General features: G+C 46.5%; 3 long non-coding RNA genes across 3 annotated transcripts; all 3 read left to right on the forward strand.

Annotated features, from left to right (window-relative positions):
- Nucleotides 1-29459: 29459 nt before the first annotated feature.
- LOC142604416 (uncharacterized) lies at nucleotides 29460-36134 on the forward strand. The gene is made up of 3 exons (XR_012838273.1): nucleotides 29460-29591; nucleotides 34005-34165; nucleotides 36034-36134. It is a non-coding gene; the product is annotated as an uncharacterized LOC142604416 (long non-coding RNA).
- Nucleotides 36135-36244: 110 nt separating this feature from the next.
- Nucleotides 36245-48976, forward strand: LOC142604400 (uncharacterized). Its single transcript, XR_012838263.1, has 5 exons — nucleotides 36245-36423; nucleotides 36709-36826; nucleotides 39813-39993; nucleotides 47737-48040; nucleotides 48686-48976. It is a non-coding gene; the product is annotated as an uncharacterized LOC142604400 (long non-coding RNA).
- A 7183-nt stretch (nucleotides 48977-56159) lies between these two features.
- On the forward strand, nucleotides 56160-58322 carry LOC142604396 (uncharacterized). The gene is made up of 3 exons (XR_012838260.1): nucleotides 56160-56615; nucleotides 57501-57725; nucleotides 57910-58322. It is a non-coding gene; the product is annotated as an uncharacterized LOC142604396 (long non-coding RNA).
- Nucleotides 58323-60948: the final 2626 nt, after the last annotated feature.

The raw sequence follows: 60948 nt of genomic DNA on the forward strand, positions 1-60948 counted from the left end.
AATTTAATCCATATTGAACTGCCTCAAAGAGAAAAATCCTCTAGATTTGGTGAAAAATAATCTATTTTTAATTATTTCTGATGTAGAACACTAGCCCATAAATAAATTCCACTGCTACCCAGTGGTTTTTTTGCCGTCAGAACTGTCTTGCTGGAATCAATAAACAGTTGATTAAAAACCTTGTTATTTAATATATTCAGTAACCCTAATCTATTCATTAGAAACTTAATCACTTTCATGTCACCAGCTGCTGTGATGGAGAAAAGAGCTGTAGCTAATTATTAGCAATTTTACAAAGCTAATATTGAATTTCTAATGGGTCCTCTGTGGCCTCTATTTCAAGCAGTTTGTATATTCCACAAACATGTGTTCTGGCTCTGGGCAGGGCCAAGCATCTCAGACTTACAACCTTGTGGATAAACTTGAGACCTAGCAACCAACTCTCTGGTTAGTTTGCAAGAAGAACACGTGCGTGCGGCGCTGGTCCCCGGCCAGGTCCAGCCCTGATGCTCCTCTGCACAATGGCTGGCCGTGGGACAAGGAGCTGCTGCTCCCCGGCCGCTCACCCGCAGCTGCGGGAAGGGATTCGCTCCCGTGTGCTCCGGTGCATCCTTAGTGTAGGATGGGATCAAGGGGAAACAACTGGGCTGGGGCGAGGGAGAGCCACGGGGGGTGCGGGCGGGTGTTTGGTGTGACCCGCGTGGTGCCCGTCTGCCGAGAGCTTTGTTTTTCGCCTGTTCGGGCGGTTTTGTTCTTTGATATTGGAGCCGCTGGTTTGGCTACGTGGCTGTGCGGAGCAGAGGGGAAGCTCTCTGGATGAGATGAAGTTGCAATTTTTTTTTAGGGTTGCGTTAACTTTAAAGCCACTCATCTGTCTGGGTTTGTTTGCATCTGTTATTGCTGGACTTTTATCCTCCTTACTTGTGTTGTTAGAAGCGTTGCTCTTATTATTTGTATTTTGACAGCCCTTGAGGTGCCTTTTGTCGCACCAGGCGGGGTCCAGCGTGCAGGGAAAAGAATCATCTCCCATCAGGACCTGGTGCGGGACACGGGGCGCAGAGGCCGGGGCACTTCACTGCACACACACCAAAGGCAAAGCTAAAGCACATATGGCTGCAGCAAGGGCTTGTGCCACTTGGAGGTGCTTGGACTGTAAAATATTTTCATGAAATGTTTGCGGCACCAGCTAAAGCTTCCTATAGGTGAGAAAAAATCCTGGACTGGAGTTGTGCAGGTAACGAGCATCACTGTACTCAGTGCTGGGGTGGGAGGGCTCGAGGGTTGGGTAAGGTCAGAGCAAGCGACAGGCCCAGGCACTGGGCGCTGAGGACCTTTTTCCTTCAAAGGATGATTGTTTCACACCTCTCTCCTGTGGGTTTTTTGCTGTCTGTGTTGATGGTGGCGGTTACTGGGGCTGATCCATGGGCTGGACTGTGCCGTGGCCATCAGCCAGCCTGGCTGCTCCTGGTGTCGCTGCTCTTGAGTGCCTCCTGTGATTTTCCAGGTTTCTGGTCTTTGAGCTTTCTGCATCGGGACCTAATTAAGATTGTTCTAGGGCTGTAGTGTGAGAGATTTAATAAGTTAGTGTCCTTTGTCTTCCTGTTCCTGCCCTGTTCTGCTGTGGGATAACTGACCGTGCAAGCCCTTAGGTTCAGTTCAATGTAAAAAACAACAGCCCAAGTGTGAAGGTGTCGTGAGGGTCAAAACAAATGCAGAGAGAAAAGCACATCCAGTGATGCCCTTCTGACGTCTTCAGCCTCAAGCTCTGCACGTGTGATGGCTCTACCCCATCAGGCATCTTACCGAGGTGCTCAGGTCTGGAAGGGTGCCTGTGTGCAGGGCTGTTTGTGGGTCGGAAGCGTGTGTGACGTCCTTCCTCTGCGGAGCCCCTTCAAACGGCCTTAGGTGGAGAGAAAGGCTTGAAACATGCAGTGGCTGGACATGGGGGTTTTAACACCATACAGACCTGCAGAGCTGCCTCCACAGTGTGCTGGAACCAGCCACCCTCGAGGTTTACAGACAGCAGGGGGTCCGGTTTTCCCTTGTGTGCCGTCAAAAGCAACAGCGTCTTCTCTAATCTTCTATGCCGTTAGAAGCAGCATGTGCACACGCTCTGGCTGAGGGGCACCGACGGCAATCCTCTTTCAGGAAGGTGTTGCTGAGAGGTGACCGAATGCAAAAAAACTTCCTCCCTTGGGCTTCAGCTCTCTGTCTTTGGAGGGAATTTGCCAGATGGAAGGAAACAAATACACAAACATATATGTAAACTCTTCTAAAATGACTTCATGTTCTCATTTTTGAAAATATGTGATTGAGCTTGTTTTATGGGCTTGGCGGACTTCTGGCAGCATCTGGCTGAGCTAAATATTATACTTAATAGCCCAAGACAGCAGTGATTGCAGAGAGCTGTCTGCATTTCATGTGTGTTTACAAATGTGCCGTAGTAATTCCGTGGAAATTAGCATAGAGCCTTAACAACAAAACAGGGGATGGAGAACAAAGAGAAACTCTTTGTTTTCGGCCTCTCTGCTGTTTATATGTGTATAAGTCCGTGCATCTGTCTACGCGTCCTCTTGCGTAGTGCTATCTCACTGCTAGTCCTTCTATTATTATTGGTAATTTTTGCACTCCAAACCTTCCAACCTCCCAAACTGGCTTTTTTCTTATTTATCGGAGATTAACCAGAAGAAGCACTGGTAAGAGGTGGTACCTGGTTTCAGTTAGTCTGAAACGTGAGGTTTTTACCCAACCGTATGACATTATAATCTATGAAGTTGGATAATAGCAACACTGAAAAAATATTTAGGGAATAGAATTTGCCACTTTGCCAAATAGTCTGTTTAGTGAAGATGTTTTTGATTTCAGAGCTATGAAGGAATGTCTTTGTCGGTCCTTGGCACAGTGTCTCTGATGAGGAGGAGCCCAGGGCTGTTGGGACTGTGGCTCCAGCCCCCAGAAGCTCTCTCTGGGCCACATCTCTGTTCTCTTAGGTAGGGAATTTCAAACACCTTAAATTTTGGCTTGAATCTGAACGAAACAAAGAAAAGGGGAATTGAAATTCTCCACAAAATGAAGTTGCTTTTCTCCAGACAGCTCTGATCAGCATAACGTGAGCCAAGATTTGCCGTCAGTGTGAGATGCTGCCCTTGCATCAGCTGCAGCAGAGCTGAGACGCTGGTCTGCCTTGTACGGTGTCGGTAGCAGCTACAGAGCACGGGGGAGCCAAACGTGTTGCTCTGTTTGCGGGGTTGCTGTGGCAGGTAGGCTGGGCTGTTGACACAAGGAGCCTTTTTCTTATGCCACGATGCATGTTGAGAACAAACAGGTCAATTCTCCTCCTGAGCACCTGCCGCATGGTACCTGTGAGTGTGGAAATAGGGAAGACCATGCTGATCCGGCCGTGGCAATGCACTGTCTGTGCAGAGCGTGGTTTTCCATCTGTAGTTTTCTGTGAGGAGCATAAGGTTGTTCTGAGGAAGTCTGGAAATGCTCTGTGGTGTGACGCAGCTGAGCTAAGCTTCCACCTGACGTTATCCTCAAGTGATGGGCTGTGCCTCTGGTGACACTGGGCAGCAGGGATGGGGGCAGCTGGGCCAGTGTTCCCTGCCCGGGGAAGTGGGCTGTCTTGGCTGCCACGGACCGATGATGAGCACAGAGGCTGTTCAGTTGTGTGCTGGAAGCTGTCCCAGGTTTCAGCTAGCCCAAAGCTGGGGAGGAGCCATCGGAGGAGTTATTTAGGTGTGCACCCACACCCCACGTGCAGTTCAATGCACCTGGCCTAGATCATCAGTTCATGTAAATAGGCAAAGCTCCATACCAATCTTCTGAGTCTTTGCATCTGCAGATGATGTATTATTGAATTATGCTTGATTAGCTGTTTTTCTGTTGCTTAACAGAAAGCAAATCTCAGCATAAATGAGATTAGTATGTGCCCTCCATGTACACCAGCTCTTGCTCCCAAGAATTTAACATTCTTAATAGAATGATTTTTTTTTTTTTTTTTAAGGGGGGGGGGGGAAAGAGTCTTTGAGGCTCCTGTTTCATTTGCCAGATTATCCAAACATTAAATTAAGCAAGTATGGAAATTCAAAATATAGCTGTTCTACAACATGTGCTGACACTGGCATAACAATATCAGTAATCCCCCTTGACAGCCATTACAGCTTAATGCTCTAAGAAAATGAACTACTTATTTTCTTTACCCCACATACACAGTGTCTCAAAATCTTTCCCTGTCTTCCAGCCAAGATGACTCTTTGAATTAATCTCCTCCAGGTACCAGCTGTGTTTGTCTCATCCTGCTGAGCAGCACCGATTGCTTTGAGGCTGTGTCACCTTGACAGCTCAGAAAATCCCCAGCTGTTCTTGAGGACTTCATTGCACTGGGTTTTTGTCATGTTACAGAGGTCCTCAGACATTCTGAACTTTGGTTCATGCCAAGGGCACCCTTCATATCTTGTAGGGTCTTGTTTCATTGTCTTTTTGTTGTGCCTCGTCTCAGTGCAGCTGAAGGAGATGTGGAATCCGTGGTCATAAAGCTCGTAGGTGTTCTCAAGTGTGGATGAGTTCCCCTTCTGCCTGTTTTAAAGTTGTGCCCTTCAAGAAACCCCAGGATTTGGCCTTTGAATGAAGCTAATCTGTAGCTGTGATGGTGAAAACATTGTGTTGAGCTGAGCTTTGAAAGCGTTGGTGTGTAAGAGTTGAGGAAAAGACAAGTTATGTTTATTGGAGGTGGCAACTGAGCCTGTTGCTTGTGCTGAAATTTGTATCCTTGTCCTCTCCTGAATAAGCAAGGCTGTTCTTACTTCAAGCATCACCCTGCCCGTGTGCCTTTGGGAAGGATCCAGAGGACTTGCTTAGGAGACCTCTTTTGGGATTATAAGGACAATTTAGCTATTTCTTTGCCAGGTCTCTGGATCCCAGCAGGTCTTTGGCCCTCCAGAATGGGGAGGTCTGGGAAAGCCTGGGAACTTCTGTTAGGAAATGAACAGGCCATAGAGAGGTCGCTTGAGAATTTTAAGGGCTTCTAAGAATAAGTGATTGTGGATGCAGGGACTTTCAGATGTGCTTTTGTGAAAGGAAGTGCTTAAATTCCACCAAAGTCCAATTTTTTGTACCAAATGGGCTTTTCCAGCATGCATCACTGAGCTCAGATTTACCAAGACATTTAGGTACTTAACGGTGCAGCTGGGTACCAGGTGGGATTCCTAAAACCCCTCTGGAGGTAGAATTCAAAGGTGGCCGAGGGCTGGACAATTGCACAGGTTATATGGAGCCATTGTTGAGCCATTTTAGGCCATAAAAGGACTTCTAATTGTCTCTTCTGTCAAAATTGTACTAAACAGTATCACTTCTTAGCAAAAGGCTATTTTCAGGAGTTGAGCGAGGCAAGTCAGCTTTAATGGGCCTGATCTGAGCTAGTGTAAACTAATTTCCCTCCTTTGACTATACTAGAGCCATGGTGATGTGCAGGAGGACTTACCTCTTTATCATCAGGTGCTTTACAGCTAATTCATAATGAGAAGAGAATTTCCACTGTCAGATCATTGTACCGCTGAGCAAAATTGGAGCAGCTGCCTTGTAAAATGTGAAATGGCATCAATATACTATGCTGCGTTTCAGAGCATGTGACTGAGAAGGTGATTGCGCTCGTTAATAATGAGCCACTAAATTGGATGCAATTGCAATAGCTCATCATTGGTATAGAAATATTATGCTTTATGGGTACATTACTGGGCTGTATTTTATAAGGCTGTTAAGCTTACGCACTTTCCCTTGCAGTAAATGTCAGCAAGGTTACAATAAAATTTAATACAATATTATTAAAGCTGAAGTGCATCAGTATGGAATGATCATGTACACACACTAAAAATTCTTTATTATTGCTTCCTTAACCTTCTTAAGGAACTGCTTGTTTTAAAATACGGCAATGAAAAGGATCAAAGCTTGGAGGTCTCTCTGTCCATCCAAAGGTTCATTAGAATTTTCAGTGTAGATGGGAATTTTGTGACGCATTAGTTCAAGTAAATTAAACGTTAAAATTTCAGCTCTGCCAGGAAAATTTCAATACAGCTGCAGATTATAATACAGGTGGTGAGGTCTCCTCACGTTCACCTTAGCTTTCATGGGGTGGAACTGATTGGCAGATTGCTGGCCTCCGAAGAAGCCAGCCAAGCCCTCGAGGGTGCACGTTCGTCTTGGAGGGATGGTACACCTAACCAGCCTTCAGGGGTCTGCCATTAGCATGACAGTGCCAACATCCCTCCCCTTGTACAGAAATCAATAGGCTGCTGGGCTCTGAAAACAATTTCCCTGACCTCCCGAGGTTGCCAAAAGCAAGGTCAAGCAGCAAAGATCAAAGGCCCAGTGGAAAGAGGCATCCCCTCCCTGACCTGCTGGCTTGGGAGAGCGATCAGTCTTACCTTGAATTATTTTGTTAATTTAAGAAACCGCTATTATTTGCATGTGCTCTAGCCAGAGGAAATCAGAATTAATCCCAGTGAAGTCTGAGGCATTGTCTCCCGTTTGATTAGATTTTGAGTACCGTTTTAGGGTGGTTTTCATGGGCAAAACAGCATGCGGAACCGAACGGCAGCCCGGAGAGAAGATTTTGTTTGGGTTTTGGTGCAGAAGAGGAATGTTAAGGCTCAGCTGCGTACCTTTGAGAAATCATCAGTGGTTAGAGCTATTCTTGGTGCTTGCAAAGCTAATCCTTAAGTATTTGGAAAAAGCAAAATACACCTTGACTTTTACAGTCGACTTCTTCAGACTTGTCTGGTACGAGTAGCTCATGTTAAGAAATGTATTTCAGATACAGTCTCTTATCAGTAATCTCCAGCTTCCCGCGGGCAGATCGCAGGAGCTCCAGAAATCACCCTGTGCTTGAGATACATCAGCTCTGGGACCGGCTCAAACAGTCTGCGGTGTGTTTGTCTTCTAATTAGATACTCTCGGTATTGCAAATTGCTTCTTATTTTCCTTTGTCATGAAATGGATTTGGATTCTTGTCAACATATTTTGGTGCTTGAAAGCTCCCAAAGAGGGTGGATTTTAGGCAAGTGAGTACTTGGTGCTTCTCAGAAACCTGGTCCTACCAGGGATTTGGAAGCGGCAGGGATCTGGAAATGCTGTTGGGGTTCGTGGGCTCCTTTTCCTTTCCAAGCAGCAAATCCTGAAAGTGGCAGTTGGCTTGAGTGAATAAGGTTCCTCTCTCTGCCACTTCTGCTTTTGACCATGCTTTTAAATCACATTTTTAAGAGCTTGTGTCAGAGATTTCATCTCTGGAAATTTATGAGGAGCTGCTGCCTTTTATGCAGGTGTGGTTTTGCAATAGCCCCGCTGCAGAGCACTGTCCCTGGGTCCGCTGCGTCCCCGCGGCCGCAGACGATGCGGGAGGAGAGCAGCGGCCGCTGAACTGGAAAAAAGCAGAGACGGGTTCAAATGAAGGTGAAGAGACCTGCGGTGGTGCTGCGAGGCCAGCGGGCAGGGGAAGGGCCAGGGGAGAAAAGCAGGTGGCATTTCTTCTCAGCGGTGAGACCTTTGGGTGCCACGTGGCACTCCATCTGTGCACAAGTGCTTGCACACACAGGTTGGACGTCTCGGGTGGGTTTGCACACACACAGACAAGCATATGCATACAGGTGCACACGTGCACATAAAACTTGCTTCCTCTAGCAATCCTGTTTCAGATGAAGACTTGTCCTGGCTTTTTCTTTTCGCCTTCTGGAGTGCAAAGCTCCTGGAGGGTGACTGGGTGTGGTGTTGCTGCCCTGCCTGTGCTTGGGGCAGAGACTCTTGAAGCCTCCCTTGGAAGGCCAGCCCGGGTTTGGGCATCCTGCGTAGTCCGGCCGGTGCTTCCTGTGCACAGAGCTCACCGTGTGTATGTGGCATGAGTGCGTGGTGGTGAAGGGAGGATAGAAAGGGTATGGCGAAGGGCCGCTCTTACCAAATAAAACCTTTTGATTTTCCCCCTTCCCCTAGCTATAGAAGGGCAGGGATTATGAGAGACCTCTGAAAAAGGTCAAAGAACAAATTTGCATGAGATCAAGCCCAAAAATCTTCCTCTAAGTGGATGCTGAGCATACTGCAACCTTTCCTCTTTTCACCTTGCTTGCTTGCCCTCTCTAGTGTCCCTCCCTCCCCGCCCAGCCCCTACTGTCTCTTTTCCTGGTTGCCTCATTGCTGTGCTGTGGCACCTGAGCAGAGCACAATCCTTATGCCCGTGGGGGGGTGACGCTGTGGCCGTGGCGTTTAGCCGCCGCCGTGAGCTCCCACCAGCTCTCAGTGGTTGGCCTCACCTCGCAGCAGCTGTCCCTCACCTCCTCTCCATCTCCTCGCTGCTCGTTTTCTTTTGCAATGAGCCTCCGCTTTCCCTTCCGTAATTACTTTCTTGAGGTTTATTTTCATCTTGGTGCCTGATGTGACCAAAGTACATAAGTCTGTATTTATTGATTTCTGACAGCAGAGTCTGCTTGTTCTCCACTAATATTTCTAGCATCAGCATTCATCTTTCTTTCAATCTAAAAGATATGTCAGTACCACATCACTAAGGCTTCAGTTTTTTCTCCCTGTCAGCAGCATTCTTTCCCCATGATTCATATCCATAAATTGCTGTGGGAAAAATTAAGCTTTTCATCAAACCCTTAAATATTTTGAGACTCTACAGTTCTTCCACGCTTTCAGGAGGGAGGCCATGGCCAAGGAAGCTGTTCCTAGTGATCTCTGGGGTTTTTGGGAACTGCCTCTTTGGTCTGGTATCTGTGGTTCCATATAATCAGTCATCGGTTCCTTTAATATATTGTCAGCTTGCCCCATGCACTTTGTTTTCCCCTGCTTCCAGGTAGCCCATACTCATCGATAACCTTATCTATTTATTTTTTTTTAACACCAACTGGCATTTCTGGGGGTTGTAGCAATGAGTTATGTCTGTCACTGTCATATATGGTGTAGGTTAATAGGTGTCTGTCAGTGCAATTCCCAGCTGCTTCCGCTTTAGCCAGGGTTGTTGTAGGATCAATTCGATGTACATGCTGCAGGGGCTTTGTGGCAGGAGTGTGTGTCGCTTCTACCCTGTGCAAAACCACTTGTTCACTGTTGCTGTTCATGGTGATGGTTTCTGTTTACGATAAGAAAATCACAGTGAATTTGGTGAGATGCTCTGGAGTTTCTTTATCTGATGGCAGAGAGGGATGTATTGGATATTTTGAGCAGCCTTTGAAATGCACAACCAATGGCTGATGAAACTCTATTTTTTTTCAGTGACATGAAGGATGTTTTTAATTTCCCCATAGGTGCCTTTTCCATCTCAGGAAACAGCTGATGGTGGCATTAGTTCTGCTTCTATCATTTAATTCACGTGTCTTGAATTATGCCATGCCACGCTTGACCATCAGAGGGATGCTATGATAGTTGCAATACTTCACGTGCCTCTTCTCTTGAACAGACTCCTGTCGTTGAATTGGCTGGCCCATTTCCAGGTGTCAGTATATCTTTACAAATTTTTCACCTGAGAGCAATACCATGATCGCTGATCACTTTGAACAATTCTGCTGATTTGCCTTGGTGCTTTCCCAGGGTTCACGTTCAAGCTGGTGTACACAGTTTCCTCCAGCCACCTCATGGCTCTGTCTCAGAGATCTCCATTTTGGGCTGGGATTGCTGGATGTACCTGTTATCTCAGGGGTATTTCAGGTGGTGTTTGATTCCTGCGCCCTCAACACAGTTCCTGTTTTTATTGATCTTGTACTGCTTTCAGTTGGAGGAAGATATTTGCAGCAAGGAACCTGAGAGCTGTGAAAAAACACCTAGTAAAACAGAACAAATGGACAGCAGCAGGAAACGTCTCTCCCTGTAAAGTACCGCAGCAGGGCACAGGTAAAAATGACCGACATAAAACACTTTGTTAAACCTTCAGGTCTAAAAGTCCAGGGCAAAGTATAGTGGTGGGCAGGTTCTTCCCAGTAAGAAGAGTATAATTGCATTAATGAAGGTGCTGGACTGAATTTTGGGTGAATTATAGTGCTTGGTGGGAAAAGAAACAAGCCATTTGAAGCTTTCTCAGGAGATGGTTGGAGCTGGCATTTGGAAAGTAAAGGTGAAGGGACACTTGCTGTTATGTCCAGGCCATTGGAGAAGCGTGACAGATACACGTGGCTTATGTAGCAATGGAAGAATTGGATTCAATTTGTGGTGACTGGAGCTGGATACTTGGGATGAAAGAAAGTGTCATTTCTCATCTGCGAACTGACAGCAGGGAGCACTTGGGGAGAATCCGGTCTGCGGGAGAATCGCCACAGTCTCCCTTGGAGGGGGTCCAGGCCCTGTGGTGATTGTAAAGGTTTTGTGCCCCTCTGGTAGCAGCTGGTGGCAGGTGGTCAACAAGTCCTTCAGGGGCATGAGGAAGCACTTGTTAGTGAAAATGTCCAGCAGTTCTTCTAATTGGGAAATGACTATCAGAGCTGGAAGGATAAACTCTCTTAAAGACGTAATGGCAGACAATAGTCTGGTTTATAAACTCATGGGGATGGGATTTGTGGGTTTTCTTGGCTGCTGTGTTCACCTGCTTTCTTTGAATACCCAGGTCTTTAGCTCGGGATGTTATGGCAAAAGACTGAGCCAGCAAAGTTGACCACGTTCTGGAGACTGAGTGTTTGGTGGCTGAAGGCTTTCCAAAGTGCAGGTTGTGGTTGTCATGATTTCAACCCTAAAATGAGCAGCTTAGAAGGTCAGGGCCGCTGCCCAAGGCTTGTGCTTGAATCAGTCGTTACCTGGGTCCTGCCCAGAGCTGGGTGTGCTCATGAATTGTACTCCAAAATGGAAGTGTTCCTTGGTTTCTTGTACTCCTGTCAGCCCTAGGTTGCACCAAGATGACTGGAATGGTTGTTGAAGTAGTGAAGAGTGAACGAGGAGTGCTGGGAGGGGACAGGACGCAGAAGTGAGTGCTCTAAGTCGGGAGGAAGGTGCACGAGGGCAGCCCAGAGCTCTAAATCACCGAGTGTGCAAACAGCCGTGCGTGTTTCTCTCTGGAGGAGCGCTCTCCCCCAGGAGCTACCTCTGAGACTTCACAGGGTGGCAGTGGGCTCGGGGACCCTGTCCCCCCTTCCCATCGCCACACGAGCACTAACCCCTGCGCGCAGCCGGGAGACGGAGAGCTTTGAAACAAGCCACGGGTGTTTCGTTGGCGTTACCCGTGCTAATGCCTGGGAAGAGAGGACACCCCTGTCCCCCCGGGCTGGCCGGGGCGATGCGGAGTGTGCGGGGCTGAAGGGGTGGGCAGGCATGTGGGGGTTTGGCAGGATTTGAGTGTAGGCTTTCAGGAGTCACAGGAAGTCATTGTTGAGGAAGGTCTCTCCAGAGGGAGCTCGGGGGTGTCCGTTCCTCTGCTTTTGCTCTCGAGGACGCAGGGGCAGGTTTCCCGGCACGGGGAATCGGCTTTTCAGGCTAGTGCTGCCTGCAGCGTGTGCGCCCCTGGTCTGCTCCCTGCCCTTCCACCCGCTCCTGCCCAGCACACGTACAAGGTATAACACAACACATCCATCCTCTAGACTCCAGCATCTCCATGAAGCTTCTATTTTTTTTTTTCCTCCTTAAAAAGAAAAGATTTTAATTCAGATGTGTGTCAAACTAAGACTTTGGCTCTTTGTTGTATTCCTTGTGATGAATTCCTGAGCCGTGGTGGTACAAAGAGCCCGACGCGGTGTCGCACTGCAGCTCCAGGCTCTTTGCAGGGTCTCCAGAAGGACACTGAGAAATCACCGATCACTTCTTAAACCCTGCAACAGGCGTCTGCAGGGAACATCCACCTAACTAACGGTAGTCATTGCTGCGGAGAGGAAATTGTTCCTCTTTATTCATGGGATATGACTGCAGGATAAATGAAAAAGTGAGAGCAAGTTTTCAGTGCTTACGGCGAGAGGGTTAGAGGGGTCACTTGCATTTGTGAAATGTCCAGCGCCTCTTGTCCCCTGCGCAGCTGACAGATGGAAATCATTTCAGCTCGGGGGGTGTGAGCCGGGGTCAGCGAGGGAGAGAGGCAGAGCCCGTAAGGAACAACTCATTAATACCCCGGGGCCAAAGAACCACCTTTCTGAGCTGTTTTCTTTGTGTTGGTATAAAACACAAAGGCGAGCAGGCGGACCCATGGGCTGGAGGAGTTTAAATCAATATGACAAATCCATAATTACATGGCGACTTGTGCACTGAGAACATCAGGGGCTTAGAAGGAAAAACGAATGCCAGTGTGAAGATGCAATGTTATATATAAAATCCAGGTGTATATATATTCAATATATATAAATGTGTATTTGTCTGATTTTGGATGTTGTGTACATGAGCGTTTTTCTAATGTCTCTGATCTTTCTGCCTAACTCATAAATCATAACAGCAGATACAATAAAATGAATTAGGTGATCGTTAAAGTAGTACGCACTGGATATATTTCTCCTTTCCTGTTTCGGTCTGAGAGCTCATTAAAAGCTCACTTGCCTCTTGAAGTATCTTGACACTGAAGATGATGATGAATAGAGCTGCAACGAGTGTTAATAATTTGAAATACATTGTCAGAATCACATGGCGATGCTATAGGAGATTGTTACAGTGGAGTTATTTGTGTTTGTTTTATTCAGTTATCCTCTAATCGACCAAGATTAGAAACAGAGCATTAAGCTGAGCAAGTATTTATTTTCCTTTTTGAAGGACATTTTAATTAAAAATGAGCTATTAAAAGAAAGAGTCTAGGCAGGTGAAAATTACTGGAACGACAACACCACAGCCGAGTTCACCAAACCATGCTTAATTCCAATCCCTTGCCAGAGTCTCCTTTGCTTCTCACGCGTAAGTGCTTTGCTGGCTAGGGGACAGTTCCTAACACGCTGAAACTTAAGCGTATGCTGAAGTGCTGTGTGGAACCTCTCCCTCTGCTGTTGGAGCTGTCTGTTTGTCCTCAGCGTGGGGACAGCGGGCTGGACGCCCTTGCTCCGCACCGCTCTGCTGACAGGTCCTGTATCAACGTTGACTGGACTCTTATCGTGGGGAGCAGCTTGTTTGCTGTCCTTCAAAAATCTCTGCTAATGCTGATGGAAGGAGCGCCTTTTGCTGCTAGGAGGGGATTTCTCCTCCATCCCGATGAGTGGAGTACAGCCCATGGCAGAGGTATTTTCAGAGGAGTCTGTACGACTGAAGGGTCCCTGTGGATGGGCTTTATCTTCCCCGTTTGAATCACCTGAGATTCATGCTAAGTATTTAATGTGTTTAGGACGATGTGTTTTCTTCAGGGAGCACAGAGGCACATGGGCAACTGCGTCCCTACATAGAGGTGGCTGTGGTTCAGCCTCATGCACCCCAAAAGAGGTTTGGGACTTTGTCCCTTGGGGTTAGGCTGTGTGTGTGGGTCCAAGCTATTTAAACTCCATGGGGTGCAGGTTTCTACATGTTCAAATTGCTTTTGGTGACAGGAAGCATGTGCCTAAATCCCCACTGCTCTGCTTTGCAGAGGAAATCGGGTACTTTGAGAGGCATTTCCAAAGTGCAGGGGGAGGCTGCCCACCTTCAAGCTGTGCTGCCCTTTAAGTGCTTTTATTTCTTTCCCACCCTGCAGCAGGGAGGCAGCGGCTGCCTCCCCAAAGCACATTACTCATGCCAGGCCAGCTCTTCATTTTCCTCCATCCACTCGATGCTCTCAGATAGAGCGTCCTGTAAATCATATTTAAAAATACATTAGTGTAATGTTTCTGGAGTTGATATTAAGTGAGCTTTGGGGACGTTGCTGGCTCCAAATTCCCCTGTCTCAGACTAATTTACAGTATATTTCACCAGGACAAGCATTTCCATACCCAAGGACCTGCCCCGACCCTTTTCTCTCTCTCTTTCTCTTTTTTGTTCTATTATTCAGCTGTTTTTAGAGGATGATTGATGGCTTTTGATGTCGATGTGAGATTGCTCTTCTGTTTTCCCACCTACCATTGTAAAAGGAGAGGGAAAGAATAAAAGAGAAACGCATTACATGGGGCAGGCGAAAGCGCCAGCTGATGCTCGCCCTGCGGTAGCTCCTCCGGCTTTGCCAGGGAAGTGCCGCTCACGCCGGGGGCACACGAAGCGTTTCGGCAGGTGGAGCATTCGGTGCGGGGGCTCGGCTTTGTTTTCTGCCATGGGATGAAACGCTGTTTTAGCAGGAACTCTTTGCCCGCTCTGCTCCCCAGCATCGGGAGGGGGCTCGGGGGCAGCCAGGGGGCTTCAGGCAGGTCCTACAACCACACAAAAGCTGACGAGTGTTTGTTCAAGCAAGAAAGTTAAAGCAATTCAATAAGCGAAAAAAAGATTTCTCCCTCTGACCATGCGAAAAGTGGAGAGTCCCACAGTCTGAGTGAAAGCTCAGGAAAAGTAATCCAATAATAATACTTTGCATTTATATAAAGCTTTCATGGAGCAGTTTCAAACCACTTTGCAAATAAGACGGACCTGAGCCTTGCAATTCCCCTGTGAGACGGGCTAGAAATTCGCCTGGACTTAGTGCTGCTAAGAGAAGTCTGTAGCAGGAAGGGAACGGGGCTTCTTCCGAATGTGTGCTTTGCCCTCTTGGAGATGCAGCGAGCAGTTCGGGTTTTAAACGTAAAGGCTGATAATCATCTTCAAAATACTGATTGGCCCTTCATGCTCGGACTGTGAATCTGGGCAGTGCAGTCATGCCCAGTCTTCAGAAGAAATCTCTTTAAAGCAAATCAGATCCTGGAGGACGCTCCTAAGAGGGAAACCTTGTGTTTGCAAAACGTACTCGCAAGTTGAAGTCTCAGTATTTGCCTCACTGAGTGCAAAGATTTAAGGCATAACAGTGATTCATGAATTCTATCCTTTTATCCTTCCTGATTATTAGGCTATGTATTTTTTTAGGGTACATACTTTTTTTAATACAGGTGAAAATCGTGGAGAATTTGGGCTCTTTGTTTTCCTGGCTGTTCTTCTGGAAGACAACGTTGTTCTTCACCACTGAGCCTTTGAGGTGAAGGATAGGCCGAGCATACTTTGTTGCTTGCTGATTTTTAAACGAGGTGACAGCCCACCACAGAGAAGTCCTGTGAACTGTGGTCCTGGTGCCCTACAGCACCTTTGGCCAGAGATGCGTCTCAAGGTGAAATAACAGCTTGTTTTGTGTCTAGGCAGTCAGCCCTTCACAGGGCCCTCTCACCTCTCTTCCTGACCTCACCTCACTTCTCCTGCTCTGTTGAATTTGAAGTCACTCCAAAATATGTCAAGAAATTGTTCAAGTCATGTTGTCCCAAATCCGATTCATGGGACTGGCAGTAGAAGCCCTGACATCTAAGGAGGCTCCCTGGAGACAGAAAGCTGATAAAACAGCAAAGCTCACTCCTGAAAGCTGGGCGGACCCGAAGGCCTCTGCTTTTACTTGGTCTCCCCTGAAGGTGATTGACTTTGAGTGAGCAATTGCTGCAGACTCTGCAACTTGATCTTGGAGTTTAGGTACTGTGGAAGTAACCTTGAGATAGGGATAACTCATAACCTTTGCCTGACCCTGGCTGTGCATCTCAAGTGAACAGGAGCTCTTTGTTTGAGGTTTTTGGAGCTGTGGGAGGTATATTTAGCTTGTAGTCATGAACTGACGCTAAACATATGTGCCCAGAAGGCTGCTCCTTCATTTCATCTATGAGTAAGTATTGATTAATGGAAGTATAAATTTGTACGTGTATTGAATTGTTCTGTGGAATTGGTACCAAACTGTCAGTAGATTGGCTTGGTCTTTTTTAATAAAATGAAACACTTAGTTTGAGGGAAGAGGGACTTTGGATATTGATAGCTGAGTGATGTAGAGAAGAAAATCAAGTGCAGTCCTTGCTCTACATGTTGTGAAATTGCCAACAGATGGACAATTGATTTGGCATGTTGCAGACTTCTGATACGCCATGCAGATGAGGAATGCTTTGGTGATGAAGGGTTGTGTCGTGCACATTGTACACAGTCAGTTGTGGCAGGGAAGTATGTGCTTTTATGAAAAGGGGTGATATCAAACAGTTGGGACCAACAGCCACGTTAGGAGGTTAATGAAGGACTGTACAAGTGGTCTCCTTGACGATCACCCAGCTCTTGCGGGAACAATGTTTGTGGAGTTCCTTAAACATTTGGTTTCAATCCAAATTTGATCAATTCTAGACATGTGAACAAAGCATTTATGACTCAAAATTAATCTTGGAGGTTCTCAGGAAGAGTGACCTTCTTGATAGTAGTAACAGTTTCTGCGGCAAATTCAGTTTCAGTGACTCTTTGGCAGTCTGAGGTCTAGAGCTGATCTCACAGAGCTCAGCTGCAGGGCTGCACTGGAAGCCCCAGAGCATGACTGGTGGTATCCTGGGCTTGGACAAGTCCTGGCCCTGTTGCTTTGGTGGGCCTTACTCAGAGCTAAGGACATGGAAAGCAATCAGCCCGTGGTATACTGCTGGATAGCTTTGCTCCAAACCCAGAGCTCCTGGAAGAATGCGGGGATCCTGCCTAGGTTATGGCAAATCTTCAGTTAAACCCAGGCTGGTTCAGATTAAGCGTTCAGATTAAACATTTTGGTGTCAACAAAATATGGGTTTTTCTTCTAATCCGGTGTGTCTTATTCAGCAGTCTCATGCCTCTCTGCTGAGCAGAAAATGGATTGTGTCAGAAACCCAGGACCTCGCATTTTGTGTGCCCTTGGAGAAGCCGGAGCCTTTACATCCCTGGCTTTTAAGCCTTTTTTTTTTTTTTTTTTTTAAGAGAGTTCCTAGATGATGGCCTCTACAACACCTGCAGTGCTGCCGCTCGAACAGCAGAACACCCAGCAGCGATGTGGTGGTGCGGGGGCTGGCCTGCCCTCCCTCGCCCCTTGGGTGCGGAATTTGTGTCGCCTCCAAGTCTGCAGGGATCCCGCAGGCAGCGAGGCGGAAGGAGGCAGCTCAGCCGGGCTGTGGGAGGTGAAGTTGAAAGTGCAGCTCAACTGTACTATACACCGGGGTTTTCCTTTTCCAGTAAGATGTTTGCACAGAAAATTAACTCCCGTTCAGCTTCCTGCGGCAGATACGTGTTACGTGCAGCCATGCGAGACGTGCGTAAGCGATAGCGTGAGTTGTGTCACTGCTCACCTGTGCAAAAATGTGCGTGGAGCCGCGCGTGCATGTCTGCAGCCTGGACCAGACGTGAAGGGGTTCAGGAGGACGCAGACTGCGTGGTCGCACACACATGTCCGCGTTGGACGCCATACCACAATCCCTGCCCCACGCCAGCTGGAAAGAACCCAATACTGATAATCCAGTTATCAATCTTGATATCAATCAGAGAATAAAATGTAAAAGCTGACTCCTTTTATTGTGACATTTTATGTTGCGGTCAGTTCAGGTCGCAGGAGCGCGCCCATCGGTTTCGATCTCTGAGCTCTCAGGCTGAAGGCCTGATGATATGCAGGTTGGGTAAAAATGGATTATTGAGGGTTTTTCTGCATGATTTCCACATGCTGATACTTTTAATCTTTTGCAACAGCCAACAGAATAAAAAAAAAGGTGAAAAAAACCAGTTTACATGAGCAAATACTAGAGCTATATCCTATCTTATTATTTTAAAATGTCCCTGGGGAATACAGTGTTTTCTGTAAAAGGCAGAGTTCCTGCCTTCATAAACCCTTCTAAATTACCACCTCGCAACAGCCTCCAGCAGCTGTCCTGGTTCCCCAATTCATTTTTAGCATTTGCAAATTAAAAAGAATAGAAACCAGAGGCTTTGAAGCCAAAGCTCCCAGGGGATCCCACACCGTGGGGAGGGGGCAGCTTCTTCTGACTCGTGAAAGCTGACGTCAGCCAGCGCCGCCAAGGAGCAACGGGGTCAGAGAGCAGGGGGGTTCGTTAAATCACCTTGGGCTTGTGTTTGTGTGCATTTGCTTCTGGTGGAAAACAGTGGTGATACTACTGGGAGAAAAACTAGTTTTTAAAGTAAGTTAATTCTATCCACATAGGAGCTATGCAGGGAGGGGGGATTCATGTGGAAAAAGGGAGATGGTCATGCAAAATGCCTCCCCCCTGCCAGCAATATTCTGCATTTCCCTCAGCAGATACTGCGTTTTGTTTGGGGAAACAAGCTTAGCCTCGTCTACAAGTGGAAGCAAAAGGATGGGCAAGCGTCAGGAGACTTGCAAGTGTGGTTGTTTTTCAGTTTAATACATAATAGGCCTGGCTCATGTCTTCATTCTGGGTGCAATGTACTTCATCTCCTTTTCAGCAACCTCTAAAAATTAAGCCTTTAAAAAATTGCATCTTGTCTGCATGGGAACATGAAGTAATGTGGAAAGTTTAGGATCGGTAATGAAGTTTAGCTATAGTGTTTGCCTGTAATGCTGCTGCTCACAGAAGTTTGCCTTTAGTTTTTGAAAGTTGCCATTTTGATACTAATTGTAATTATACTTTTACCTGTGTATTTTTTGTCACCCACCTGCCCATCTGCTGACTCGGGGACCGTAACACTTGTGAGTATTTTTGGCTGCCTTTAGTCTAATGTAAAAGTTCATCAGATTGAACATGGAGATGAACTTGTAGTGAAAAACATGACCGATTATCCAAGAAGTGGATAAGTTTGGTCTCTTTTGAATTTGGTATTAAAAAATATGAGTTCAGCCTTCACGTAAGAGCAATTCTTGTGTGCAGTCTGTATTTGAGTTTCTGTGCTTCTTCCTGCTTTGCTTATCGTCGCAGTACATTAGTTCATTGTGAAGCTTAAATGTTCCCTCTATTGTCACTTGTCCGTAGTCCTTATATGTGCTCTATCGTATTTAGCACCAACAGCATAGTTTTTCACCAAATCACTGATGTTGGAAAAACCCATCCTTCCCTAAGGTGAGGCTCCAGTGAGTGACCGGGAGCAGTAATTGACTGCAGTGGGGCTTTGATGCTCCTAAGTATTTAGTCGCTCCCGCTGTGCTCCTTGAATCCATGACCTCCTTTGGTCTGTAACCTAACGGAATTGCTTAATGGCTAAAATTTTGCTTGTGTTTCATCCACTTAGCTTATTTCACTCTTGATAGATTTGCTCCATCAAGGTAACTACTGAAAATGATCACGCGCTTGTCGTACGCCTGTGACAGTGAACCTTGCCGTACTTTCCTACGCATGCTCCGGGCCACGGGTAACTTGCGTCCTTTGAAAAGAACGAGGATGAGTATGTCCTCTGCGTAAAATCAGAGTTGGGTGGGAATCAGCTGCTGCTGCTGGGTAGGTGGAAGCAGGGCAGAGAAGATGGGACGCAGGAAAGCTGCTGGGTAAACGTCCGCTCATGTTATATCCGCAGAAGCGTGTCGCTGCGCTGCCGTCAGTCAACAAGCTCTGTGTGTGAGACCAGGGTATTCTCAGTTCGCGGGGACGTTGTAGCAGAGCCCAAAAGCTCCACGGGGGATTGAGGGCGTCCAGCTTGTGGAAGGGGAGTCGATTGTCATGTGCTAGGTACAAAAGGGATGGGGCAGAGGTGAAGGCATAGAAAGTTGGATTTGGAGAAGGTGAGAGAACAAGGCCTTGGCTCCTCGATGAAAAGGAGCCGCAGGATTTGACTCTGCTGATGTGGGCGTTGGATACCTGGCTGCGAGCGTGGGTGTTTGAGCGTGAAGAGGTTAAGCTGTCTGTGCTCTTTTGTTTTGCCCTGCCTCTCCCTTCAGAAGAAGACTTGCCTATAAAGTTATTTTTAGATGCCTTGTGAGTGAGTTTTGTGGGAAGACAAGCAGCCAGCAGCCCCCGGCGAGCTGCTGAGCCCACCCCTCTCAGCTTACAGCATGTAATTAGCAGATAATCATGCCAAAATCGCAGACTCCGACAGGCTAATTTTATCGCATGTGCTGACATCGGTAAGCTTGTTGGAAGTAAGTTGTGGGTTGTTGGTTAAATGTGTTTCCTCACTTGTTTATGAGCTTGTGTTCCTACGGTTGCTGTATAAAGGCAAGATCAAATGCAGGTCTTGTCATCTAGCAGCCACTGGTGTTTTGATTAGGTTAGATAACACGGGACATTTCCTAGAAGTAAAACTACATTTTATTAAGACGTGGTCACTGCTAATAGTATTTCCAATAACGCTATTGTGTTTTGCTGCAGGGTCGGTAGGAGAGTGTTTGAGCTTTGATTCAGCAATATATTGAAGCACGTGCTTTGAGGTGTACCTATCCAGCTAACATGTAATTATATATTTATAAATGTATATAAAAAAAACCTGTAGGTGCCTCCTGGAATTGAGCTGTAATTTCCCATGATCTAAATGGGAATTAAGCATGTATTTTAAAGTAACGTTTATACTTAGGAGTTTTGCTAATTTAAGGCCTTAGTGACGTTGCAGTTTTCTTTAGTGAAGAAAAATACGTTGTGTGTGATGGTCGGGCTGAACAGCCTTCAGGACCTGCATACCTCTCTTAAAATAAAGATACTTCTTAATAGAAAACACAGCCCAGAGTCATCCATCTGGGTACAATAAATCTGAGACAGGTAGATACAATAAAAACTATCACTATTTCCTCCTGATAATGGGAAGATTAAGTTGGCCAAGGTTATAGGGTCAAAAATAGGCTCAGTAACAGGAATCTTTGGGAAAGATGACCTGAAGAATGTGAGAAATGAGCCCGACTTCCTGCTGCCTGATTTCTTGCCCACGGGTTTGGGAAATCTGACTTTGGGAGGGGTACCAGTGTGCAGTGGGCAAAGGTGGTTTGGATTTTCCCAGAGGTGAGCCAGGGAAGGGGGGTGTTCGTGTTCCCCTGGTTCACAGAACTGCCTTTTGTAGCGGGGGCTTCTCCACCTGAGGGCATTTTAAGCTGTTGTGGACAGCTAAAGGTTTGGGAATAATTCTGTGGTGGCCAGAGCAAAGGTGAGGGGGAGGTCTTTTCCACTTAGGGGTATCTCTGGTTTTGCATCAGACGCTTAATGAATAATATCATCCACTGAAATGCTTCTCTTTTCCTGTCCAAGCCTCTTCCCTGCGACGTTTTGGATCTGGCTTTGTAGAAGCAGATGTCAGGTGTGGGAATCAGCCTCCCTCAGGTAAGCATTTAGTGTTTTATAGGAGAGACCAGACCTTTGTAACCTGTTTTCATTTTCTGAACACTTATTGTGAAAAAAAAAAAAAGAGTCTGTAGCTGAATTGGACAGACTTTGAGGATTTGCTGCAATATTTATCCCAGTCCAGTGGCTTTTGGCTGTAAGGTCTTCCTTATAGCCTCACCTGTGAGTTTGGATCTTTGTGGTAGTATCTTGTACTTTTGGGCTGAATAAGAGAAGCAATGGGGGAAGTAATAGTTCAAGCTGAAGCAATAAAAACCCAAAGTGATCCTTTGCTGATAGGCCAGCAAATAAATATTTGTCGAGGAGATAAACTTGGTTCCTCTTTTCCATGATCATAGTGGAGGCTGCATGCATGGACGAAATATCCCAGGTGAAAGCGAGCCAAAATCACTGGGCTCCAGGCGTATTCGGGTACTCTGGACGTTTTCAATTTTGAGGCTGGACTCGGGTAGATGTCGAGAGAGATGTTAAGGTGCTGTTAGGGCTGTTTGGGTGGCTGGGCGAGCCCGTGGCCCCAGCGTGAGCGGGGCTGTGAAAGGGCTGCTGAGGGAGGGTTCAGCCAGAGACACCTTTCAGTGCTGGCACATTTCTCCTTGGAGCTGTCATATGGTAAATTAATTCGGTGGCTGAATATGGCACCATTGCCTCAAGCGGGCAAGTGCTATTCTGCAGGAAGCATTGTTTATCCTCACAGGTGGCTCGTGAGCAGCGTATCGGAGTAGCAATGAAGTAACATTTGCATGCAGGATATGTGGCATTAGCTCCACAAATGTTATTGTAACTCTGGTTCCATCGCAAGTCTCCATTTTCCTGCCCATCCATCTAAAGGTCACGGACTGCTCCATCCATTCAAATTCAGGCAATCTGAATTCGTGAGTCTTTTCCAGGTTTCCTTTGACACCGTTTTTTGTTGTCTAAAATCTGTTTGTGGCTCTTTACAGTGAGAAAAATTCCTGTTAGTGGAAGCATCACCATGTCTTCATTTGGGCAGATACTGCTTAGCAATGAGACAGTTACCAAGGAGGGTGCCTGTCTCATGGTATTGGGGTGCGATGTCACTTGATACTTGTTTGAACACGTAGATTATTTTTGCTTGTCAAAAACTTGATTTGCTCCATTGCAGAGGGAGGTGGGAGAGGGAAAGCCCTCCAGCACTCTCCTGGGATGTGTTTGGGTTCATTTCCAGAGCCGTTTGGGGCACAGCACTGCTGTCACAGTGGGGATGGCTGTTTCGGTTGTGATCCAGCTCCCAGGGGAACTGCAGTTTCATTTTGCTGTGACCCTGTACTGTCACAGCCACATCACGTGGCTGGTTCCCTGCGAGATGCTGAGGGCGGATGCTGTGATGGTCCAGGCTCCGGGCGCACGGAGGAGCAGAACCTGCTCAGCTCGCAGGGTGCAGTGAAACCTTCACAGCCATGCCTGGGAGCTGAACACTTCCAGTGAAACGTTTCACTGTGGAGAAAATGATGAATTCTGATAAAAACAAGATTCATTAGAGTTTTTCCAATGAGATCTATTTATTGCCCAGCTCTCTCAAGTAACACTAATTATTAAAAATTAATTACATTCACCCTTTTGACTTGACTTCCAAGTCAGATCTGAAGACAGACAGAGAAGTTACTGTTGATAGTTCAGATCCTGCCAAAAACCTCATGAGAACCAGCTACTGAGATTTCTGTGTTTAAGCACCGACAGATGGAAATGGTATCTGATGCTTTAGCGTTCTTTAATTGAGCACTCAAAGGCATGACAAGGTCCAATGGTTGGAAACTGAAGCCAGAAAAATTCAAATTGGAAATAAGGTACAAATTTTTAACAGTGAGAGTAATTAACCTCTGGAACAGTTTACTGGGGTATGTGATGGATTCTCCATGGTTTAATCTCTTCAAATCAAGAATGCGTGTCTTCCTCAGAAATATTCTGTAGCTCAAACCAGAAGTAAAGGGGCTTGATACAGATTTTTTTTCTTTTTAATTGCAATTGTGTGACCTGGATGATGCAGGAGGTCAGCCTATCGTATCTGAAGAGATAAAGATCTGTGAATCTGAACCCAAACATGATCCCTTGATTCCAAGCCCTGTGTTTAAACTTAATCTGGACTTAAATTCCACCCCCCCCCCCCCCCCCCACTTCATTCTGTCTGCTTGGAGAAATAGAGGGGATTTTCTAGAGAGTAATTTGGAGAGTTTAATGCAGTCTTTTCTTCTCAGCCCGGGAAGGACTATGGGGATTTGGCTGAGACGCTGAAGAGCTTGAACCTTCCCTTTGGGCTGTACAGAATGGCTCTTTCTCAGCCCAGACCTCAGGTGGTTGTTAAAGTCTGAGTTTTACGTGGTTATCTAGAGCTGGCCCCGTGGTCAGAGGTGTTGCTGAGCAGTTGCACCTTTGGGAGCCAGGTATTCACTCCCATTTCCTTGTGCTTCCAGGAAACCTTTCTCCCCTGCTTGTCATTATGGGGATTTTGCTCATCTTTAGAGTTATATTTATCTCTGTGCCATGTAGCTCTTACGCTGTCCGGAGTTAATTAGTGGCGCCGCAAAAGCTGAATCATGAAGTGCATCATTAAGAATGGCGCACAGGTTAGAAAAAAGTAAGGCCAGCAGTGCTTTAGGCACCTCCTTTTTGCTGAGGTTACACACACTATTTCCCCAGTTTCACTTTTTAATGACATGTTGTAACGACCGGTGTCTCAGCCACAGGGATTGGATGTTGTTGCCAAGAAAAACTGGCAAGACAGAAGGTGGAAGAGGTCCATTAATTGGCTCCAAGTACCAATTTCTCTAGAGGGGCTTTTCTTAACAGAGAGAAAACTGTTCGGCACTGCGGGGGCAAAGCATACCTGCAGAGCAAATGGCTTTTCTGAATCTGAAGACATCTACAGACCATGGTAATAATGCAGCAGAAATATCAGAGCTTGATTTTAAGGGACACCTGAGAATGCAAAGGAATTGCTCTTTATTAAAAAGCCCAGACCAGAGTCTCTCTTGGTGCATATCGAATACAGATTCTTTCACAAGGATCCTTTGCTGGAGTGGGGAGGAAGAAGGTGGGTGGAGCAGAGGAGGAGACCAGGAGGGAATTTAACCCTTAAGGGCCTTCCCTCTACAACCTCGCTTTGGGAAGAAGTCATTGCCACATCTCAGCCACGAGTGAGGTGTTTGCTGGGTCTGTAGAGAGCAACTGGCACGCTTTTGTGAAAGAGCTGTTTGTGTCTGTCCTGTTTCGCTGTGTTAAAGCAGATCATCCTGTGCATTCTGGGTTGGAGGGAGGACATACAGGAAAGTCTTTGCATGGCCTCAGTCAGAGGAACCTCAGCAGCCTCGTGGGTGTTCTGTTGTGTACCATCTGCTTATTGCAGAGCTCAGAAGTACCCTTAGCTTTGGGGGAGCATCTGACAGAAGATTAACACAGCATTAGGGGCTGCTTCACTAGGACCATGGGTTCTCATTTCTTTTGATGGTACCCTTGTTGGACAAGCCTTTTGGGGTTTGGTTAAGCCATTGTCTTCTCTGCTGTGAGCAAGGCAGAAGAGACCTCAGAGCAGACAACCTCCCCCAAAAAGTTTCCTCCTGACCTCACTAACTGGGAACCGGCTCAGACTCCACATGTGATGCTGGGAGAAACTGAATGCAGATATGGACTTCAGTGTTTTGTGCTGGACCTTTGGACATTCTGGGTCTCTCCAGGACTGTCTACTGACTGCTGGCATTTGTAACTGCTATTGCTCTCAAAGACATCTTTGCTGCTTCCCTGCCACCCAGTGTACTCAGTATAGGGATCTCATCGTCGTTGTGTTCTTTGGTATTTGGGTAGGTGGTGGTTGGTATTTTGGCAGATGTGGCTGGAGAGGCTTTGGAGCATACACTTCACAGCAGGCAGCATGTGAATGCTGCCTGGAATGATTGTTTGGGGAATGGCTCCGCCGGCTCTGTATGCTGTTGTTCTGAAGCCTTGGACTAGCTCCACTGAGCTCCTTCTTGGTCCTTTGTTTTTCTGGAGATGGGTTGGATGGACAAACATACTTGTGTGTTGTTATCCATAACTTGTGCAAACACAGCTCAAAGGTTAGCTGGAAAGATCTGAAGACAGCGATGGTCTTTTTTTAACTCCAGAAGATGCCTAGCAGTCTTTGGTTGGGCAAAACCCTACCGCAGTGTCCTTCTGGTAACAATACAGAGGCACCCAATGCGTGCCGCAGCCACCCCAAGTGGCCTGTCTGGAAGAGCATCCTGTGATGGCTCATTCCTCCTTCAGTTCTGCCTCTGCTTGTGGTCCTGTTCCTGCCAGCCTGTCGCCTTCTCCGTGCCACTACAACCCAGGAGGGTGGCCAGCTGAGGAAACACGTGGTCTTCAACCCCATTTGGAGCAACTTGCCACTCCTTTTGTGTTTTGAGATAACAGCTGTGTCACAGACAGGGATGACTCCAGCATGGGAGGGCAGTGCTGGGGCTACCTGATCCAGCAACAGCAGAACTGAACATGCCAGCAGAAGGTTTCACTTGCGTTGCCCGTTGAGGGTGTTTGCTGCTGACCGATCTGAATTTGGACCTTCTGCACACTGAAGACAAAACCTTCATTTCCCCTTTTGTCCCTAGTATCTTTATTTTCCTTCAGTCCGTGCATGACATCCTGATCAATTTTGTGGGATTCCTTGTTGCTGACTTATATTCGTTACCATTAATGTTTCTTGTCTTCTATGGGGAAGAATTTCCCATTGATTTATTACTTTATGATTTGGCTTTCACTTGCCCTCCAAGCCAGAGCAGTTTTTAGCCAGCACAGCCTTCTTTCTTTTCCGTGGGATTGTGGTTCCTCTGTGTAGGCAGTAAAATGGGCTTGAACAGTTCCCAATTATCATTCACAGATTCCTGTTCAAATTCTTTCTCCCAATTGTTTTGCTTTGTAATTATTTTCAGCTTTGTTAAGCTGGCATTTTAAATCATCAAGTAGATACATTACTCGTTTGGACTTTATTCTATTTGCACATAACAAATGTAATCAAATCATTCTCTTGTACCTAAGCTGCTACTATATTTTTACATTCTGTCATCAGTTCCCCTTGATCTGTAAAAATGAGGCCTAATATAGAATTTCTTCTATGTTAGATACGATTGTTTTTGTGTCTGGATATTTTCAAGCATAATTTTAGGAATTCGGAGCACATTTTTAGTATTTGCAGCACAAGGCTCCAACATATGGCTTTCACAATGAAATCCCCATAGAAATGCAGCTCTCTTTCCTGAGTGATATAATTATGTTTACAATAGATCACTGCTACATGAAAATGATAGCATTGTTAGTAATGTACAGAATTTTGAAGAGTTCAATAAATAGTTCTGTTTCTTACGGGGAAAAGGGAGATTGTGTGATCGTGTCCTTTAACAATAAACCACCTTTTATATTGAAAGAATATTGTATAGCAGCTCTTAATCAGAGATAATAAATACCAGCAAGGTACAGCTATGTGGAAGAAATTTAGTTTTGTGCCATTATTTTTTAAGGGATAAACAAGGTGGCTCACATAACTACAGATTTTTCTGCCTGACATTAATCCTAGACTAAATAATGGAATTGCTGATAGGGCATGTAATTAGTAAAGAATTAAAGGGATTAATGTAAGTAGTGTCAATCAACAGGGGCTTATAGAATATGGTTCTTGTCTAATTAGATTTTCCTTTTTCTTTTTTTTTTTTTTCCCTAGGAAGATTACAAGTTGTGTTGATAAATGTAATAGTACTGATGTGATAAACTTCTGGAAAGGCCTGAGGATCCTGATCCGATCTCATGGCTGCTTTGAGGAGCAGGTTGGATGAGGTGACCTCCCGAGGCTCCTTCCAGCCTGAATCACCCCGTGGCCCTGTGAAAGTATTGCCTTGGCCATGAATAACTTCTTATGCAAGACTGGAATGAGAGGAAACCAATTAGGCACCTCGGAAATGGGTAAGAAACTGCTATAGTCTCCAGTTTTAAATGGGAATTCATCAGTGAATAGACATGCTTCTAATGGACTCCTGGAGTTATCAGAGATCTATCTTTGAGCTGAGGTCAAAATCTGAAGAAGAGATAACTGAAATAAAAGGCAGATCACCAGTGCAGAATGATTTAGATCCCATTGGTAACCTGGATGAAAACAAGCAATGTGTTTTAATAGGACCCACGTAGCACTGAGGCCGTATCCTGGGAACTGATGACTCCGAAAAACGTGTGTGAAGCTGCTGGGACCATCAGACAACTGCCAAAGAAGGGAAACGTCATCTTTGGGTGTATAAAAAGAGAAAGAGGACTATTTGAGACAAGGAGGAAGGTGCTCCTTCTGCAGTTTCCAGTTGGTAGTTTAAGGAAGATGTTGTTATCAACAATTGGAGAGAACTGAGGAAAAGATTTTAAGAATTGTTAAATGATCGGAGAGCACATCTACCCACTGGAGACTGAAGGACACAGTTTGCATCATCTAAAAAAGAGGAAGGTGACAGGGAGACTTGAATGCTCTGGTGGAGAGAAACGTAAATACAATAAAAAGGCTGACTTCAGTCCAGCAAACAAGCATGTAATACAAACCAGTAGAGAGATACTGAAGGTAGACGAACTCGGAGTAGACATAAAACACTTTTTCGGCAGTGAGAGCAATTAACCACTTACAACAGCACACCGAGAAACATGAAGCTTTCTGTTTCATTGGAAATTTTTACGTGTTTTTCTTTTCCTAAAATATCTGCTCTGGTTTTAGAAGGAATCAGTTCTGAGAAGTCTTATGGCTTGGGTTATCCAGGGGGTCAGAAGTGAAAATCACAGTGGCCTCATCTGGTTTTGTCGTCCATTAATCCAACAACCCCTGACACTATGCATGCTACCAGCTCAGCTGCCTGTCTTTGTTACACAAGAGGTGGTTTCACAAAAACAGGCTGATCTAGAAATGAATTGGGAGTTTTATTTGCTTCTTACCAGCTTAGATGAGGATTTCCGGAAGAACCAATGAACCGGGGACTGAATTTTCTGAAAACCTTGTTATTTATTGAAGCGTTCCAGATACAGATTAATTCACTTTAGCTTCATATTGATTGCTTCACCTGCTCGGAGACGAGAAGCGCATCCACGCAGACAAGTGGCTCGACAGGCTCCTCTCATCGCTGCATCTCCTGGGAGCCCCTTTTAGGGGACATCTCCGGACCACTTGTGCAGCCACTTAACTCAGTTTAGAAACGTAGGGAGGTAAATCAACACAAATCCCACTAGTGTGCACATTTTAAAATCAAGTTACATGTCTTAAATCACTTCAGGCTTTATCCTTTTGTAATCTAGCCCATTGCTGCAGTGTGCTGGGAGCAGCAGGGGCTCCCACGGCGCACTCGCCCGGGCACTTCATGTCGGTCTGTGCAGCGCAGATTTGTCCCCTGTCAACCCACACTGTCACCAGGAGGAACTGATGCTTTTCACTGACTGAGAAGACACCTGAGACTAGATGTGATGTTCAGAAGGTAAAGTCAGGAGGGATGAACCATCTCACCAGTGGTAAGCTGATGTCCTAACGGACCAGCACTCCTTTTGCCTTTCCACCCCACGTGGCTGTTAATTCATGTTGTGATGTGACTCTGAAATTCCCCAAATGGTTTTAGACTCCTGAATATTTTCAAGAATTCACCTAGCCACATGGAAACAGTAGGGAAAAAGAACAGGAGCATGTGAACGAACGTGATTAACGGGTCATGGTTATTCCCAGATCCCTCTCTTAAATATAATTAGTTCATTACAATACATCCATGTTACTGAACTTCTATAAACAAACATTAACGTCTGTCTACTCAGGGTCTTTAAAGTCCAGATCTTGGAAGGGAAAAAAGATTTGGAATGGAGAAAAATAGCAATTAGAGTTAAATGGCAAAATGGAGAGTTAATGTGTAGTGAGCAAAACTCCTTTTAGTGGAAAATGTTTTTTATGTTAACTTTTTAAAGAAAACAGTTTTCCATACTTGTCAGGCTTGACAGTTAAAGTTAATGGTGTTAAAAAACAGAGTACTGAAAAATGTTTCCTTCAGCGTAAAAGATTTATTCAATGAGAGTTTGCTTGAAAAGTTATTTTGGCTAACGGTGCTGGCTTTTGCCTAACGCTTCGAACAAAGATCCTTGCTGTGTTACCAGGATGGGGACAGTCCCAAATTCATGATTTCCAAATTAAGATGACATGACCTACTTTCTTGTATTGTTGACCTATTGCTGACCCCTTTTTAAAAAGAATGCCACCCTTCAAATACCCCCCCCCCCCCCCAACCTTCCTGGAAAAACACATGGAGCAAACGCTGATCTCACTTCTCCCTGGAGTAAAGCTTGGGACGTGCTGGGATGCTCAGAGACAGAATTTGCGAGTTAATCTGCACTGAAAGCTGACTGGAAAGTGTGTTGGACTGTTTTTACCTATTACAGGCTATTTAGCAGGGTAGTTACGGGCTGAAGGTTCTCACGTCATATTTGCACGGACAAAAAGGCTGCCCAAGAGCAGAGCTGGTGCTGCCTTCGCTGCGGTGGACGCCGTGGTTTGTAAAGGACGTGAGTTACAGCAGGGACATGGCTGGGTGCTCTGGGACTCTTTACTGGCTGAACTGGTAACATACTGGGGAGGGAAGGGATTTTTCACAGCTACCCACCTTACCTACAGACACAAAGCTGCTTGAACTGACAACCTGTTATCTCCCTACCTCAGTACTTTTAAAAAATGGACCTTTTTTTTTTTTTTTTTTTTTTTGAGCCTGCTCCAAAGTGGGTAGAAGTTGAGGGCAATTTCCTTCTTAACATCGGGGGGGTTTGTCTCTTGAAGCATTCACTGCATTTTCATCTCCTTATGACAGTGATAAAGTACGTATCACTTCACACTCTGGTTTCCTGTAATTAGGCAGCGGGGCCATATGTGTGTGTGTTGTTCTGGCCGTGGCCCGTGTTCTCCTAAAGCAAAGGCTTATGAATGGTCTCTTGAAATCTGTCTGCCCATCGCTCCCTTTTTCACCCTCCTCATTTAGTGCTACCTTTTGTGATCCGGACCTCTCAAAATCTCTGAATTCTACCTATCAAAAATCCTTGTAAATAGAGACTTAGTGTAGATTGGCAGAGCTCTGCTGGCCTCCATGAAAAGCTGGTTGGCACCATTTGGGAGTCTAACCTGTGCTTATAATAAATCCATCAAGACTTACTCCAGAGAGGCAGAGATTAAAGTCAGTAGTGTTAAAGCTCTGGTTTGGAGCCCACCCATGTCAGAAATTATATTTTCCTGAGCTACCATTGAGCAAGACTTCGTTGCATGTCTTTTTCAGAAGAAAGCCAAAACCATCCTGGGGTCTTCCATGCTCCCTAAGCACATTTAGGTATGGATGCTGTATTTAATACGTAATTTTGGAATTGCTGCTCCCGCCAGTCCTCCCATTTTTTTATCCTGTTTGGGTCCTGGAGATTGCAGGAACTGAAAATCCTGTTCCTGGTTGACTGGTGGCCAAGGGTCCCAGCGGCACCTCCTTTCTGCAGGATGGTCCTCACTGCCCCACACACAGGTAGAGGATGCTGCCATACCCTGGATGCGCTCTTATCCAAGTCCTTTGCTCTTTTCCCACCTATGCTGTGGCTCTTGCTGTGTCCTCCAGCTGGCATGGCGATAGCACAGACGTGGTTACAGATTGCTCTTCAGCAAAGGGGATCATGGAGTCCTCCCTGTAAACATCTGCGACTGCAATGTGTGCTTGGTTTAAACGCTTCCCAGTGACGTTTTTAATCCTTCAGTAAATCAAACCCTGAATAATGCCCCTGTGACCTCAGTTGATGTGAGGGATGAGGGGAAGCAATATCTGGAAGCTTTTGGAAGTGTAGAGTTCCGGCATGGGCGTTTGCCTCTGTAGTGAAGGGTTTGTAAAGCAGAGTTAGAGCTTCCCACCCTCCTCCAGCTACACCTCTTTGGAGACACGGTAATGATGCTGCTCGAATGGATTCTGGGATTGGCACCAGTGCAGCAGCAGATTAGACCTAGGGAAGAATGTTGGTTATGTCCCTCTTCTTCACATCTGTCCAAGAAAGGCTTTGTTAATGTTACAACTGAGTCAGATTTCCTGACCTGGGAGATGGATGTGTTTTTCCTGGAGAAACTTCCGCATTCCTCATGTTGTGAGTTCTGAGGAGCCACAGTTACCAGTGCGAGGGGCTGGGGAGAGCGAGGAGGTGGCAAGAGCCACGTAGATAAAGTCATTAAATTGCTACTTTGCAGATACTACTTTGAAGAGTGGTGGCAGGTTATCAGATGAATGAGAATTTGAGCAAAAATGTTCACAACGTGATTCTCAGAATGGTTCCTAAATCCAGCTTTAGGTCCTGTATTAAACGAAGCCTGATTTCTACTGGCACTGAAAAACCGCATCTTTGAATTGCAAGTGCTTCTGGTGCAGAGTGCCTGAATGCCCAGAGACAGAGTCAGAGCCTTACTCTGTGCTCTTGTAATTCAAACCCAGGCACCAGATGAACGTTCTCTGCAAACTACTTTGCTCGTGGATGTTTTCACTGGGATGAAAGCTTTCCAACAAGATTGATTTCGAGTTACCCTCCTACTTCCCCTCTAGTGCCAGTAGCCCTTAGGACAAATAAAACTAACCCCAAACTGAACTAACTTCCTTGCCCATACAGAGCTTTCCGTTTAGTTCAATTTATGAGTATGGATTTTGACTGATTATTATTGTGCCTGACTGGGTATAGAGCCATCTGCCTTGTGTTAGGTTTCCATGTGCTGCCTCTTCAGCCAGACTTCAGATGGCCGTTCTGGCAGGAGAAGGCCAGGTTCTCAGTTACGTGGTAGTAACAAATGGGGTTTTAAATGGGAGGAAATTATATTGTTATCTGTTTGGAAGCAACACTGCAGTGCCCTGTATGGAAAGGAAAAAGGTGCCCGATGTATTTATTATTATTATTATAACCCGTCATCTTGTGTTGAAAGTAGAGGTGGCCTTCAAAAGAGTCCTAACTGCAGGGAATGTAGCTTCCCCCCCCCCCCCCCCCCCCCCGAAATATGTTTGCTTTTAATGACATTTTCATCTATAAAAGCTAAAAATAACATGCCTCATTAAGTTCAAAGCACTCTGGGTCACAGTTTGCACTTTCTGGCTGAAAAGTTGAAACTTCCCCTGGAGAGGATCACATTTTCTGCTGGGTTTGGCGATTTGTCCGCCTGCCTGCCGCGGTTTTGCGTGGCCGTGGCAAATTCAGGGGAGCAGCGAAGCACCGTTCACAAACCTGGGGCCTTGGAGGAGCTGAAGTCTCATTCCCAAACAGAGAGAAGTTGTTGCTGCCTCCTCTGTTTGCCAGGAGGACAGCGAAGGATGCCTGATACGAGTGTTCCAACCAATCGCACCAGTCTGTTCCTGGGCTTTCCAAACCTTTGGTTTCATGAGAAGATGTTTCTACCTGCAGTCTAGCAGACGTTGTATTGCAAAAGTCACCGAGAACCACCCCCTGCCCCCATTGCTTTGAACTGGAAGGGAGGGAACGGCTAAGAACGCAACCATATCCAACGGCTGTGGCACTTCACCGTGTGACGCTGCCATTTGGTCCTCGGTACAGGCAAGGAGTGTCATTTCCTCTATATATGATCTCATCCAGATCGTTCCTAGAATTGTATCTGAATAGGAAAAGAGATACGGTGCAGCCCAGCGTGTTACGGCTTAGTAAATGGTGTCAGATGTACGTGGTGCAAGGAAGTCAGGATGTGAGCGCGAGGCCGGGCTGGACGCAGCCCAGGAGCGGCGTGGAGGACAGGATGCTCGAGCGCTGGGCGGGAGGCTGAGCGGAAAGCTGGAGACTTGGAGAAAAGATGATTAATGGAGCCTATCTGGTTCCTACTGAGAGCAGTAAAGGCTGAGCTGACGGCTGCAGAAAGGGCTCGGATTGCAGAGCGTGAGGCTGGCGGGGGCTCCGGTAAGCGTGGAGGTGGGAGGAGGTGAGTTTTTGTGTTTGCGAGGGATGAGGAGGTCAATAGCAAGGAACGCGCTGAACCACACTGACCTGCTGCCACCTCCTGTCTCGGGAAAGGCTGAAAGCTTAGAGAAAGCAGTGGCATCTGAGAATGGGGAAGCTTGAGTAGTGTTGGTAATAAATTCTGCTGTGGCATCACCTGTGTAACGTTTCCAAGCAGGAGGAGAGGCCCGTTGTGCTTCGCGCTGTATATGCAGGTAGTGAGAGACATCATCTGTCCTGTTTTTGAGTCTCTTCCCGATTGTTTTAAGGCAGTCCCAGATGTAATTCTGTGCGTATTGCCTGTCTTCTGGACAGCAGTAAAAGGAGCTGTGGTGTTATACACTGGTGAAATCTTAGTCCTTCCCTTCTTATTGCACCAACCAGATGTGTTTTTAGAATCTTAAGATGTATTTTAAGTAAATTAAAGCCAAATAATAATTGTAGCGGGGTGATTTTGCTATTGATGCGCTTTCCAGTGTTTTCTCCATTCTGCCCCGATGTGGAGAGTCTTTCTCAGCGCTGCTCCAGAGCAGTGAGGTTTTCACATGCTGATCTGTTTTAGGCTGCACATGGTGATTAGACAAAGAAAAATACAAAAATAAGCAGCAGGAGTGATTTGTGAGGGGCATCTGCTACAGAAGAGTTAGTTGCTGATAGCATTGCATGACATCTTTGCCTGCATAATTAGGCACTTGTTTGCCTGGGGAGCCCCACAGCCCTTTCCTGATTTTCTGAAAGGTTGTGTATGGGTTTGAAGTGTTTTTGCAGCTGATCCATCTGAAATCCCATCAGGTTAAAGGAAAAGAAAAGCCACGTTTGTTGGATTATGGTTTCCAGATCCTCTAACTTCTGGAGCGGGCAGGGAGGGGAATGGAGGGGGACTTGAGCAATTCATCTCGTCGTAGCTCGGACAACCCTCATCACAGACTGACAGTGATTTATGAACAAGACTTTAATATTTTTCTACTCTGGCTCGTGCAGGAGCAAAGTTAGATCTGCCCCAATGTAAACTGGCGGCATTCCATGGGAGCTGATGATCTATCAGCCTTTCTGAGGGCAAGGTGTTGCCTCCCGTCATTGTTGGGAGATATGAGCGATGATGCTGGTTCTGTCCTTCCCGCAATGGGGATGTGTATTTTGCGGTATGTGGCAGGATCCAGAGCTGTTTGTGCCATTGACTGCCCGTGAGCACGTGACGGAGCTGACGCTGGTGAGGTTCCTCTTGTGAGCTCACGGTTCAGCTGTGGAGAAAAACACGCCAAGCTGTACAAAGCCACGGCTGTTCCCGGTGACATGGGGTACTTCCAGCCCGCTCCGCCTGGCGTGGAGTGACTTCCACAGCCTTTTGCCAGATGGAAAGAGCTGAGGAAGGAAACCCCTCCCTTTCAGACTGCTTCCTCCCCACCTGCACAGGCACTTTTACCACCGCTCAACTCTGTAAATCAAACCATTTGCTGTACGTTTGGCCCATAGTTCACGTTCTCTTCAGCCAGCAGGCTGTTGGTAAGCCAACGCGAGGCCCTGGAACCTTGGGGGAGTGGTGTGGTACCCATCAGTGGCATAGAGAGGAGCTGCCAGAGCCCCCAGAAACACCACGCGGACATTGGGCAACCAGCTTCCTGCTGCTGGGGAAAGGGGTGGTTAGGTAAGTCAGGCCACCTTTACATACGATTTGCATGCACACATGCAGTCATTCGAGAGGCCTTTTTTAAAAGGGAGGAGATTCAAATCTCCTTTTTTGCCTGTTGAGAGTGAATTTTGCTCAGTTGTTCAGTTTGAAAGTAGGTGGGTGAGAACATGCTCATGGTGCTGAGGGCTGAAGACCAGATATGAGACTGAAGACTAGAGCTGGGCCTCATACTTCATCCACCTCTAAATTCAGGTACTATTAGAGCTTTTTCCAGTTCAGACCATCACAGCTGCTGGTGGGACAGTGTCTGGTGTAACTTCCCCTTTCTCAGCCATTTTGAAGTTCAAGATTGCTGAAGTTACCTTCTAAAATATGAACAGCCTCTTTGCTTCTAATCTCCCTGGTTCCCTGAAGCTGCCCTTGTCTCCGTCTTTTATCCAAATCCAGACAGAGGCTTCTACAAGGTCTTAGGCAGCCTTGTGAACGTTTCCCCAGATGATTTTCATTTCCGCTCGCCTCTGCCCTTCTCCAATCCAACTAGGAGCTGAGGTTTCAAAATTCCTTGAGGAAAGGCTATTCTTGTGGGTTTTCTCCATGCTTCAGAGAAAGACGTGCGGAATATTTCTTGAGGGCTTGGCTTTGGGGGATTTTCAGTCTTGTTTTCCAGATCTTGCAGCTTTAGATAAGTTATCAAAATGTAGATGCTGAACTGAATTAGTGAACTTCTTGATTTCCTGTTACTAGTAATATATTAGGGAATCAAACTTGGGACTGCTAGGGTTTTTTGTGGGTTCTAAAACCCCTGTCTCAGCTCTGGTGCAGGGCAATGTCTTCTTGAAGCCAGAGGACAGATGTCATTCAGAGGCAAAGTTAGGTCAGTCCTGGGCACACTCAAAAGTCCTAACCACAACTAAGCCTGTGGTAACTTGGCTGCCAAAACTTTTCTTTGATTTAAAAAAAAAAAAAAAAAGAAAAAAAGAATGTTAATGAAATACAAATTTCTGTGGAATGTATCTGCTGTTTTCTAAAAGCATCCATGTTTTATCGGTAACTCAAAGCCAGAACATCATGGGTGAACAAAACTATTTACATTTGAAAGATTTTCAGTTGAAAATGTGTATGTTTTGGAATTGAAAATCCTTTTTTTTTTTTATGGCTTTCATTTTTATGGGAACATTGGAAAATTTCTGCTTTGGGCAAGGACTCTTCTGACTAGTAAGGTTTATATTCTCAGAAGCCAAGTACTGTTTTCTCAAACAGACATTTCTACATTTTTTTTTTCTCTTATCTTTTTCTTCCCTTTTGCTGCTCAGACCATTTCCCTTGACTTGCTTAACTCTACTTGAAACCCAATTTGAGAAATGTGGTTTTGTGTTACAGGCTCTGTCTCCTGGCTCGCTGTTTTGGGCCAGCTAAACAACCATCCTGGATAGTGCTCAGGACTGATTGCTGCCACAAAAATGCACGTTTTGCAGCAGAAGGTATGTGAAAGGTTATTTTCAGGCCTGAGATATATACCAGCACTTTATCCACCTGAGCCTAGCCTCTGCTGAATGATAAGGTGCTACGGGCAGGGCAAGCCCGGATGATTTGAATCTAAACGGGCATGCCAAGATGAGAGACCAAATGCTGAGTGGATGTAATCATCCGACAAGTACAATGATTAACCTTAAATATTTTGTATTTGGTCCCAGGGTGGAATTTCTGCATGGAAATCAGGCCGTCAGCCATGGGCGTTTGTGTGCTGGTGGCCGTGGTGTGTGCAGCCAGGTAGGAAGTTCTGGTTATGTGTAAAGCTGTAAGTAATGACAGACGATGAGTTGTTAAATAACTGCATAACTCATCAGGCATGAGAAGGTGCTTCCAGCCTGAAGTGTGGCTTTTTCTTCCCTGGAGAGCCGCGGTGGGCTGGGGACATGTGCGGCTCTCCAGAAATTGTGTGATTTTGTGTTGCAAAGTGCTGCCACATTTGCTCTGTGCAGGCTGGAGGGGTCTTTCCCTGCTGCTCTCGGCTCCTTTCCCATTAGAACTGCTTACGAGGCCTTTTTTTGGCAGAAACTCTGGCTGGCGTCTTGTGCACCGCAAGAAAAGCTGAAGGGGAGATGGCCGAACCAGACCGCACACCCGTGTGGGACGTTTGCGTCCTGGATCCGGCCTCTGGTATTTCTCGCATGTGAGTTTAGCTTCCAACCCAGATCCAGGTCAGACCAGAGAGTGAAACTAAATTTCCAGGCGACTTTGGTGGCCTCACACAATCTCATCTCCCAGCCTGACCTGGACAAAGCAGCGGGTTTCTGGTTGTGTTGGAGGGTGGGTCTGGATCAGAGCCGTCCTCCTCTGGAGGGCATTGCAGCCTGCGTGCCCAGAGGGCAGGGAGATACTGTCCATCCCTCCTGGCTGTCCTGCATTTTGTCACCTGGTGCCTGTCCATGGAGAGCCGCTGTCTCTGCAGGAGAGCTCTGTTGAACTAGACTGGTCTGGACGGAAACTTGGTCTGAGGAACTTGCTGTGAGGTTTGGTGGGTGATGGTTGCTGGCTCAGTTCTCTTTGCCATCATATTCCAGTTGTATGCACTACATCTGATGTGAATGTGAATATGTGGCCTCAAATTTCTACTGAACATGCTATTTTGATGTCTTTGACAAAGCAGATCTGGCTCACCTTGTGTACCAAGGTGATTTAGCAGGGATTCTAGCAAAAGAGGTGAGCATGTGGGAGCTGGTGGCTGGTGAGCAGAGAACGGGCTCTGAGGCCGTGTTAAACTTTTAGGGTCACATAGGCAGCAGCTGGCACCAAATGTGGCAGAAAAAATACTATGGGATTAACTGATGAAGTGGTACGGCTATTTCCTTACCTTTGAATGCCTGATAAAATGTTTTGAGCTTAATAACGACATTCTAATATGCATTTTATGTGAAATACATACATCATTTGTTTATGCACCTCACAGCTTAAAGTTCAGTATAGGAAAGGTATTTCTTTTCTCAACCTCCAGATGTCTGTTTAATAATAATAACTAGCATTAAAAGTTCATAGCATTCAATCTTTAATAGTAAGACATTTACCTTTTGCCTGCAACACACTGGTAAATTTGCACATGACATACCTGAGTGCAACGCTGATGATGATAGGAAATGTTAGCCTGGCTTGAACCAAATTATACACTTCTGCACAAGCCTTCATCTAGTTTCCTCTGTCTTGGAGGTGGCAAACAGTAATACAAATACAGGAGGAAGATAAGAAAAAAGAGATAGAAGATATTGGAAGTAACACATAGTGTGAAAGTATGTGGGAAATACCCTATATTCAAGCAACGGCAGCAGTGCCGGGCACAGAGTCCTTCCAGAGCCCGTGCTTTGAGTGTTTGGCAAACACCCGTCAAACAATGCTGGTGCTCAGTGTTCAGCAGACAATGTGAGGAAAGCTTGACAAACGTGATTTGTTAGAGCAGAAACTGCAGAAAATCTGGGCCATGAAAAAATATAAGCCTAATACCGATTATTTATGGTGTGCTGGGATTTCCTGATGGAGTATTTCAGGAGCGCGGTGTGAGCTGACTCGGTTAAAGACCTTCCCGAAGCAGAGTCAATGAGCTCCTCGAAATCCTGAGAAGGATGAAAAGAAAGTCTGAAGTCACTGATGCTGCCTCTGAAGTTGGGCTTGCATCCACTGGGTTTGGGATGGCATCCCAGTCCGGAGCTGGGGAAAGAAAGGCTACCAGTGCAAGTGGCCACTGAGCCCCAGGGCTTGCAGCGGGACAGCAGGGTGGAAATGGGTTTATTTAAAAGATAAAGTATATTGCCTAAATCCTACAAAATGGTTAAATATGCTCCTAAATCTGTGATGTCCATCTTGGCTGTGGAAGCCTGGCTGCAGCCATCCTCTATCGATTTAATCAAATGCCTGTCGTTCACGGCTGGACTCAAACCCTCACCACCTTTAAGGAAAAAAGCGGTGTGATGCACCGGATTCTTCCTGCTTGCGAATATCTCACCATCCCTGTGAGAAGCAGCAATCGTTGCCTCCACGTGATAGGAGAAAAGTATGTTTTAAAGAGCAATATTAATAATAATAGCAACATTAAAGTGTGGAGAAGGATTACAAAGGTAATTCTGAGATCGTACTCAGTAATGCAGGCTATTAACAAAAGATAATCACCTTTAAGTCAGTCACCTTTAGCCCCGGAGTAAAAAAGGAGGCACAATTATTCAGTGCAGTACAAAAGTAATTTAAATAGAGATGGATGAACCGTCGGCTCTCTCTTCTTGCTTGGGAAACCAGCCAGGGACAAGTCCTAAAGGGAGGAAAAAACGATGAAAGAAGGGCAGCAATAAGTAAATAATTCCTGGTGTCCTCTCCATTTTTTTCACCAGAGCTGAAGTCATTCACCCTTTGGAGTGTAAAAAGGGAATGGGGGAAAAAATAGGAGAAACATGTTGAAAAGCAGTTTTTTGTGTTCCTTTTATGAGTAGCATTTGGAGGCTCTTACACTGCAGACTGCCATAAAAAGTCTAGATCCATGCTCTGCGTCAGAGCACGGGTTTTTGTGGTCGGAAACCACACAGATGTGTAGCTTCATCAGTTCTGGCACTTCGGGTCCGGGCCTGAAGTACGAGGTGGGACAAGCTTCATCTGGAAAAGGTTCTGCATCTACTGAAAGGGGGCTCAGGAGCTGAGGAAACTGTTAGCAGCACGACCAAAAAGACACGGCCACGGGGTTTATTTATGTGGGTAGGAAACCTGTCTGTCCTGGAAACAGGAGTGCCTCTCTTTGCAGCAACTGCTGTGTGACCCCCTCCCTTGTGTCCGTAGCCTGCCTTCTTCCAAGAAGGTGGCCAGTGGTTGCTGGAGTGAAAGGAATGGTTAGTTTTTGTAGGGTTGCTTCAGAGTGCTACCTTGCTGGTTGTGTTGTTTAATAGGGTCACTGGAGTTTTATGCTGGGAAGAAGCAGCGTATGGATGCTGGAAGCATGCATGAGATTGCAAAAGTGACTTTGAAAGGTCTTTCAAGCTGCAAAGACAAGCAGTTGGGGCCCTCGGAAACGCCTGAGGCAGGGCTTGTAGCCACACACGACTCCTCTGAACAAGCTGGCGCTGACTTACCAACTGAGCTTGCATTCGACATGCTCTTAAAATTCCCACTGGTTTTCCTTCCCACAGAAAGAAGCACTGGAGCTGAGCATCCAAATCCCATCCGTTGTCTTTTCGTTGCCTCCGTGAGCAGCAGCGGGGATGACAGGCAAGCAGCAAGGTGAAAAAAAGATTCGGCGAGCCTTGCGGCGCGTGGCTCAGCCTGACCCTTGCTCTGGAGCAGCTGAGGACGTCCGGGAGAGATTAACAGGTATGAGAAATTACAAACAGAATAAATTTTTTGGAAACAAACCTGAGACTTGCTGTGAGAGGCATTGTTAGTGGCTGCTAATCCACTGAGTGGAGGGAGGAGAAGCTCCAGTCCAGCCCGGTATAGAGTGGAATAAATTCCATGTTTCTGTTTTATGTCCTGTCTGTGCAAGTGAGGGGCCTCGTGCGCTCGTTCCTGCGCCTTTCCCGTGTGCCTCCATCTGGATTGCTGCCTGCTTTGGCTTTAGAGAGAGCATGGTAGGAGCTCAGTGCGTGATTATTCTCAGAGATGATTTTGCAGTTTTAGCTCCAGTTACTCATTTTCCACTGCACAGCTCACGTGCGGGCTCCCCACCAAAGGCTCCTGAGCTGGTGGCCTGCCCGGGTCTAACCTGTGGGATGGGTCAGCCCCAAAATTCTGGTTTGTAGAGTGTTGCTACTGGGTGCAACCCTGCGTGTCCTGGAGCATGGGCTTGTATGAGAGCAATGCTGCCGAGGGAGTCCTTCAGAAGAGTTTGAAGGACGTGGGAGAGCCTGTGAATGTCCACCAAGGGACACCTTGTGTTGCGGTTGCTGAGCCCTGCCAGGACTGGCGTGGAGCTAGCACAGGAAAGACCTCAGCCTGCAGCGGTGAGTGGAGCGTAGGAGGAGGCAGGGAACTGGGATCAGCTTTTGCAACTGGAGACCTCTGATGGCAGTTTGGGTTTTGTCTTTGTGTTTGGAGGGCAGTGCCTCTGGGCAAGATGCGATGTGTTATCGGAGGCTAGCGAGGGGTAACGCCGCAGGCAGAGGGAGGGATGGGATCTGTCCCTGCCTGATGCACAGCTCAGTAAATCAGAGGAGGGCTGCACTGCGGCCGGAATTCCAGCGTCGTCTGGAAATTCTCCGTCTGTCCATCAGCACCTGCACTGTTGGGAAGTCTGAACCTCGGGCTTCCAACCAGAGAGGTAAACATTTAGGACCCAAACCCTGGATGACAATAACCAGAGCAGAAACCTTTCCATTCCAGTGCAGGTCAAGCCTGGTTTAGGCATTTCAACCCAGAATTTCTCTCCAGAGTTATTAGGGAGGTGGTGCCTGCTCATGGCCCTTCACTTTGCCCCATAAAACCCTGCTCACACGCTTGTTCTCCATCCACCCCCTACTTCAGCCTCATGTTCAAGACCCTGGTGGAGAACATGTCGAAAAGGCAGACAAATTAGCCTTGTAAAATCCGGACTAAATCGATAGTGCATTTATTGCACTCTGATGTTAACCCTTGGTGCGCTGCACTGGGGGTAAGCTCTGAACTTAACACACCACATGGTGCAGGGTTTCATGAGTGCCCTTGGCCTCTGATCCTGGTAAGGTGGGTGCTGTCAACTGCGCTGGCCCACGGGGGCTCCTGGAGATGGGGTTCACTACCTCCTGCCTTCTTCCTCCGGCCGTGTGTTGTAGTAGTGGTGGAATAGATGGCATCGAGTTTGTACTAAGTATTGTATTGGAGATGCTCACCATTCCCCAGAGGGCGTGCGAGTTAGATCAAACCTTGGATGGTTGTTGTCAACTTTCCCCATTGTGTGAAAATGAGGGGCACAGAGGTCCGGGAGGAGCCTCGAGGGTGCTCAGGGGCTGTTTAGGCACCGCATTCCTGTTGAGACCAGTATGAGTTTGCAGGAAGAAGAAAGGAGAAGCAGCTGAAAATCAAATCCTTCTTGCATTTTGCTTATCTGAAACCCTAAGCAATTTGTGAGTTTGCTTTCAATATCTGTCTCTTAAGGCAGACCTTTTTTCCATTGAAATTGCTCTCAGGTTCTTGATCAGCTCCAATAAGCACAATGCCTTCCCTTGTCAGATAGGCCCGCTTCAGCCGTAAATCTGATGCTGAGAAATTAGATTTCTCTCCTCCCGAGCTGTCATCAGAAGAGTAAGACGACGGCGATCCGTGGGGAGAGCTGAGCGTGGCGTCGCTGTTACATGTCTGCCTGTGCAGGCACTGGGCAGGGTTTCCTTGGCTCACCAGAAAGTGAGGTTTGCCCTTCAAATTCTCAGTTGATTTGTGGTGGATGAGCTGAAAGAGCTGCGGACTGAAACTGGTAACTAGGAACCATTTAACTCTGTTGCGTTTGGCTAAGCCAAATGAGATAACCTCACAGCTAGTATCACTCATGTTTTAGGGGAGAAAAAAAATGTTTTCCTCTTTCAAAAGTCCTCTAAGAGATGGGGTGGTGTCTCCTCTGCGCAAGGTGCTAGCACATCGGTGATAACGTGTCCCGGCCATCAACTGACCCTTCTTGTCTGGGAGTCAGAACTGTTTGTAAAACTGCTGAGGGATGGCTCATAGTGTCCGTTATTTGTTATGATGGATTGGGCACCACCAGCTGCTTGTGGGCAAAATACCATGAATCAGGCCCTGAACTCAAGAGACAGCTTAGAAGAAAAAGTTAAAAACCACCCCCAAAATATTAATACTGAACTCTTTGTTCTGCTTTTGATAGCCTTTACTATTCATGTTTTCGAACTTTCCTCTGCAGCCATAAAATTTAGAAGAGCATTTAGAAAAATTAAAGCTGAGATTTTCTTAAAATCACATGTTTTCAGACGCAGGGGACTTGAGAGTAAAGCTCCAGATATAATCCTGAGATTTGGCAGTGCTCTTTGTATCATATTAAGTGATGGTCTACAGCACTTGTTAATTACTGCAGGCTGAAAAACAATTCTGGCTCCCTGCAGAGGTCTTCTGCTCATTCTCAGCATATAAGTTTCTCCAGTTCTTCTGGGTAGGAGGGAAGTATCACTTTCTAAAGGGCGTAGGTACAAAGTTGTGCACGGATGTAACCTGTATTTGGCTTGAACAGTATTTTTAACTGTTTTATTCAAAAAGTGAAATTTGAGTATATGCAACTAAAATGATCTGCGAATCTGTTTCTGAATAATCATACAGGTAATTTGGTCTTTATAAGCCTTCATGTCTGATCAGAAATCTGTTGAAGACCAGCAGAAGACAGCAGGCTGCTGGTCAAAGCAGATGATAGTCAGTGATCTGGACTTTATTGATGGACACATCCAGCATGAATCCACATTTCTCCTCCCAATCCTCTGCAAGCTGGGCTTTGTGCAGATACCCAGGAGAGGCGGTGTTACCTGCCAGATACAGCACCAGTCGGAAAATAACTTTTTTTTTTAATGTTCATTGAAATTGGTCTCTCTTTGGACCCTAGATCAATCACTCCCCTGCAGTGCTGTTCCTCCTTGCACCCTCTGAGTTGACTGCTCAGACACCAGAGCATTTGGGGCAGCACCTCTCTGTCCCAGGTCTGGCACCGGGGGACCCTGCTCCAAGCTGGGGCAAGGTTTGTAATTGGGCTGGGCTCCCTTAGTCTTGTTAGGATGGATTTGTGGCAGCTGGATGCGTCGTCCTTGGCCACAGTGGAGACAATCTGTAGGTGCCATTGGAGATACTGTCCCATGGCTCCCCGCAGACGTGGTGGAGAGGGGCAGGACATTGCCTCCTGGACAAGAAAGGTGTTACGCCGTGGAGCTGTCAAACACAGTTCTTGGGGTGCAGGAAGGTGAAGCTGGCCTCTCTTCCTTCTCCAGCCAGCTCACAGCCAAATCCCCATTATTTTTCCAAGCATCCTCCACCTGCTCCAGGGCCTGACTCTGCCATTGCGAAGGATCTGCACTAACTGTCCTTCGTCGCTGAGTGATGGTCCCCATCCGTAGATGTTGCGATGGTCCCCATCCGTAGATGTTGCCTTTTGCTTTTTGGCAGTGTGCAGGGGAGCAGCGAGCTCAGAGCAAAGGCAAGCAGCATTTTCACAGTGATCCCTTGGGGGAGACGCCTCTTCTGTCCCATGGAGCTTTTAACACCGGAAAAGCAGCAGCAGTTCACCCTGGTGTGGGGGACAGGGATGAGCCCTTTTGGAAAAGGTGCGATTTATCTCGACTGGGGTTGGAGAGGAGAGCGTTCACCTGTTCCCCTTTTATCGTCCCTGCCTTTGCTCCGCTGCCTGCAGCCGCGTGTCTGGCAGGGCTGCCTCCAGCAGCCGGCCGGTTCGCAGGGCTTTGTCTCTGTACGAGTGCTGACACGTTCCAGCAAGCTGCCACACAAACGCAAACATCAAAGGGCTGGCATGTGTGTTTTCTGAAGCAGCTTTCTAGGTTTTACTGGGCTATAAAGTATAGCGATGAGGATATAAAAACAAAGCTGTGATGGACTTAGCAGAGAGCCAAAGCAAGCGGGGAGAGAAATGATGAAAATGAGAAAAAGGGTTATGAGCAAGGAATGATGTATCAGCTCCGTGTCAGGAGGAACAGATTTTGGAATAACTGTGAAGAGCATAAAACTGGTTTAGTCATTAAGAAAAAAAAATAGAAAATGAAAGGGAAAAAAAAAAGAAAAGGAGAGAAAAAAGGCTGATAAAATTGAATAAAGGGAGGGAACTTCAAAGCATAAATTTCCCGACTGCGTGACACTGATGTTTTGAACAGTTGTTCTGTGTGAGATAGCAGCAGTGATTTTAATGAACTTTAAAGAGCAGTATAAATAGGAACAAACAAAGAAAGGCGATCGCATTAGCACAGAGCTAGGCACTGAGCTAATTGCCTGAACAGGATTTAAATGACAGGTTATTATTTTTTTATTTATGTGTATAAACCCATTTTTCTATTTGGGCTTAAGAAAATAGAATAAAATAAACTCAAGTATCTCAATTTGGATTTTCAAGGGAATCAAATGCGTGCTTGATTTCCATGAAGTACTTGACCTGCCGAGCCAAAGGGCAGTGGAGGGGGTGTAGCAGAGAAAGGGGGGGCCTTTTGTTGGCCTATATGGGGGCTGGCTGGGTAGAAGAATTCATTTTCGTTTGATGCACAATCTCCCTCTGATGTTTCAAATGGATTTCACAGTGCGGCTGCATGGGGGACTCAGCGGATCAGAACCATCAGAAACCGGGGAAAAAACAGGTCACTTTGTACTTGGAGTGGGTCACCATGTTCTCATCCCAGGCTAGAGATTTTCTTATGCTTTGGATTTTCAGATTAGAGCGTTTGTTTGTATTCGAGCCTGCTTCTTGCTTTGATGCGTGCCATAGCTCAGGGCTAGATCCCCCACCGCTGTTGGCCGTAGATGTGCAGAAGCTCCTGCCAGGAGAGGCAAGGGTGCTGCCATGTATGGCAGCCCGCTCCTGGTCTTGGCTACCATGAGATATCGTTGATGCCTGCTTTTGTGGCTTGATATGCTCACCTGAAAGAAAGTTGGCTATCATGGACCGGATTCACCTGCAGGTCTGACATTTCTAGTCAAACTTTTCTCACCTGTGGTGTGGTTGGTGGACTAAGAGCCACCCCCGTGGAGACAGGCGAAGGGAGCCAGCCCTGAACATCTGCAATATTGAAAGCATCCCGGCCTGTACAATAAGCGGGTTGTCTTGATAGAGAAATTTGTGGTCCTTCAAGAATTGCTAAGGAAGTTAATTAAAAATGATAGTCTCTAATTGGGTTCATGACTGGAAAGCCAATGTCCTGTGTACCTGAGGAGTACAAATTTAGATTGCAATCACTGCTTTCTAGTTCCCATCCCAACTTCTCCCTCAAAGACTCCAAAGTTTTGACCCACTGCAAGCATGAATGAGCTCATCAGCTCTCCCCAAGGCCCATCTCCACTCTGCTGTTTGTAAAATAGGTTTCTTCTGCCCTGGGAAAGAACTTCACGCACCACAGCCACCGCTCTCACTGTTGCCTTTTGCCCCGCAGTGCGGTCAGCCTGCCTCTTCGTGTGCCGTTTCTCCCTGGAAGAGGCACTTGCCATGCAGCGTATTTCTGTGCTGACCCCCTACGATCCTTGGATTGTTTGCCAAAAACCAGCAGCCGCAGGAGGGAATCGTGTCTCTGATACGTTAACCACAGCTCTGGTCGTGAGTCAGAACAGTAGAGTCTGCTGGAGAAAATCCAGCCCATCTCCATCAGCTCTTCCAACTGCCGCCCCTCATCATCACTTTCTTCCTTTGATTAAAGAGCATCATGGATTCAGAAACCCCCAACAAAAGCCAGCCTTCAATGGAAATGTGATTAATCCTCACTTGACTCCATATTTGTTTTAAATTAAAATTCCGGAGGAGGTCATGTGCTTTTCATGTTTATTCTTCCTCACCACGAGAGGGACTGGCCCAAGATGGACATTTCTGAGCTGCTCAGGTGGCAACATACTAGTGATTACAATTACCAACTCTGAGATTAAGGGATTTGGGTTAAGAAAAGAGAGAATTGGGAAGGAAAAAGCAGAAGGAAGACAGAGGAAGAAAGGAAAAAACCACTTCAGTACCTTTGCTTGCAACCTAGAAACAGCTTCTGTTTGCAGTCCATTAGCTCCTGTTCCCTGCCTCATTTTTAGTGACCATAGCCTCTGGTACCACGAGAAGTCCTTTAAAGCGTGCGCACAGTTGGAGCAAACAAGCCAGCTTAAAGCCGAAAAGAGGCCCCACAGTTTTGCCAGCCTCTAGAAACCAGCCTGAATTGAATGCTCGCTCAAGGTTGCCGAAGGTTCAGAGAACATAAAGGCTCTTGCAGCGCTGTTTGTAGAAGATTTAATGGGTCAGTCTGTTCTTTTTGGCTATGCTGAACCGTGTGTTTCTGAGCCAGGCGCTCTGACTTTCTCAGTGCCAAACTCCCGATGCAGGCAGTGGGGCTGACTTTTGGGAAGTGCTTGGCCTTGCCTGGCTTGAAGCTATTGATTCCCCCTCCGAACGTTTCCTCCCAAACGGGGACATCACAAATCGCTTTTGCAGACCTGTGCCTGGGCGTGCTGTGCCTGGGTGCTGCTGTCCGCCGAGCCGGGAAGCTCCGTGCTGCGGGTCCTCGTTCCAGTTGAATGGAGATCACGCCCCGGGTTTTCTCATTGCACCAGCAAGGAGGATTGGTTTGATACGGGTTTATTCCTCCACGTGTGCGAACGGTGACGTTGCTTTCACCTGATCTTGGTGCCATTCAGAGTAGGACCTGTTCAGAAAAACTCATCTAGTGTTTTCTGCTCAGCAGGATACAAAGATTTTTATTTTTTTTTATGCTGTACTGAAGGACAGGAAGTTAAGAACGAATGATTTGTAAGAGGAGACCCTGTCCACCCTCCTCCAGCCCCTGGACCTGCTCCACTCTGCAGCGGTCGCCGGAGCTGGAGCTGGGGAAAGGCCAACTCCGCTCTGTGCTCCAGGCTGCAACGTGCCCCGGACGGGTTGAGGTTTTTGCAAATGTGGCTTTTTCTGAGCTTGTGCAAACTCTGACTTTACAAAAGCTTGTAAATTGCCCACATTCTCTCAAGGACAGCCGCAGGAACACCCCCAATAAAATGCCTGCTCCAAAGTGGGAAAGGCAGTGAGGGGTTTTTAAGGAAAAAGTTGCTTGAACTATTTAACTTAGCTGAAGAATGTTATTTTTGCTTCTATCCTCATCCCAGAAAGGGGCAGGTCATTTGAGATATAAATTAAAGAGAAAATATTGCTGGAGGCAGATTGTTCACCTGTAAAATCTCATCTCAAATCATTAAAGTTTGGCAAAGTTGTATAAACAAGTGAGGGTGAGAAGCATTCAGCAGCTTTAAAACTTGATAGTGTATTGCAAATGTTCATAGGCAATTACATCAAAATAACAAGTTTTAAAGAATATTAAGAAAATTTATGATTAGAATCGGCCAGAATTTAAGTCGTTGCCTTGTGTAAATGTAGATACGATTGCCTTTCATTTCATGGTTACCCACTATTTTTTTCAGATACGCTATCAGAATATTGTCAAGCATTCAACGGTAAGAGGTGAAGAGCCTGGGTAAAGGATGTGCTATCGGATGTTTATGCCGCTCCTGAGAAACACCCCATAGTTCACTGACAGCAGTATCTTGGGACTCTTCATCAGGAATGTAGTAAGCCAGATATATGGCAAAATTCAAAACATATTTGGGTTGGACCTCTGAGATCTGGAGCTCTACGATTCACTGCCAAAGCAAAGCTGTCCCAAAATTGACCTGAAGAAACTTCTTGCGCGTTTTGGTGAGGTCCTGGAAGTTCAGAATAGCAGAGGTGAGAGGCAGCTTTCATCTGCTAAACGGTCTCTGCTTTTTGAAAAAAAGTGAACTGTGAAATTAATATTTAACCTGGTGCATTCCCAAATACTTCATTGTCTCTTGCTCTTTTTTTGCAGTCATTGCAATCCTTTTTGCCCCATGAAAACTGGGTCTGTTCCACTGGTCAAAACAAAGCAGTTCTGTATTATTCTGACACCAAAAAAGTAACAATGAAGTGAACTGAAATCGGATTTTCTTCAGTGGATTAGAGAGGCAAATTTTAAATGGTATTACAAATAATACCTCATAATTACAATGGGAATGATGAGCACCCTTAATCATACCTTGCAGCTATGTTTGTTAATAAGAAAGCAAAGCAGAGTAGTATTGTGATATTTTTCGTATTATTTTTAATATAATCTACAGTTTTCAGGCCAGATTTTAAGACGGAGCAAATAGCCTTCATTGCCTCCAATATAAATAGGCTGCTTTACACTGGCCAAGCCTCTGACCTTGTTTTGTTTTAAAAAAAGCTCTTTCCCCCCTCAAAGTCTTGCAGTGGGGAAGGAGAGCGGATCTGTGGGACGCTGGGTCGTTTCAATTGAAACTCTGTGCATTAATCATAGGTTTGACGCACTAAATGTTTCTAATTAACATCCAGCTTAAAACCACATGTGCTTCAGCCCACGTTCAAACGCTCGAGCTGCGCAGGTAACCTCAGGAAAACCATGAACAGATGGCGGGACACGGCCGGACCGAAAATCAGGAGAGGCGTTTGCCCACGTTAAGCAAAGCAGAAGGCAGAGCAGCAGTGGTGCTCCAAGGGCTGCGTCCTGCGACGGTTGCGCCCCGGGGAGGAGAAGGCGAGTGTGTCCCTCCAGCGCGCGTGTGCCGTCGCAGACCTCTCGCCGCGCTCGGTCCTTGGCTGGTGGAGGAAGGTGCTGGTGGCTAGTGTGGCTTCTGGAGTGGCCAGCACTGATTTTTCTGGGGGGGGCACAGGGAAGGGCATTACAGTGGTCAGTAGGCGGGTTGCGGTATCAGCAAGGATGGGTTTGTTGATAGCTTTTGGATACCGCCAAATCTTCCCCCGCTGCCTCAACTCACAAAAATAAGGTTTGCCGCAGTCAGGCCGGTGGCTTTGCTGGCCGTACACCTGCTCCGGTGGTGAAGTCTGCCTTGCATCCTTTTAGTGCTTTTAGTGCTGTTCCTGGAACTGCAGGGTCTGGGGAAAAGCATTTGAAAATTGCACGTCATTAGCATGCCGAAGAGGAGGTAATGTAGGTAAAGCATTTGACCTCCTTCTGGCTCCTGTGGCTGGGACAAATTCTGATCTCATTTGCAGCAGCGCAAACTCAGAGTATCTGCATTAAGAATGTGAAGTTTAGCGGAGTTACTCTGAGTTTATACTACTGCACCTGGTAAATGGAAGATGTCACTAACAGCCTTTTCGTGACCCAAGGGAAGGAAGTAATGAAGGCAACCTGCAAATGAAAGGATGAAAACAGTTCCCGACAACAGGACTTTTGCAGGGGTGTGAAATTTATTGGGAGCTGCTGCATGCTCAGCATTTTGTAAAACCAGCTCACGCTTTTGGTGCTCAAAGTGTGGAATTAGGAACCTGACTATAGGCACTGAGTTTTTAAAACATGTCAGAGGCTACCTGGGGCCTACCTGGAGAAGAGGTTGATTACGGATTGACAGAGCAGTTTGAAAAAAAGTTAAAGTAGGAGGAAGGGTGAGATTAATTTCTCATTTTTCCTCCTTTTTGTGAGAAGGGAGAGAAGATGGGGAGGACTTGAAAAAGACAAAACAGAAAAGAAGGGGGAAATGAAAGCTAAAGCCAGTTTCATGCAAAATTTGTTGGAGGAATTAAATATCCCACAAAATAACAATTGCCACATTTTTTTATTCTCTCTCTGCATGTGTAAAACACCAGTGAAAGATCCACCACACGTTTCAGTTTCTCTAGTCCCTGTCCCCCCATCCCTAAATCCAATATCACTAACTATTCTCTGTTTTATTTTTTCCATATATACAGGAAATTCAAAACATCTGGAAACTAAGGACTTCTTTTTGTGCAGCGTTTCCAGTCCGCATCCCAGCAAGCCCAGAGAACCTGTGCTTTCCCGGCAGTGGGTGCGGCGGAGAGACCTGGTTAACACGATGGAGGAGCCCGACTCGGCTGTCGGCTGCACCTCGGAGACACTTGCGTTTCTTCAATCGCTTTTTCATGGGAGACAGCCAGATGTAGAGTGTCAGCTTTCTCAGAAAAAACACGGTTGATCTGTTGCCCGCACGCGTTGGATGGTAATACATAGATGATCGATTGTGAAAATATTTAAGGTTCCGGTGAGAGCCCTTAGTCATCCATGCAGTGAGGTAAGAAGGGCCCTTTGGCTCCGAGGCACGGTTTATCCATCTCACTGGATGCCTGTGTCCTTGTGGCGGGGAGGAGGGAAGAGCTGCTGTGCGAAGAGAGGCCACTCCTCTCCCTTCGTGTGAATCTCTCTGGTTTGGGTGCCACCGGCCGGACATGCGCGGACCCTTCACCTCGTCACCCCCATCTCTGCCGGGCACGTGGGGATCGGCAAAAGAAACTGCCTTTTCATTTGGGGTGGGGGAATCCTGCTGTGAAATGAAATGTGGAGAGTGGAGTAAGAGTTACGTGGTGAGGGCTGAAAGGATCTACTCTCATTCACCAGGGCGAGACTCTTCTGCCTGAATGGAGATGCCACCAGGTGAACGAATGGGCTCCAGCTCCCTGCGCCCGAGACCAGCCCTCCATGTGGTTCCTCACCTCCTAAGGTTCCTGCCTAAAGCAAGCAGATAGTAGCCCTGAAAGTGCCTGGTTTTCTCTGTTTCTCATCTCCTGTTTTCTTCCATGCTGTGTCTGTGGTCAGTCACCCTGCGTGCTGATTTTCTCCTCCATGCGTCATGCCACGAGGTTTAATTTTGGGGCCGGCTGAGTCCTCGGCTGCTCTCTGCACGCTGCTTGGGTCTCATTCCAGAAGTGCATAAAGCCTCTCATTTGTCATTATTAGACTTAATTTGGATAAAAACGCCACAGGTTAGATCTTTCTTACAGGACCTGATTGTCAAGTAGTTTTAAATCACAAACCAGTTTGTCACTTCAGATTCTTAGGAAATCCAGTCTGTGTTTTACAACTTGGTAAGTCTGGGGAACGCGCACTGGGATTTTCACACGGGCTATTGCTTTCTATGCGGGAGAAAACCCATAGCTATTGAAAATCTGGGGTTACATTTATTAGGAGGTTCTGGAGCTCTTTCTGCCTTTCCTTGCTGATCCCAGGTAAGAAGTATCCAGCTAAAACTGATGCAGGTGTTCGGGGAGAAAAGGGATGTAAATGAAAATACTTCCCGAGCACAAAGGTAGAAGCGGTTCACGCTAAGCAGCAGGATTGCTGCGTCCCGCGGGATGCCTTGCCATGTACTGCTGGAGCACTCCTCAGTGTGAACAGCGGTGGGTGTAGGAGGGAAACAACATTAGCTTGCAATAATCAAGTGTATGAAAATTAGTAGGCGTTTGTCATGCAAGCGTTGTTTGGCTGAATTTCCCCTAAAAGAGAATTCGGCAAACCTGGAAGACACTATGACACACAAGTGCTTCTGTCTGCTCCTTGCGCAGCTATCTGTGGCAGCTGGCAAACACCAGACGAGCTCTGGGCGTGGGTATGTTTCTTCCATGCGCTGATTTGTCGGGTCTTGTACCGCAGAATGTGTCAGATAACGGCAACTGCCCGTCTGTGAAAGGGTTTGGTGGCACCTGTGCCGTCAGAGGGCGTTTAATGTGATGCTCTCAGAAATGGGGTGTGTCTGGGCTGGCCCCTCACTGCACCAGTCCTTCGTATCTTTTTACCAGGCTGATATAATACACCTCCCTCTCCCTAATTCATTGATACGGTCGTGTTTTTTACGAAGAAATTGCAGAAAATAGTATACATAAATGACAATTTACCAACAACCTTCCAAGACTGAGCTGTTTGGGGGGGCCTGGAGCGGCCCTCCGAAACTCAGCCAGTGTGCTCTTAAAAGAGGAGAGAGGATTCTTGCACAGAAAGCAGCGTTGGTTTCCACCTTTGCGGCGTGATTACATGACTGACTTCATTAACAACTACCCGATTGTGACGAACAGGAAACAAATCTGCCCGTTGGAGTGAGATACGGTCCGGACTGTATCGCAGACCCTGTAATTCTAAGGACTGAATTCGCTGCAAGATGCTTTAACGCAAAGTATAGTGGGAACAGGCAAGCCTGAGATCTTGCTGCGCTGCTGCCGGGAGGTCCCACGTAGCTCTTGAGTTTATGTGAAAGCGGCAGCTGCCAGGACTTGGTTTAAGCCGTTATCTCAAGGAGGCGGTTGGCTCTTTCCTGCCTGGGTCTGGCCCAAATTCAAAAGCAGAAATGAGACTGAAGGAGGAGTGGGTGACTGCGACTGCTTTTATTATCTTTCCCTTTATGTCCATCTTGTGGATTAGCTCGGGTTGGACAAAGAAGCACGAGGGCCTGAGCCTCTCGGTGCGTGTTGAAGGTATTGTTAGACGGGGCTCCACCGCTGACTAGCAGCAGACTGAAGAGGCTGAGCTTCTGCTGATACCCAATTAGCTGATTATCCCAAAGGGAATTGAAAATGAAGGTTATCTTTCAACTTGTGATGAGCTTCCAAATAAATATTCAACATGCATTTAATAAGACAGTTTTATGCATTATTTAAGTATCAATTGATGGGTAGAAGACGAAACACTACACTACTGATGCTGGGGTCTGAAAGGCAAGGGCAGAAATCTGGTGAATGAGTCATTAAAGGAGATTTGTATCACTCATTTTACTGGATTATTATTTACACAGTAATCATGAAAAGAATTTTAGCAAGAATTCATTTATTTCGGTTGTTTGGGAATTTGTTGTTTTTAAAGCACGAGATCAGCAAGGGTACAAAATGAATGAGAAGATTAGGGAAAAGGGGATGTCGAGGCAAAGGTGATCCTGCTCCAGATCAGGGCAATCTTCTGGGGCCAGGGTGTAACTTTGTCCCTTGGAGTTTTGTGCCTGCTTCAGAGAGAATAACTCTTTCCTGTCAGGGGCTAAATCTTTTTCCTTGGAGAGTTTGATTCTCCTCCTGAGCTCACTTTGGGCATATTTGCTGGAGGCAAAAGCCCTCTCTGAGAAGTGAATCTGTTACTGAAGAACAGTCCGGCTCTTCATGTGTGACGGGAATTTTCAATGTTGTAGACCCTCAAGGGAAGTTTTGACTGTCATGTCATTCAAAGTGTTGCTGGATTGATCTCACAAGGTACAGAGCAGTAATGTGTCCTGTTCACATGGAGAAATGGTGTGTGGCTGGGGGCTCCAGCCTGCGCTGCCCCAAGGGCTGGTACCTGTGCTGATCTAGCAGACCTGACAGCGATGCCCATTTTCAACCTGTACTTTTCCCTCCCTAATATTTTTGCTCCTCCAGTGCAGGTTACCTGAAACCTTGAGGAGATGCTCTAGTTTGGTCCCATCCCTACCAGAAACCCAGGACTTGGACCAACGCACCATGGTTTCAACACCATGAAATGGTGGTGCTCAGCCTGGAGAAGAGAAGGCTCTGGGGAGACCTAATTGTGGCCTTCCAGTCCCTGAAGGGGCCTACAGGAAAGCTGGAGAGGGACTGTTTCTCAGGGAGTGTAGTGACAGGACAAGGGGGAATGGACTTAAACTGAAAGAGAGTAGGTTAGATGTTAGAAAGAAATTCTTCCCGGTGAGGGTGGTGAGGCCCTGGCACAGGTTGCCCAGAGAAGCTGTAGCTGCCCCTGGCTCCCTGGCAGTGTTCAAGGCCAGGTTGGATGGGGCTTTGGGCAACCTGGGCTAGTGGAGGGTGTCCCTGCCCATGGCAGGGGGTTGGAACTAGATCATCTTTGAGGTCCCTTCCAACCCAAAGTGTTGTGTGATTCTATGATAAATGTCATCGAAACTCTTCTGTGGGATAACTGAGAGCAGGATCGGCTTTGCCGTCCTGGGAGACACCACTTGGTTAATTAAATAAACCAGTGACCTCTCAGACAGGAGTGAAAACAAGAATGAAAGGAGGAGAGTGGGTTTTCTCCCCACCGCATCTCTGCCTCTCCAGTGCTTCGTTCTTCAGCTGCCCAGCAGGACTGAGCTCCTCCCGGCAGCTCAGGGTAGGCTCTGTTTTCCCTAACACCCCGTGGTATTCCAAATATTATTTTATGCATTTCTTTTTTTTTTTTAAAAAAAAAAAGGTGCTAAAATAAAAACAGAGGGTCTGTCCTGATTTGTGGTACTTCCTTTTTCAGTTCTCCGTTAACAAATTTATTAATCTAGTTGGGATTATTTGTCTTTCCTCTTACAAAATGTTTTTCCCTCCCAAGGAAAAACTGCCAAAGTATTATTAAAGGAAGGTCAGATCCCAGTGCCCTTTTCCTTGTTGATTCAGTGTTTGGAGAGAAAACTTAAAGGGTGTTTCTTTAAAAGGATGCTGTTGAGAAATAAGAACTTGAGTTCAGTTTGCCTTTTGCCTTTAATTTTCCACTTTTCCCTCCCTCTTTCACTCAGTGCAACATGACCTATTTTCTGTATATATGTGGTTTCCCAGTCTAATTTATCTAGTACTGAGTATTTGCATTTTCATTACTTTTAAGAAAGATTATATCTCCATTTTAATTGAAAAATCACCTGTTTTATTGGAAATATAAATAATTGTCACATGTTTTCACTGATTTTTATGGAGATTTGTTTTAAAGCCTTTATTTTGCATCTAATATTTTGATGCTCCCTTTAATTTGGTGCACATAGCTATATTTCTTAATATCTTTAAATGATCTCAAGCATATCAAAAAGGTAGATTTTTCAAAAGAGTTCAGAACTAGAACTCTGAATAATTGATTTTTTTACTTTTGGTTGTTAAACTAAAAAATGTTTCTTAATTTCTTTCTGATCACACTAAGAAGAAGATAATTCAGCAAAATAAATAGAATACCCTAAATGTTTAGATTGCTTCATTTTGCTTCAGCTGCATGCTCTGAAACCATTAAATCCCTCTTTCAAAATTTAATGCTGATGATTTTTTGAAACAAATGTACTCAGGAAGGAAAACTTTAAACATTTCAAAACATCTTCAAAATGCGACGCAGAAACATTTTTTTTCTATACCCAAATATACCCATTTTTTTCCTCCCTTAAAGAAGTTATGACCTGTTTCTTACCATGTAGTAGTTACCATGGGTCAGTTCCCATCCCTAGTTACTGTAGGGTCCCTGAAAAATCAGCAAAGAAAAAGACATGCCTCTGGAAGGTGATTCAACCTTCCTGCCTTTCTCTAATAACCATAGGGATAACACTCCTAAATTATGTTCTTTCATGTGTTTAAGGTCAGGGAGGACGAACCTGGGCCGGTGGATGTGCTACGTTCAGCACAGCGTACGTTGTGAAGTGCTTAAACAGGCTCGCTTCTACGTTTAGGGTGTAAATGTGTCGCGTTATACAGCAGAGGTACTGGGAGACAGTGGGGTTCGTAAGTGGAAGGCATTAACATTATGAACAATATGTAGATTAGTCTATATTAACAACCACATTCATTTAGCTGAAGTTGATGAGCCAGCAGAGGAGGCTCCTCATCGGAGCGAGTATTGTACCTGCGACCTTGGGTGGGGGCAGGAGAGGTCGTACTGTGAAAGATGGTACTACTCTTAAGGGCTCTTGATGCTTTTAAGGTGATGCAGGTATGTATTAATACCAATGCTTCGTTAAAGTCTAAGCAGGGCCGTTCCATCCTCTTAACGAGATATGTTTTGCTATTTCTGCTGGATAACCTAAAATACCTGTCCGGCACAGGCAGTTCAGGAGTGGGTGGCTTCTTGTAGGAAATATTTAGAGATTCAGATAGGCTAAGGCATGATGGAAAATATTTAAACACAAGGTGTCGTATTTTTATCACGGGATCTTTGTTTAAGTGTCTGTAAAATGCGAGTTTGCTGCTTATTTTGGAAGAAGGGCTAACAGTGTTTTTATTATCTCTGAGCATGCTAAGCTGACTCAGTGTAATGTAATTAATGAGGCCATCCTCCATCAGAGGACAGAGGTAAGAGCTACTGCTAATTACTTCACAGGCATCGGAGAAATGTTGCTGAAACAGGAGCTCTCAGAGCCCAGACGATGGTGTAGGAAGATGTTGATTCTTTGCAAGTCACCAGCTGCAGCACCGTGTGTTTCTGGTTTCTGCTGCAGAAGCTACTTCTGCTGGCGAGCGAGTGAGCACAAGGAGAGCGGATGAAGCTGCTGCCGCCTGCCCAGAGCGTGGCCCCCAGAGAACTCTGTTGGCTCAAGGAGCAGATATTTGCTCACACCAACATAACCCCACTCCACTGCCAATATTTCCTTCGGTCATGCTGGGACTGCTGAGGATAGCCTGGGCCATCTGAGGACAGCCTGGGCTCCAGCCTTCGCTCCCGAGCGAAGATGCACTCGATGGACAGTTTTGTTCTTTGCGTGACTGAGCCTGGAAGGTCAGTGCTGGTGACCTGATCCAGAAGGCAATGAAACGCCATACGGGGTGTTGACTATAGAGATCAGTAATGGCTTCCCTCCATGTCAAACACAGAAGAAAATGCTGCTGTTTTATAAACTTTCCCCAACTTTCCCATAATTGGACTTACGAGTAGAGTGGCCTGGAAGAGACTCTGTTATTCCCTCATCCATTTGTTCAGAGATGTGGACATGTGAGTGCTGGAAGCATCTATGGCCTTATCTAGCCTGACCTGCTGAATAGCAGACTATAAAATGCTGTCCATTAACCTCACCACTGAGCCCACTAACTCATTTCTGGCTAAAACATCTCTTCCGCTTTTGATCTGAAGAGACCGTGCGGTGGATAATCCACGTTTCCCTTAACTGTTTCTTTTGATGGCTAGACTGTCTCTCCGTTTAACGCAGTAATTATCCCTGCTGCTCCTGTTGTGTACCCGATCCATGGTTCCCTGTAGTTCGCAGTCCGCACACCTGAAGGTCAGGACTAGCTGGAAGGTTGCTGTAGGTTAGGAGGGAGATGGTGTAGGACCTCTGAGGTGTAAGGTTCAGGTCCCAGGAGCATGACCACGTTTTGAGGGGGGGCCCTTAGCGCTGGGGTTTGTTGGCAGCTCGGCTCGGGCTCAGGCCGGAATCAGTGCTGCCATGCCGGGGGGTTGCAGGGGGGTCTGCAGAGCTGGACGGGGTCCTGGGGGAATTGCTGGAGCTCTGCAGAGGATGGCTGCTCACTGCTTCAGCTGTGCACGGCGTCAGGGCTGATTCAGCAGGTTCCTGCTGGGTTGCCTTGGTCAAACTAGATGAGAAACCGTAGCGTTCGCCCATACCCTGCCTGGCTGCAGTGCTTTTTTCTCTTTGTTATCACAAGCCTTAAATTCACTCACAAAATCATTTGGCTCCTTGTTTATCTGCTTCCTTGGCCTCCATAATTACAGCTGCTGCTGAGACAGCAAGGCACAAATCGGGAGACCACCAGCACAGCCCGTGGGGAAACGTCGAGCCCCCTCCGCGTCGGGATGTGCTTTCTGCAGAGTGACTGTGCGAGTCAACGGAGAGATTTGCCTTTCTCCAGACTGAACAAATACGGCGAGGCGCAGCCTGCTCCACACTTCTGTAGCGCTGCCTGAGCAAACGAGCAGCAGCCCGCTGACTCCAGCAAGGTGAGCAATATTTCACTGGGGAAAAACTGTGGGTGAATATTGTGACAGGCAGCCTGGCAGCTGGAGGTTGCCTCCTGAACAGCTTTGGATTGACCATCTCTGTTTGCAGAGTGTGTTTTTTCAGGGATTGTCATTTTTAAGGGCATTGATTTTAATGTGTTTTCTTTGGATGGCAATTTGACAGCGGATGAATCGGCTCCAAGAAGGAATGGCGTTCCTTGGACTTTCACCTCAGCATGCCTTGACTGGAAGCTCTGGCTGTCAGTGGTACCCAGAGAGAGTTTTGTTGATGAAAACCGTTCCTTGGACCCCTTCCATGCAAGTACTGAAAGAATGAGCCATTTGTTTGGAGTATTGTCTTCTTCCCCATGGACAGGTGCCATTTTGAGTGAAACCATCTCAAACAGCACACACAACTCTCACGGGCGTTACACAGCACCGTGGCAAAGAACAGACTTTGAAGTTCACAAACTGAGTGGAGATCGTCAGATATTTGTGAGCTGATGGATAATTGGCACCGGGAAATGTTCACAACTGGCTGCTCATGAAAGCTTTTGAGGAGCTCCAGAGCCTGTGATTCCCTTCTGACACACCCAGTTTCTGGTAGGTCAGTGTTCGCAGCTGGGGCAGTTTCACTGGGTAATGTTCATTGGCAAAGCAGAAAGTTTATGACCCTACAAATGGCATAATGGCTTTTGTTCTCTTCTTGCATATGTGTTGGAGGATACCTCAACTGTAATGGGGTGAGCAAAGGTCTGGAATGAGAGGGAGTTCGGTCCGTTTGGCTAGCTGAAAAGAAAGTTTGGAGGCAATGCAATCATGGTAGGTAGTTCCGTGCACCAGGAGAAGATTTCTGATGTGTAACAGATATTAGAAGATCCCGTGGATGTAAGTTGGAAATAAGACAACTGTGGAGCAACATGGCAATAACCCAGTAGAGCAGCTGACCAAGGAAAGGGGGGAATTCATTCTAGCTTGGATGCTTCACCTTGAGCCTGATATCCTTCTGGAAGGGATGCTCTGGTTCAGCTGTGTGAGAGCTGGATAACATTACACAGTGATGGGAAAAACAAACTGAAAAATAATGTCCTGGATCTTTTCACATGCTGGGCAGCTTTCCCTTGTGTTACTGAGCTCACCGCAAAACCAGTTATTTCACCATTGAAGGGCAGTAGCTGCTCTGGGCTCTGCACCTTTTTACAGTTACTTTAATGGCAATGCAGGCTGGGTCTACACTCCTTAACTGGAGAGAGCTGGTTACGTGTCCCAAGGACAATTCAGAGCACCTCAGTTTGATGCTATAAGTAGACACATTCGTCCTCTTTCCAATATTGGGGCAACTGAATTACTTCATTTTACCCCAATATTTTCCTTCACTTTGGGGTTATTTCTGACTTGTATGTTCAACCATTTTTCTTTAAAACATGACTGGCTTTTAGACAAGCAAACAAAAAGTCACTTTGAAACAAAACAGTGAAAAGTCTGGTTCTGAAAACTGGCAAAATGATCTTGTTGTCAGCTCTGCGCCAGGTATCACTTTCTCTCTCTCCCAGCTGTCTGTGCATTGAAGTCTGCTTATGACTGCTGATGAAGACCTCAGTGCAGCCAAGGAAACAATGCTCTCAAGGGAATTGATGCCATAGAATCATCAGCGAATTGTTTAGGTTGGAAAAGACCTTTAAGATCATCCAGTCTAACCGTTAACCTAGCACTGCCAAGTCCAACCATGCCCCTAAGCACCATATCTACGCGTCTTTGAAATACATCCAGGGATGGTGACTCCACCTGTTCCAGTGCTTGACAACCCTTTCAGTGAAGAAATTTTTCCTAATATCCGATCTAAACCTCCCCTGGTGCAACTTGAGGCTGTTTCCTCTTGTCCTGTCACTTGTTATTTGGGAGAGGAGACCAACCCAATCTTTCAGGTAGCTGTAGAGAGCAATCAGGTCTCCCCTCAGCCTCCTTCTCTCCAGGCTAAACAACCCCAGTTCCCTCAGCCGCTCCTCATTAGACTTCCGCTGCAGACCCGTCACCACTTCGTTGCCCTTCTCTGGACACGCTCCACCACCTCAATGTCGTTCTTGTAGCGAGGGGCCCAAAACAACACAGAACTCGAGGTGCGGCCTCACCAGTGCGAGCACAGGGGGACGATCACTGCTCTAGTCCTGCTGGCCACACTAGTTCTGATACGAGCCAGGATGCTGTTGGCCACCTTGGCCACCTGGGCACACTGCTGGCTCATGTTCAGCCGACTGTCAACCAACACCCCCAGGTCCTTTTCCACCAGGCAGCTTTCCAGCCACTCTTCCCCAAGCCTGTAGTGTTGCCTAGAGTTGTTACGGACCCAAGTGCGGGACCCAGCACTGAGCCTTGTTGAACCTCACGCAGCTGGCCTCGCCCCATGGATCCAGCCTATCCGGATCTCTTTGTAGAGTCTTCCTACCCTCAAGCAGATCAACACTCTCACCCAACCTGGTGTCCTCTGCACACGATGTTTATATGGTTAATAGGGTTTATATTGCACACATTTCAAGGCTGTAGTGAAACTTTGGGAGCGCGGCAGTGCCGTGTGGCTGTGCAGGTGCCATCAGTGCGTCCAACAGTTGTATACACGCTTTCTTGGTGGGAGCAAGTGTTGGTTTTGGGTGGCAGGACTGTCTGCAGCCCCCGTTGCAGTTGTATGAGGCAGCGGAGCTGCACTCTCAGCACCAAAAGCTATTTCTATACAGTGTGTGTAGTGTTTTTCTCCCGAAAGGCTTAGCTATGATAAGGCAAGGTGGAATGTGACATAAATCACAATCAAATAGCTATGGTATGATGCTGTGTTTTTCCTCTTTCTCTTTGTGATATTCCTCTCAGTTCATCAGTTTTATAGCCGGGGCTTGGAAAGGCTCTGTGCCTGATTCTTGTTAAAAGTTGCAGATATCTGTTAATGTCGGGCAGCTGCTGTCGTAGAGTTTCGGGGCTGCAGGTCACTGTAAAGGGATTTGGATAGCACGGTTCCGTCTGAGGGGCTGTCTTGTTAATTCTGGTATATTGGATGACTCCTGGAAGCAGTTTTCCTGGGCTATTACAAAGGTTTGTAATAAATCTTAATGAGGCACCCCTGCTGTGATAAATCATTTGCTTCTCTAGTAGGACCTTAGCTTATGGTCCCCAGGGAAAAGAGGAGGAACCTCAAACCCTCCGTCAAGACGGTGTCAGTGGTTACCTGGCTGTTTAC

The sequence above is a fragment of the Balearica regulorum genome, chromosome 18 (genome assembly GCF_011004875.1).
Source record: "Balearica regulorum gibbericeps isolate bBalReg1 chromosome 18, bBalReg1.pri, whole genome shotgun sequence".
Classification (NCBI taxonomy): Eukaryota; Metazoa; Chordata; class Aves; order Gruiformes; family Gruidae; genus Balearica; species Balearica regulorum.